Here is a 68,996-nt window from a genome sequence, read left to right on the forward strand (position 1 = left end):
ATGGTGTTAATCCTTATGACCTTCTGAGGCAGCTCTTTGGCGGTGTCTCGATCTTCAATTCGTTGGATGGCCTGCTTCGCAATGAATTCTGTGCAGTGACCTTCTCTCACGAGTTCTTCAAGATGCGCTTTCCAAGCGAAGCAGTTGTTCGTAGTGTGTCCGTGCGTTCCATGGAAGGCACAGTATTTGCTAGTGTCCCTCTTGTCCGGATCTCCTTTCAATGGTGGTGGTCTTCTTACCCAAGGTTTGTTCTTCACTTGGGCTAAGATTTGATGTATGGGGATGGTGAACTTGGTATAGTTCTCTCCTGCCGTAGCCTCCTCTTGTGGGTGCGACCTGCGCTTGTCCTTGTTCCTGTTGTTAAATCCGCCTCTTTGGCTTGCCCGTTTAGTCGGCTGATCTTCCTGCTTTGTAGACTTCTTTGCGGCGATTCGATCGTCATCCCAGAGCGCGTAGCGTTCCGCAGTCGCGTAGACCTCTGCCAGAGTCTGGCTGGGAGTGATAGTCAGCTCGCGGTACAAGTCGTGCTCAGCTGGAAGACCTTTCTTGAAAGCGGAGGACGCGATTCGGTCGTCACATCCTACAATGTTCGCCTTTTCCGCCTTGAATCTCTTGATGTAATCTCGAAGGGATTCGTCAGACTTCTTGCGCAGGTTGTACAAGTGGTCAGGGTTCTTCTTGATTGTCCGGTAAGAGGTGTATTCTTTGGTGAAGACGTAAGCTAGCTCCTTGAAGCTGCTGATCGACCTGGATGGTAGGGTGTGGAACCAGTCTTGGGCTGCTCCTCGCAAGGTTATTGTAAATACTTTGCACATTAGCGCGTCGTTAGCCTGGTGGAGGATCATAACACTTTTGAAGTGTTTTAAGTGGCTCTCGGGATCGGAATCCCCTTTGAAGTGTATGAACGAGGGTGTCGAGAATCGCTTCGGGTGAACGGCCTGCTCGATATCGAGGGTGAAAGGCGTAGAGTTCACCTGGTCCATCTCCTTACGTAGTGAATCCTCGAAGTTTCCTCCGGTCTTCAAGTCTCGAAGTCGGTCATTCACGAGCTTCTCAACGTCCTCTGCACACATTGCTAGTTTGTTACGCTGGCGACCTCCACGGGATTGACTGACTTCCTCATTGTCCTCCGAGGGTCGACCTTCTCGCCTGCGCTGCCTAGTTGGAGTGTTGGTGGACTGCGCCTGCGAAAGATTCTCTGTAGCTTGTCGACGAGAATTGGTTCTTCGAGAGTGAGTAACGGAGCGTCTTTCCTCATGGTCCTCATTGTGAGGGTTATCCAACTGGCCTCCCTGGGGGCCTAGCCTTTCGAGAACGCTTCTCTGCGAGTAGACAGCTGAACGCCTTTCTTCGCGATCCTCGTTGCGATGGTTGTTTGGCTGACCTCCTTGGGGGCCTAGCCTTTGATGTACATTTCCCTGCGGGCCCAAGCGGGCACGGACGTCGAGTCGTCCACCAGCGCATTCGTCCAGCCTTCTCTCCTCGCCCGGTTGTCCAAGGCCAAGGTTTTGAGCAAAGCCTATTTGGTTGATGAGCTGCCTCATTAGATTGCTTTGGTCGTCCATTCTCTGAGCTAGCTGGTCAACTCTTAGATTAAGGTCTGCTTGACTTCGTGGATCGGGAGGAGAGAAGTGTGTGGAGCCCAACTGCACACGGGCTAGGTTTTCATTGGAGGTGTATGCAGGAGCGTGCGTCGCGCGTGGAGGCAATGGAGGGAATGCTTGGAGTTGCTCCAAGACCGGCCCTAGGTCGGCGGTGGTAACGAGTCCACCTTGATGGGAAGTTCCACCATGTTCGGCGGCGGTGGCCGGTGCGGTGGTGAGAGGTGGCGGTGCCACCATGTCGATCGCGGGATCGTGGGTGGAGTGGCTTTGGGCCGTCGCGGATCTAGCCATCGCGGCGGCTTTGCCTCTCGTGTTCATGCTTCCAACCATGGTTGTTTGGAAGGCTTCGGTGGATTGGAAAATAGGAGGAACGGATTCCTTGAGCACGCGTTGAGTATAACTCGTGCTCTCAATGAAAGCACCAATTTGTGGGAGCAAATTTCCCCACGAGAATATTCGGTTCGAAAGATTCCCCTTTCTTCTTCGCCGCCTCTTTCTCCCTGCAAAATAGAACAAATAAGAGGACCACACCCGGGGGGTGTTGGCCAAAGGCCCTCCGATGCCTAAGTCAGTTCAATCGATCCGTAGAGAAACGATAGCTAAAATAGGGTACGGGATGTGTTTATAATATAAATTGGGTGGCCGGAGCCTTATGTAAAAGAGAGAGAGAAAAGAGGTGGCTAGGGTTTGAGAGGAATTTTCTGTAGAGATTTTAGTAGTAATTCTGACGTACCTCAACCCTTGTGTGTGGCTATGCTTTTATAGTGGTCTCGGAGGCTAGGGTTTCAGAGGAATAATTCCGTAGATGGAAGGGAATTATTCCTCCCCTTTTTGGGATTGATTTGATTAATTAGGGATTTGATTTATTAGGGTAAATCAAATCCCTAATTGTGGTAGGTATCAAATCAAATCCCGATTCAATTAGGTAACTCCTCATTTAATTGGGGATCGTGGTAATTAACCAAATCAAATCTCAACCTAATTAGGTAACATTCAATTTAATTGGATAATTCCCAATTAAATTGAGTAACTCCCAATTATGTTGATTAATTCCCAATTTGGTCAAATAATCCCCAAATGGTAAGAATTATTTGACATAGGATTTGATTTAATTAGGTTCCCACACTGCTTAAGTCACATTTTCTTGTTATATTTGGTTTTTGACATTCCTCTTGTTATACATGAATAATCCCTACCATATAATTAAACCAATGAATTAAATAACAGTCCATCAAAACAAAGATACATTCGGATTATTTTTTGTTTTTCTTATGAAACTTAAAAGAGTTTCTATAGGCTTCCTTTGGATTTAGAAGTCATTATGAGCCCCGCACACATCTACAGTTGAAAGTCGCCCACCTGCGCTGTGGAAGCGCCACCCTTACCAATAGCTACTGTGTCGGGATCATTAGGACATTGCCTAAAAATATACCCCTTGAAGTCCTTCGTATATAATCTTTAATTGACTACAATTCCTAGTTTCAGCTGCAGATAGCCCTTCATGTACACAAAAAATATCCAACGAAAAAAATTTCAGAAAAATCATGTACATAAGACGTCAAGCAGAACCCCCCCTCCCCACTCTTCATTTTGCATAACAAAATTCAAACAAAGGCCAGGAATGAATAAATGCCTAAAACTACAAGCCTAGCATTGTTTTTCTCTTCACTTGTTCTCTCAAATCTTCTTCAGATGGAAGCTTGCCATTGCCCTTTGAGGTCGCAGACCACCATGCCTTCAGCTCATCCTGCAACATATGATGGGGGTGTAACCAGCAAGAAAACAGAACAAAGGTGATAAGAAAATTTAAAACATCTTCACACGCATTTGCTAGGGCGAATACAGATCCTGTTATGACAGAACCCTTGTTAAAGTGACACAATCACATAGAGCATGAACTTATGTAATTTGGCATACAACTTGAAAGAATTAAAGCTAGCATACAACCAAACCCAATTGGCAGCAAGGCTTAACATTCCTAATATGGGAATACCCTCAACACACCCTCTCATATGTGGGGCCACAAAAGCCAAACACATGACAGACTAGGTGACGTGGAATACATATGACTATTGACCTGACATGTAGATTGCCTCCTCTAATAACCTAAGAATTACAGCGTCAAACTCAAAACCAATCGGCAATGACAATGCTAGACTTAATATGGGCTAAACCGCCAACCCAGAATACCACATGCCAAGAAGACAATGGGCTTTACATAGTCAACATCAATGAAATGTAAGCATGTTTACAAGTTACAACCATGAAGCCCAAAAAATTGGAGGAATCTAATTGATCAAACTAATAGTTGGAATGCATAGAGGGCCATACACTGCGAGTTGAATCAAGTGGTTAGAAACTGAGATTATAATTACCTCAAGGAAATCATGGTTTGACACATATTGGCTCTTGACCAAACATTTGATTCCCCCAACAACAACAGCTATAGAGTCCACATTCTGTGGACAAGTCTCTCTCTGAGAACCTGTGAGTTAAGAGAAAGAAAAACGAACGACGAAAACAGAGAAGAAACCTTAGCTTAGTTATCAAATCTTCTTCCTGATTTAATAAATATATTCAAATCTTCTTCCTTGTCTATGGATTATCTATAAAGTTAGTAGGGAAGCAAAAATTAAATTCTAGTTATACCAGTTATGCAAGACACATAGTATCCAGTTCCCCCAAGTCCTTCTTCCCACTTCCCAAGCCGCAGGCGCAGGAAAAACCCCTCAAGTTGTGAGAGTGACGTATGGGAATTCATCCATCTGATTCCAGAAAATACAAATTACACATTAGAAGAAGATTAAATACTCAAGAAAAAGAAGCTATTCAAGCTCTAACTTAGATAAAAGACTCAAGGAAAAAGCTGCATAAGTGTTCCTTTTAGTTGTACTGAGTTCTATTTATTTACTCTTGGTCAGATTTTTCTAAGGTTCACAACAATATCTACTGGAGTCGGTAGATCAAGTCTTATTAATTAGGTAATTCAGCCACTTGTAAGTGAATACAGGGACCCACCCAATTTCTTCACATACTAAGTTTCAAAGAACATGCCATCAGAATCCAATGGTTTATTGACTAATTCACCTCATCTTATAAGTTCTTAAAAGTGTTGCTTGGTAGAATTGTAATTCACTATCAATATTCTTACAACTACAATCCAAAATTTCTACTTTGTATTCACCCAAAAAATAAAACTTCTATCCTCTTGTCGGTTTCCTTCAAAGATTTTACATCATCTACACAAGATAGAAGAAGCCTTGTCCAGTCAACCGATCAAAAACTCTATTGAGGATCTGCTTGTCTAAAACGTGCCTGTTGTTAAATTTCTATGACCAAAAATTTTGAGAGCACAATTATCTTAGGGTGAATAAATTCATAACCCGAAGGCCCCAAAATAATCCATATATTTTTTCAAAACCTTAAGAGGCATAAGCCAATTACCAGAGCTCATACGAAGTGTGATTTAACAAACTACATTATATATGCAAGAAAAATTCCTCTAAAAATATTCGACAAGAAAATATAATTTACTATTGAGGGGCCAGTTTGTATGCTCTACTTACTTCACGACATCTGTGCGAGACAAGCGAAGCCTTCTTACAGAGTCAAAGATTCCTTTCGGTACATCTGAAATCTGTGCATTGACAAACTTTGACAAGGGCATTAGCTTATTTTCCCCCAGGCTTGAAGAACTATATTCCTTAACTGAATTTGGATGAGATCTCATTTTCTTCGAGACTATCATCTTATTCGTCTTCCAACTCAAATTAAGATCTGCCTCTATTCTTGAATCATCCTCATCAAATAATGTATGAGCAACAGAAGATTGAAATTCACTCTCCTTACCAGTTAGGAGCTTCGCATCATTTCTTGAATTGTGCTTCGTTTCACTCTGACTGCAGTAATAATCTAAACAAGAAACATTACAATCCAATTGAGATTCTCCCATTGAGGGCGCATTAGGACATGCTGTGGCCCAATGACTGCATTGAGAACATCTAATGCAGAAAGAAGGCAAATGTTCAGCTCCATTATAAGACTTGCATTTACTGAGTAATTCCTGAAGTTCAGTGTCTCTTATCTCTGAACACTCTCGTAAATGGTGACCTTTTCTGCCACAAAAGAAACAGGTCATGTTTCCATAGGCGGCATTACCTGTTGCACCAGATGGGGTGATGTGTTTAAGAGCATCCAATCTCCTAGCAAAAGATGAAGCCATTGCTTCTGAACCTCTGAATTTAGGGGAAGGAAAGATAGGGTTGAATTTGGACAAGGACTTTTGATCATTCTGGCCTTTATTATTGAAAGCAGATGAGCCCTCATTGTCAGCCGCACAATTCTGCGGATCATTACCAATGAAAATAACTAAATCTTCAGCAGACTGCTCCTTGTCCCCCACATTTTTGCGGTCATCGGAGCACTCAAGAACTCCGTCAGTACTCTGGATGTATCGATTTAAGATTAATGATGGAGCAGGTGTTTTTTGAGTAAATCGAGTTATCCACAAGCTTTCCAGAAGGGCACTTCTACGACCAAATTTATCAGTTGTCTTCCCTTCAGATTGTAGGCTAGATTCAACATCCTCTACACTCTTTTTCTTGCGTTTACCCAGAGAAGAGTTAGAGCTAGCTCTGTCTTTCTTTTTATGAAACCGAAAGTTGCATGGATTCTTTTCCTCTGCATAGATAGTGTTGCCTTTCTCCTGAATACCTGCTGCTTTTTCAGATGAACTCTTAGATCGGGCTGCTGAACGTACTTCATTTCCAGATGAAGATTTTTTGAACTTCCCAACTGAAAGCAAAACTCTGCTTAAATTGATTTTCTCCCCATGAAAGGCTTTTGGAGTGGTATTTGACTCAAGTTCTGCTGATATTTCTCCTATTTGATGATTGTCATTCAACATCCTTGCTTCTTGCTGCTCTGCCTTTGGGCAATACAAGGACTGAAAAATTGACTGGAAACCGATATTTTTTAATCCAGCATCTTGGTTCTTGTTGCATGTGATAAGCTTCTTATCAGAATGCGCATGTCCATGATCAGGATGTGCAAGTGTAAGAGCAAGAGAAGGTGCCTCATCTTGCATTGATTTTGAAAACCCCTTCACCATGCTGGACATCCAATTCATGAAGGAGCTATCTTGTCTGATATAGGATATGCAAGTCGGCGTTTCTTGAATTTGCTTTCTGAATCTTTTACTCCCAACAATGAACTCATCTTCAAAGTTCCATCTCTTCTTTCCTAATGAAAACAACCCTGCACTATTACAGCTCTCAACACTCTCATGGCTATCATCCTCATCTTCTGACATTCTTCCATTAAGATCTCCATAAGATAACGCTTTTTCTTTGCCTTTCCATTGATGTTTATGGATTTTACTGTTAGTTAGAGAGTCTTTAACCAGAACAGATTTGTTTCCAGGAAGCATTTCCACATCCTGCTCAAACCTGTCTTTAACCCCTGGGGAAGATTCTAATCCTAAAATCTGACTCTCTGCACCATAAGCATGTTCACTTTTGAGATTTTGTAAATCATTCTCAGCAGTTATCTCCATTTTTTCCAAAGGCCTTCTGCCTTGGGGCCTTTGATTCTCCACTGGAGCACCCGAAGCTTTACTTTCATTCACTGGGTGAACTTCAGAGGTCGAAACAAGATCCATTTCCATTTTCTGATTGCCAACATCAGCATGTCTGTCTCCACCATCAGGATCCCCCAATAATGGTTCATTTTGTTCCACAAAAGGTAGTATTTGATCTGATTCAATTAACAAGATATCAGCCCCTTCTCTGTCAACATTACCTGGAGGTGTATAATCAAATCAATAACATGATATATGTAAAACACATAAAAAGTCTGTGTTTCAGGCAAGGCAACATAGACTGAAAGAACGGCTCAGGATCTGATTTTTCCCCGGAGCCCCTAGTGAAAGTAACCAATTTTAAAGCAATTTGAACATTAGCTGCTAGAGCTTTCTAAATTCATCTACCGAATTTACTTTGCCATACTGAAAATGAGAATAGCAGGACGCACCTGACAATGTTGGAAAATCTTTTTCTCTGGTCTCCGGTATTTCATCTACTTGGAAATTGACTGGAGTGCAAATTCCCTCCTGATTATATGGAACAGCTACTTCCACTGCTGCTTTAACTTCCTCCACATTACCACCAGTTCCTGCAAATAGGAGTTCCTCAATAATTCTGGCAACAATTTCCCCCATGAAATAAATGAACAAACAAGAAACATAAGAAAATCCTACTACAAATTTATCGTTCTACAACTCAACAAACCTTCTTATGCTTAAGAAAGTTAGGCCTACTGAACTCCCGAATACATAGGACTTAATATACCTAACAGAACTATCCTCACCCGTCTCATGTTCACAACTTGACCCACATGCAGGCATGATGCCAGCGTCGCTTGTGGGAGACATCGTCATATCTCTACAGGCAACTTCACTCCTTAAATGCGATGATGTTTGTGGTGTTATAAAATTCTCTTCATCAATAGGCTTGTCAGTAGAAGACCTCCAGCCTGTATTGCTTTGTGGTGGTGAAAGAGTGACATTGCTTGGACCTGCATCCTAGAAAAGTAAGATTTTTTTATTGGAAAAGCTGGAATCAGCTCATTTCAGACTCATACCTTTGTCTTTAGACCAAACTAATTCTGACAGGGGCTCAGCGGCCACAAATGTCATGTGTATCCTCGAACCTGCATTTGCACCTGCACCTGAAACACCACGCAATATTCTCTGAATGCACTGATTCGAATATCCCAGAGCAAGTCCTAAATCAGTCCCAGGTTCTATGTTCTCATTGTCCACATCCATTTTTAGCTTGATTAACTCTATTGTAAGCTATCCTGAAACTCCAAAAGGAACCAAGTTAGTCTTTTTTCATCATGCTAAGCATGCAAACTATGACTACAAGACTATAATTATCAGTTTTCATTAAAGTTCCAGGCTTATAATAAAAGATATGTGATGAACCAACCTTTAAAATTCTAGTTTGAAAATCATGGGCACAACAAGTAAAGGCTATCCTATAAATATGTAAGAAAATGTAATCCCCTACAGAAATGAGGCACATTATAGCTAGAAAGTAACTATCCTTTCTCACAGAACAAAAATGGGATAAAACATTAGTACATCACAAGTCCCGCCATTAGCCACATTATGAAGTATAAGTCCTTGCCTTTGTTAAGAGAAGGTTGTTTTGACAATTAAATATGTATTGCTTGAAGCACATGCAACCTTTCTGACACCTGTATGAGATAGATGTAACCTACACATCAATCTGTCTCAGCAATGAGGATTCTTAACCGCAAATCAGAGGGATTGGCAGTTGAAAGCCATAGAATTCTATTACCTGTGATATTAATAAAATCTTTAATTAGGTTTCAAAATTTATTCATATATAGTGTTTTTTTAGGAATTTGATTAAATGCTTCTATATTTGAATTAAAAGATATAATTGACGAAGAAATGATGAAAAAAAATATTGTTCGACAACAATTGAATCTGAAAAGCTTAAGCTGTTATGGAATTGGCCAACAATGTATATCAAGCTAACACCCTCCCCCACGTGTAGCCTCATCCTGCACGTGGAGAGGCAGAGAGACCTATAGGTGCAGCCCCACCCTGCACCTTGCAAACCAACAAAGAAGTGGGGAATAAGGATTGGAGATTTTGAACCCAATAACTCCTGCAAACCATAGCTTTTATACAAGGTTAGACAACCATTGAACCCCAAGCTTAAACTGTTAGGGAATGGACCAACATGTATGTAAGGCTAACAAATTTATTACTGAGAAGGTAAGAACAATGGAAAGCACACGAGGCAAATTTGAAAACACACCATGATAAATTTGTGTTTAAGAGTTGAGAATTACACCGAGAAGTTGTTTAGCACAAAGGGATTAGCATATCTAAGTAGCCAGTTCCCTCTGACCCAAACACGTGCAGAAACTAAAATTGCACACTGCTGAAGATCTTTCTGTAAGAACAAAACAAAGAGCATGAAAACACTGCTCACAAAGTTGACCTCTTCTTATATATAATTCTGTATGACACTAGCCCTGATAACAGAATCTGCTATATATATTAAGTTTCGGGTTCTTCGTCACAACTATTTTCCGTTCTTTTTGCTAGGTGAAACAAAAGTAATGGTCTTCATATCTTGACCATAGCTAATAATAATAAGGGTGGGTTTCCAATGGTCATAAATGGACTAAAGGTTAGTCCTTTTCTATGCCAGAAAAAACCCAGTTCTTTTTAATCAACCACAATGAAATATCAATGGCATAACGGTTGCACTCACAAGATTAGAATTTTATGCCAAAAAAGAAAATACACTCTATTTCTCAGTTGCAATTATTCTGAGGTCATATTATCTGAAAATATAACAGAAGCTTGAGATAAACTTTGAAAACAACATGAAATTTTAATATGAGTTGAACTGACTTCTTGATTCTTCATGACAAAACTCCACAAGACGATTCTTTCCCCTTTGCATGTGCTTACAACAGTGTGTTCAAATGGTAATCTCAACCTTTCTTTTGTTAACTTATACAAAATCAACACGAATTTATGAACCAAAACAAAAACAAAAACAAAACCAAGTTCGAATTACATATGTGATCAGAAATTTGCAAAACAATAACATGGGGTTGAAGAATTGAAGTAGCACCGAAACAACAATTGAGAAAAACCCAAAATAGAAAAAGCATTTATAGTGAAGACCCATGTACCTGTTGTCCATTGAATCCATAAATTCTTCTCAAATATGCCACAGAGAGAGAGAGAGAGAGAGAGAGAGAGTTGAGTCTTAAAACAGATGGAGAAAGTGGCAGAGAAGGGGTTGCAGCTGAAGCAAAAGAATGCCTGCCATGCGTCCTTGAAGCACAGAGTTACATGAAGCTCTAACCTTTTACTTAGATTCTGAGGGATGAGGTTCAGGGACTGCCACGTGGACCCACTGCATGCCAACGACACTTCTGGAAGAGTCACTATATCTGTCCAGCTCCAGTAAAAGCAGCATAACTTGTAAAGGCATATACAGTCCACATTTACAAAGGGAAGTCCACAACAAAAATATTAAAAATGGTAAGAATTTACCAATGAAATAAAAAAGTGGAGTTGGGTTCTGAAAATTTTTGGTACAAGAGAAGAGAGATGTTCATGTTTGTTGGCAGTGCATGCAATGTAGATGCAGCTTTACTGACTTTGACTCAAAGGACAAACAGGAGTCGATTTCATTTTGCCCTTTTCTGTTTTCACTTCTAAATCAGAAACTTTATTTGTGTCGCTTAGCCACTAATAGAAAATATATACCCAGTAGGCCTTTTTAATTTTTTATTTATTTAGGACTTTTCTTATCAAGAAATACGATAATTATTAAACTCACACATATTACACAGATATTAAAACTTGAACTCAAAATCTTATCTGAGAGAGTAATTGCTCTAAATCACTAACACTAGTGGGTCCTCTACCCCATCAACTCTAATTGCCATAGATTTGGTTTACAATAATTAAGAACCTAAAAATATGTTAAAATCACATTCTCAAGTCAAGACCGAAATATCTTTTTATAAGATAAAAAATAATTGGTAATTCGTGGGGTTCAAAACCTCCAAAAACCAAATAACTAAGAAAGATAGGAGACACGGAATGACTACGAGATCAAATAATCAATCCAATTCTTAATTCTTAAGGTATTTAATTATGAACTATGACCAGAAAATTACATGCATTTGAAATTTTTACAGCACTTGATTATACTTGCGGTGGCATCTATAATTGGTAATTTGTGAGTATCGTTTATACTAAAAAAACTGACAGATGGAGGTACACCAATCTTCCATTGTACAGCAGGTGAGGACAACAGTTCTTTAACCCTACAAGAATGAGGCTGCCAACTGTTATTCAAGGCCAACTTTTAGGATAAAAATGAAAAGGATACTGCATAAGGCCATCTCCAGACAGATATAGCCCTAAAATAATATAAAACTTATCTTTAGTTATGGGTTAAACAAAATTTTGGCCAAATTTGGCCCTTTAACCCTCCAACCGGGCCACATGTAGCCCAACTTTGGCCTATGCCAAATTTTTTGTGGGTCTCATGCATGTGCTTTTGAAAAAGATAAATTATCAAGTGCGAGCAAGAGCATGAATCATCTCGTGCAAATGCATATCCAACAGCCAACATTAAAAGCGCTGACATCATCAATGATGACTGGAGATTACCTAACATTAAGGTCACCATAAACTCCACAATTATGGAAGGCAGCGGCTTTTGACAAGGACTTCCCAATATAATTAGATCCTAACATGCAATTAGTAGGTTAAACCTGAACCAATTCTTGTTATAAAATAAAAAATTAAGGGTTCATTTGATAATCATTTCAATTTTAGGTTTTAGATATAATTTTTTGTGCTAGAGTAACAAAAGTGAAAACAAAAACTAAAAACTGAAATCTATTTGAAATTGTTTTCACTTTAATTACTACTCCCTCTCATCCTCACTTTCATTCTTACTTTCATTTTTCTCTATACTCTAATATAAAAAAATACAAAATACAAAATACAAAAAATTTAAATGATTATCAAACGGACCATAAATTAATTCATTTTTACAGGGTTTATGAACAAGTTATATTCAGCAAATCCTACATCAGCATCATGTGATGACAAGAACCAGCTGTCCAAATTTGCTACCTACTGGTGGGTGGTAAAAGCTTTATCAGGAATAAAAGAGGACATGAAAGGATTTAATTTATTGTGCCATTTGGCAATTTGGATGAGATATTGATCCAAAGATTTTGACCATTCTATTGAGGGTATTTGTATTTGAGGGATATTTTTTGGGGCATTCTATGAAAATAAATAAATAAATAATGATCTGAACTATTTATTTTCTAAGGCATTTAATTGTAATTAATAAAATAGATAAACATGATGTTTTAAGAAAGCATTAAAATGACATCATGAATTGAATGGTCAAAAGATTTTGAATTTAAGTTATTTTTTCACAGAGATGATATTTGAATGAATACCTAAAATATAGACCGTTCAAATTTTTGAAATACAATACGAGTGGACCCTACAATGGTGTGTGTATATATATATATTATATATATATAATTATTGTCAATGACATGTTTACTAATCCGTAATTGGATTAGGAGGAATTGAATTAAGGAGGAGTTAGATTGAAGAGAATTAGATTTCGGATTCCTATCGAAGTTGGTTACTAAACTATATGGATTGAGGGGAGTTAGATTCCGGATTCTTATTGAAGTTATTTACTAAATCATATGGAATTGGAGTAGGAGTAGTACTAATAACTAAAATGACCTTTGTTGTTGGGTTAAAGTAAATGACGGGAATCCTCCATATGTGGAATTCAATTCCTAATAAGAATTCTAATTCCTTATTAGTAAACACACCATAAATTCATTTCAATTTAATATTAGGATTAACATCAATGGCCCTATCTCAACCACCAGCAGAGGGTATGGACCCTTCGACATCGCTAGTGCTTTTATGACGTTTTAGAAAGGTGGGATTGGTCTCTTTCAAGCCCGTCCATCCATTGGGACAGTACATGAGGGCGTGTTGTAGAATAATCCACAAATACTAGTTTCTTTCGTCATAAAAGGCATTGATAAGATTAGGGTTTATCACGACTGGCAGTGACAATGAGACTAAATGGGAGGAGCAATCATAGGAGAAAGATGAAGTCAATGGTCGTGATTCTTTTCCAGCTGCCATTGCAATGGGAAATTTTTGGATCTATTAGTTATAACTTAAAAAAGTGTTTGACAGGCTGAGAGTTGAGGCTACCAAACTCACTATTGATTAGGTAGAAAATCTATTTGCTAAGTGACATATTAACGTAATTTGAACATGCATATTAAATGCTTAGAAGAAGAACAGATCGAAAGTTATCTTGTGTGATCACAAAATGTGGATTTGTGTGCATGTTTTATGATGATCACTGAATTGATGAAGAGTGTGACCGTAATACCGTCATATAATATTATTAGTTAAACATATTATAATATAAATAGATTACAACACCATGTAACGGCTTTACGGTCATGGCGCAAATCTCTAGTTATTTCGGAGGTGCGTAGATTATTCTGGTCTATTGGAGGTAGGAAGAAATTTTTGTCGACTTGGGATGGTGAGGTTGAGGCTAGAAATGAACCCCAAATACAACTTTCTCAACCTTGACCAGAATCTCCTGATCCATAATAGTTTTTGGTGATTCTAGCCATTAACATGTTTTTTTATAAAGATGATAAACCATTAACATGCTGAAGTGTTTTAATATGTCATGTATTTGTAATTTATAATACCCGAACATACAGAGCTTCACCCATATAATTCCTCTTAGCTTGTAAAATTTGGCGATATACGCAAAATAGAATTCCTGAATAGATAAATGCATAGAGACATTATGTTGAAGGTTTGAAGCCAATACAAACCTTTACCCATATAACTCATCTTAATTTGTAACAATTGATGTGTCGATGTGGAAATAGAATCCAAGAATATGAAAGCAGATAGAAAGACAAGACAGCTTATGTCTGAAATTGACTAGAATGACACTCTTCGCACGGCACTCTCATCTCCTTCGGGCAAATCTCTGCCCCGCTCCAAGTAACAATCCTTTCCCAATCGCACCTGTGTGAAGTCCGCATACCAGAGCCACAGTTCCACCTATAACTATCCATTTCCAATCAATGCCATTGTCATTTTGTCTTGTATTTTTTATGGTTTGACCTTTTTCTTCTTCACCAGATGCTGGCTCCAAATAATTCATGCTTCCATCAGAGGATACCTTAGTGGTGATTCTAGCCATCAGGGCACATTTAGATTGAGTTGCCTCTGATTTCCTCGCATTCTGGTATGCTCTCATACCAGAGTGTAATTTCTTGACAGTGCACCACATCCCATGACGGACACCCAACTTTGCCACATCTTTTGGGATCCCCATGTCTTCATAGTGTACGAGGGTAACCTCGCATGCAGATAACTGTCCATCCCCCTTCCGAGACTCAACTGCATTTATTTTTCAAACACAGCAAATGAGTATAAACCATTACATTGTCGCCAAGATTGAGCAACTTCTTGCTGCAAAATCAGATTGTTAACCGACAATTCTTACCAGCCTTGATAATCCAACTAGAGAAATAATGTTCCACACGTCTGGGCTTGTCACGCTTAGGCAAACCTGGATATGGAACACCCTGCAATTTTGCAGCTCACACAATAAGACTCACAGACATATGAATTAAACCTAGTTATATGTTTTATCTGCAAAATATAGTACACATGATGCTCTCTTAATATGGATAGAATAAATCAAATGCACAGCATGTTGAGATAAGCAAAATTACACTACAGAAGAAAGAAAGAAAAAATCATGTCTTGACTTCCAGGTTTCATGGTTTTGTTTTGTTCTCCAACTTTCAAATCTAACTCAAGTAAACCTGCCTGACCCATTCTTGTACTCCTTTGACAATGTGTGCCGATCAAATCAAACTACTTTCTTTTCAGTTACACTGGTTTAGCTTTTCTGATGATCAATTAGATTCAATCCAACACGACTCAGATCTATCCTATGTTTGACTCATATCTGAAACACAATGACCCTGGTTTTTTTTTTTTTTTTTTCTTTCTCTAAGGTGAAAAATATGGAATTGCTTGCTATTACAGATCTCCATCCCTGTTTTTACAGACTAACACAATGTCCTCTCTCACTAAGTAAAAGAAGCAATTGATGAAAGAAAGCTATAATGCAAGCAACAATGAGGATATGCTTTAACAAGTACCTTTGTCACACAATAATAAGTTTTTCCAGCCTCCCATATTCTTCGACCAATTAAATATTCCCGATCACTGCAGAAAAAAGGGAACTGCATTGCAGAGAAACAATGTGGAAAACAATCATTCATATTTTCAACTAGAAAGAGATACAAGGAAAGCATGGAACCAGCATACAATTGCCTAAATCCTTTGTTCCACAAACCTTTTTAATCCAGTGAACAATCATAGTTCCAGTCTGAGGGCATTCCTCCAATATCTTACAATGTGTAAGCATGGGATCCCATTTAGGTCGAAACTCATCATCCCAGAAGAAATCTCTGACCAACTCGTGAGTTGCATCCTCAAAGACAGTTCTACTACAGTATACAGTGGGGCCTGTCTGATAAGCAAAACCACTATCAGATACTAAATGAGAATCAAGGTGACTGAAATAGCTACATGAATCGTTTTATTAAGCAATAAGAGAAAGGAAATTATAGCCAAAAAATTTGTTAGGCATTTTCAAGCGGACAACTAGATTTGAGAATATATGGAAAAAGGAATAACATATGTGCTTCTACTACTTCTGCAAACAAGATTAGCTAGAAGAACATCATACATGAAGATGTAGATGTAAATTGAGGATTATAAAAATATATGTGAAAAAAAAAAAAACAGGTATACAAAACAGACATCCCTGCCATTAACAATTTCTTGATAAAACAGCTATTTACATGTCGATAGTTCTCAGACAGATGTTTTCAGCAGATGAAACACAGAACTTAAATGCTAAAGGGGAGAAAAGGTCAAAGTCAGAATCTACCTCAGGATCATGACGCCATGCTTTGTATGCCATGCTCGGGGTAGACCTCTCCATCAAACTTTGCCATTCCATCTCTCCATCTCTCCCTCCAATTAAATTCACTAGGTGCTCCAAATCAGTTTCTGTGACAACATCCTGGACTCTCTCGGCACCTCTAGTGATGGATCTGTGAGAAGTGAAAGTATCATGAGGCAATGAATCAATGAAAGAGACATCAATATTCCAAGCACAACAGTTTTCAAGGCAACAATAAGAGACAACAAAAACAGTAAAATTATAAGGATCGCAACATCCATACAACTAATAAAAGGGGTTACTCTTTGATTTCCAGTGTCTACTCAACAAAAGAAAATATTTCTTGCTTCTCAAGTGAAATAAAGAGTACACAGTAATCTGACATCCCCAGAATACTAGACCAACATAGCAGTAATAATACAAATAGCCCCAGTAACATGAATAACCATCCAACCCGAATAAAAAGATTGTAAAAATCCCATCATAAAGAAGAAACAACCGAAAAGCCATTCAAAATTCTAACATCATAACATCACCACATTCAAAATTCCAACTTTGGAATAGGCAATTACTCTGTAAAACCGAAAGGCCATTAAAAATCACAGAGTTAAGTCAGTTCCACAAAATTCCAAGTGCGTTCTAGCCCTAACCGGTCAGCCATCATATGTGTGGCTTCTTCCGTATCTGCCCAACAAATACGGAATTCATTTAACTAAATCTTTTGGAAGTCCTTAAATTTGTGTTTTCAGTATGTTAGAAAAGTATGACTAAATTACATCTTCGAACTAATATGTCCTCCACTACACGAATTACATATTTAAAATGTTGAACAACAATATCGAATATCAAAATACATTGACAAAAGAATCCGAAAACATCAAATTCAAATTTTTTTTTAAAACTATAAACTCAGAGCGAAACCGTAACATAATTCCAATATGTTTACAAAGGTTTACTATTGAAAGCTGAAACAGCAAGAAACTCACCCAACAATGTCGGTGCCGGAGGCCGAAAGCTTCGGCGCGGCTAGGGAAGCCGAAGCCGCCGAGTCCGGAGCAGAAGATGGGGCAAGTTTGCCTTTACTCTTGAAATTGGACCAAATCGTACGGCAAAGGGAGAAAGCGGAGAGCGCCGTGAAAGCGAGCCAGAGCCGGCGAGCGCCGAAGCCCGGCGGCGCGGTCCAGAGGAACCGGACCTTGCTCCGAAGCCCAAGGAAGAGGAGGCCCGTCCACCTGGGCCTCCATGACCACCCGATCACCAAGCCTATCATGACGGCCAACCATATCGGGACTGCGCAGAGCAAAATGTCGACAAATGTTTCGGTTATCGAGGGTTTTGTGAAGAACTCAACCACATACTCCACCAGATCGTAGATCATCGCCTCCATTTTCTTTGAACCGAGCTTTTCCGAGAAAGTGTTTTCCCGAGAAAATGAGAGCTCAAGAAAATGGACCTACATCGGCGTTCGACGACCGATCTCTCTCTCTCTCTCTGTGTAAAGCGATCCAATAGAATTAGGAAGAAGAGGAGAAAGGTAGAAAAATTCTAGAGAGAGAAACAGCGAGAGTTTCAGGCGGTTGTACGGTGATATGACGTGGCAACGTCAGGACCGTTGATGAAGGTTGGGTTGGGTGTGAGTTGTGTTTCGTACGTCAACTTTTTGGCGCGTGGAATGTCTGGTATGCGGATTTTTTTGGCAGGTGAGGCACACGAGTAAAACAGAGAGTGGGCGGTCTGAGATTGAGATTAAAGGCCATGTGAGTTCTTGGGGATAAGATTTTTTATTCTTGTGAAGTTAAGACGACGCTTGAACTGTTAAGAGACCTACAGATATTCTTTTGTCGCTTATGAAGATCGTGTGCTTTCCAGGTAGATGACACATCGGTGGACTTGCAAGTCATCTTCTGACATCTGGCACAGGTCTTACCTTATTCGTCCCCTCAGCGCCACGTGTACTCCATTCTATTTTATTTTATTATTGATTTGGTCGGAAAAATGATAGTGAGATAAATTTACTATTAATAGCAGTCATCTATCTATATATATAAAGCAAAAAGCAGAGAATGGTGAAACATTCAAAATACCAGAAAATGCCCTTAGTTAATGCAAACATTAAGAATTCAAATTATTAATTAAATGAGGATAATAAGGTAAATTCACACTTTTTCATATTTAAAAAAATAAAAATAAAAATAAAAAGCAGATAATGGATCCTATTTTTAGGGAACACAACTACTCATTATCTTTTTTAATTCTAAAATAAATTTAAATTTTTTTAAAAAAAAGCCTCTCGCAGGCGCGGAAGCGCGTGCAGGAAGGCTAGTGTTTTATAAAATAAATTAGTTATCTTCTCTTTTCTTTTTCATGTCACCTGATATAATCTTTTAATTTTTAAGTTACGTTGTCAATGATCATCATCGTAATTACTCGGACCACTATATTCGTATTTTATATGATAACAGTTAGATGGGGTAAATGATATTTCGATGTGATTTGAGTCTTTGCAAAGATAATCTTTAAGTAAGTGACTTTCAAAATAAACGCAAGTGAACATGAAAGCAATTCAACCCAAATTACAGTAATTACAATTGACTAATTGAGGCTTTGACGTGCCAAACCGAGCATGAGCTGTCTTCATTGCAATATTAGGAGGAAAGTGCGATGTTGTTGTGAGTTGTGACATTGTTTTGGTATCATCAACAAAATTCACAAGACACAACATTAATTAATTAGGATTATGATGATGCATAGACATTAGATAAAGCATAATATTAAGCCCATTTTCTTGAGTCTGTCCATGGGCTAGGACTTTGATTTCGAAAGGTGAAAAGTAGGGATGTGCATTTCAAACGAAAAACTGGTCAAATTGGTCGAATTGGACCGATTAGTCTGGTTTTTTTTATTATTTTTGTTGAATTTTCAGTGTTGAACCGAATTCTCGTTTAAATTTTTAAAAGCCCTTTCTTTTTAAATTTAACATATTTCATTTCACATTTCACTTGAAGGTTATGATAAATGGCACATTATTAACATATATACAAAATACATTTACACATACAAAGCTATTGAAAGGAAGTTTCCGAGGCTAACACAACTTTGTGTTTGCAAAAATGTTGTGATTGTGATGCCCAACAAAATTCTGTCTTTCGCTCTTTCAAAATGGACTTTCCAAAGCATTTTAATTTGCTATTGAATACTTTATAGAATTTTTAAATGGTCAATCACAAAAAAGCACACAAAAGTATATGGAGAGGAAAAGAATTCCAAATGGCTTTATCGAGCATAGGAATTACTTTATATCCTACATACTCAAGATGTCTCTCCTCTTTTGACTCCCCTGGGGATTACAAAGTATACACATGACACAGTAATGTATATGATTATCTGCTGTCGTATCTAAGGATCCAAATGTGATGTTAATTCTCTTATGATTGTACGGTTTAATAATGGTTACCAAAATCAATGAAAAGGATAGAACATGATTTGGGTTTAACTATATCAATTATATATCTTATGAAAATATCTAAGCATGCGTTTTCGTTCGACACGCTACCTCACATACCAATGTGAAATACATCATAAACGGTGAATTTCACGTTTACTTTTATGAACGAATCCGGCGCAATGTGCTTGAAGTAAATAAATTTTCCACTAAGATTAGTAGAGCAGTAAGATGCTAATTCAGGAGAACAACTATTCTGTTTGACAATTGTTCTTTTTTAATGGATTATTTTTTGACAATTAGCCCACACATTGAGTGCTTCACTGGCACCCTCCTCCTCAGGACTGTATGAAGCATGGATATGGCCCCTCATATACTATAGCAAACAGTTTCCACATTAATTCATGAGGCTCATAAGCCATCTCTGATCAGGCCCCTACCGAAACCTAAGATTTTACTGCATAACTTTATGTAGCATTCCCATTTTCAGAAACATATGAGTACAGATTCAAGTAGATACATTAGTACTTGTAAGGGCATTAAATAAAACCACATGGAATATGGGACAAATAGTTATTATGTGGTGGGGGCTTAGGCTAATTTAGTGTTGATTTTTCTTTTTCTTTGTTGATACAAGCGGTATTAAAAAAAAGGAATTGAATTTAAGATTTCGATTACAAGAATTAATGGTCTTAAGTAACCACAGTTACAGTGTTAGTTTTTTCATGCAGAAGTGGGATCTGACCCACATGGGATTTTATCAAAAGGGAGGAATATATTATATGGGGTAAGACTATAAGGAGCTGGGTTATGATGATGGCAGTCATAAGGTGAAAAAAGGAGTGAATTCAAAGCTCATCTTCATGCAACACATAAAGTGAAAGCTCTCCCTTGGCTTATATTCTTTGCAACTCCCCACAAGCAAAGCCAAATTGGCAGAAAAGTTCAACCCCAAAAAAGATGATACATTCACATACACAAACACAAACACAACTTTGTTTTTATTTCTTCCTTTTCATTCAGTCATATTTTCACACAAGCCCCTATCACTGTTTTTCAACGGACTTAGTAGAAACATATAGAATATGCACAAGGGTTGCATTTGAAAACAAACCCAGATGAAAATAGTTTTTTTATTTTTTATTTTGGTTTGTCTCATCATCCAATTGGTCAAACATTTAGACCTACAAATAATGGATGTAATAGATGTTAGACTAATTCTCATATGCTTTAATGGACTAGATGTAAACCAGAAGAAATTAGTCCTACTTTAATTTCTTCTCCTCATTAAAAGAAGTGAGCGATTCTTGGTTGAGTTTGCTTTAAAGTAAAAACTATAAGGCCTGTGAATCTGTGATTACCTGTCCGGACTGAAAATCTTCTCATTTTGTTTCATTGTTCTCATTTTTCTTCAAATCCCATTTTTGGCTGTAAATGAATGGATGGAGGAAAGTAAACATTGAATGATAATCCAAATGTTAAAAAGAAAAGGACAGATATACAATATATACTTACATGTTGAAATGGAACAAGATTGTCGAAAGCTCTCGGCATCAGGACATTGATCTATGATGCATAAAAGGGTGTACATATGATCAATGGTCGGTAAGAAGGAATGTATTGCAGGCTTGTTTTGTGTTGGGGGAATGAAGCCTGGTCCGAGATCATTCGGATGATCATGTTCCTTGCTTCAAAGGAATGGTCTCGAACCAGACAGCATTCCCCTCAACTATTTGGGACTCATTTGATCCACACAGAGAGAGAGAGAGAGAGAGAGAGAGAGAGAGAGAGAGAGAGAGAGAGAGACAACTGTTTGTGTATAGATTTTGATTTGGCCATGCATTGGTTTTCATGGGGCCTTTATATACGTGAAGATGAGAGGAGTGTCTTATGTGGGTCAGGTGACATGGTAGTGCCACTTTCCACGGCTTCCCTGTCATGCTTATTTGCTTTTCACAAAGCATTGGAAATCAATTTTAGGCTCCATTTGGTGTTAGTACCTCTCAGCCTTTAGGAGGAGGTTTAAAAAAAAAGGCCAAGTTGAGTAAGAAAAATAAAGAAATTTCATTTATTTCCTTACCTAATTTTGTTTGCTTCAAAGACAAGAAATTTTCTACTGAAAAAAAAAAAAAAAAAATTCAAAATTTGTTTGTTCTTAGAACCAGAACCACAGCAGTACTAGGAGAAGGGCAAAAGTAAACTTGTCAAACGGATTGACCATTTGATGTAGTTTGGTGAAAAAGATGAAGACCAGTTGTTATTGACAATAAATGGCCTCAAATGACGGAGGGACTGGGTGCAGAATTCAAGTCAAAGCAAGAGCTTCTTTTAGCATGTAATTAAAGACGAGAAGAAACCTCTGTTACCTGCCCTGCTCTTTCATGTAGCCTATATGTTATGATTAGCTCTTTAAAGAATTACGTTTTTATCTCTAGATATATCATCAATATTGCTGTGGGATACTCAACAATGATTCTTAAGCTGAAGTTTAATTATCGGATTAGCGGATGGTAATCTTGATTTGGGTGTGTAAAGGGTAAAGGGTGTCTGTCTCTTTTGATTATTTTTCAAATGGGAAGATGGTGTGGATGATAGGTGGGAAAGCTTTCACCGATTAAGGGCGTGTATGTGCCAATGGAGTCTAATCTAATGAAAAAGGACATTGACTAGCAAACTAGTGGTCTCATGTTCGAACCTGCACGACACCTTAGTAGTGTGTGTGTAAGAAAACCTCCTCACTTGTCTAACTTTTGGCCAACGAAAAAAAAGAAAAAAGATTAAGGGCATGTACATCTCTTAACAGTGTGATTCCAAGCTTAAATGGAAAGAAATTACAGGTTGGCCTGTTAAAGATTAAGCAGATCAACCAAGAAAGGAAAAAAGAGCAATAGATGGTGAGAGCAGTTATTTGAAGATTTAAAGTTGAATTCTGACATGGGTAGTCAAATTGTTAGACAGAATTTATATCAGACATCTACCAACACATGTTACACATGAAGAAGTGGGTTGAGAAGCAAACATGGCGGTCCTATGCCTTCAATAGATCCCCTCATATTTCCATTCGAAATGAATGCCAAGCCTACTTATTCCATGGGAAAAAAGAGAGGGAAAAACCTTACTTCCCAATGTGCTACGAAAGGACATAAACAATATGATCCTAGAAAACATGCACATGTGATCCATTGATAAATTGATAAGGCAGTAGGTATGAGGTGAGCTGCAAATTCAAACGTCTCTTACGTTCAATTCGACCCCTTAGGAAGACCAAAACATCCAAATTTACTTGACGCGTATGATTTGAAGTTATTCCTATCTTGACCTTACCAAGGTTTTGATCCAATGCGAAAATGGATTGTGGGAGCTTTCCTCCTTACCCTAAAACCAGAAAGTGTCTCTGCTGATTTTACGACAGAAAGTGTCTTTGCTGAAATTACGAATTTTATTTTTTGGTAATTTCGAAGTCAACATTAGTTACATTGAGAAAAAAATTTAATTTTCTGCAAAATCACCATTTAGGCATTCGGATATGTTCTAAGTTAGGATTGAAAGGCATGTAGTACTTATGTACTTGCCTAACACTCTTCTAATCTTGCCAACAGAGTCTAGCCCAACGAAAAAAGGTCTTAACCTATATGTTCAAATGGTGATTTGCAATAAGAATGAAGAATGACTTTCCATGCAAGCGGCACCAAAGTTACCATTTCATTGTAGTGTCATGAGGCATGTCCTCCTTTGTTAAGAAGAGGGTTTGTGATTCTAACCAATTCCAAGATTGCGTATTATGTTTATAGGAATTTAAGATGATCATGCATTGCTATTAGACTTGGGGGCAAATTGCAGTACACTTCATGTGAGGGGCTGCTGATGTCCATAATAATATGCCGTTCTAATGGAACACACAGTGGACGCAATGCCCTCCGTGATATCGTTCCCTAATTAGGCTTCCGATTAGTGAGATAGAGACTGAACTGTGAATTTTGAACCTTGAACATAGTAGAAATGCCAATTTGCTAGAGTCAGTCGCTCACAAGTAGGGCCACATGTAAAGAAAAGCAAGTAGTGTGAACTCAAGAACTTAAAAGTGGAGCAAAATATAAAGCCTCTGTCCTTTTGACTGGGAATTTTGCTTCCACAAATGAGGCAAACTGTGCTCACAAAGTCGTTTTTTTTTCCTGTTCAACAACGAAAAAACTACAACATTGGGCACTTTACTCTCCATGGATATCTTTTTCTTTTGTCTTTAGAGAACTTTTCATAATGAAGCTTACTACAATTTAATCAAATCAAGGATTTCCATAGCACAATTTCCACCTTAAAGAAAGCACAGATCAATGGGGCCTTGCCTTATCTTTTTATTTCTCTCTATAATAGTTACAGTAAGTAAACATCACTTCCTATACACCATGATGTAACCTGGACATACAGGTACACAAACTTCACTGAAAACATGGATGTTTTCATCATCTAAATGTTACAAACTTACAAAGTAAGAATATTGACTCTGCCAATAGAAATTCTATTTGTTTTCTGTCTAGGGGAAAATAAAAATAAAAAAAGGGATAAAATTCATTTATTATAAACTGAAGTACAGACCAAAATTAAAAGAAGCAGGCAGATGGTGCTTCATTATTATTGTTTTTAAAACAAGCTGCATAGAGAAATAGGTTGACCTCCAACATTTAATTAGATTATTCAAACAAGTGCAAACAGTCTTCCTGGGAAATAAATAGCTCTTCATATACATGAGTGGATATAAATTACAGAAGATGTACACTTACAAATTACACACAAACGATGCAGCAAGTCACTGCCAGTTACAGAAGCATGAAATGCAAATAATTTAGAGCAAGTCACAAGATTGAGACAGACACTGAAAACTCTTTTTTTCTTATAAATTACGAAACTCACCAGAAAACTCAAGATTGAACAAAAATGTCCATATGCTGTCCATTTAGGCTGGCAGGAACGAACTTTTTCATCTCATCCACGTTCTTAGTCTCATCAATGAATTCAGAAACAGCATTACCCTTTTGGATGTTGATCTGAGCTTCACTTTTTGGAGAACCAGCATAAGTGGTGTCTTCTTTGCAGTTACCCATACTGTGACGATTTCCTCGACCAAAAGTTCCTTTGCTTCTATCTCCGTGGGATAGTTTGACCGTATCACTGCAGCTCTTCCTCCGGCCAAGCTTTGGTGATTTTGCACGAGTTGGTGGCAGCTGGCATCCAGAGAAGCAAAATATTAAGAAACTTGGGCGTCTGTTTACACATATATTAAAACTATAAATTCATTACTTCGTACTTCCTCTAAAAATTTAGCAGAACCTGTGGTTTCAAATAGCATATCAGTATCTCATACAGGGTAAGAAGTAAGAACGAGATAATTCTCTGTATGACCTTTTTAAGTTCAGTCTTAGGTGGAGGTCCCTCATGGTAGAAGCTTGGCATCGGGTTTGCCTTAAACATTAAACTCCTTCTCAGTTGCTTGATAGCTGCCTCCTTCTCGTCCTTGAAATTCCAAGATTGTGAAGCGGCCAAAGGCAAAGAAAATATTAGAACGATCAGCCTGAACTAAAAAGCATTAACAGATCAAAAGAAGTGCCAGAAAGCAATGGACCTGCAGACACCCTCTGTTCAACGTTATGTGAGAGAGAGAGAGAGAGAGAGAGAGAGAGAGAGAGAGAGAGAGAGAGAGAGAGAGAGAGAGAAACTTGAGAAAAAAATCAAACCTTGGTCCTTGCTTCACTTTGAGTTTTTTCAGCCTCCAGAGCTTGGTGTTTCTCCTCTAACTTCGTATAAAACTAAAATTTGACAGCATAATAATGACTTAAAGTTAAGTTCTTAACTAGGGCCATTTTTCATCATGGAACTTATGAAATTAACTCCACACAATAAAAATCAGTGAAGGCACTACCTCCTTCCTTTTCTCCGCACGCTCAGTGCATCTAAATGTTGGAGCTGATGCAGCAGTTGCTCTGGACCTAATAGTCCGTGATACTGTGCTATGCATGTTCAAGGAATAGAATTCAAATTCAAATAAGAAATGAGTAGTAGGAGGAAGATAAAAAGACAAATGAATCCAGCTAAGACTTCAAATTGTAGTAGGATACGAGGAAGCAACAGAACAGGAATCTTCCTCATCAAGATGTTTCTTCTTATCTGGTTGCAAAGGCTTCCTTGATATCAAAGGTGATATTGGCTGCATAGACAAAGATGTCATCAAGAACTTTTACTACATCAACAGAGATAATACATGCAATCAAGTCAAAGAAAAATCAATAGAAAATCTTTCAGTATATTACAAACTTCTAGGTGCAGGGCAGGGATATGTTACAAAGTGACATCCAAAAGAATAAACAAGAACCAACCAATACATAGGGAATATTAAAACAACCAATATTGCATATCTAGGCTTAGTTGGCAGGAGCTACCTGGTTATGCTTTGTGGTATGAAGATGTCGCAGATCACTTGTGTTAGATAATTTATTGCCACCATTTCCGCAATCAAGTACAGCACTGACTGGACGAGTTCCACATAAAGCACGCTTTTCAGTCGCCAAGGTAAATGGCTGTGGAACAGTATGTTTTGTTCTAGCATTTCCAGCAGCAGATTTTGATGTGTGAATTACAGATGCTCGTGACTTATTACTATCCTTTGTTTTCCGAGAATTCAGTTGAACCTTCTCCACAGGCCGGTCATTCTCAGAATTCAAGCCTAGTGCATTCTGATCTTCATTAGATTTTTCAACATGACTCATTTGAGAAACATCAACAGAGTTTTCTGTAGTACATTCCTTCACTTCATATTCCTTTACTTCAATGCTCTCCTCCAAATTTTGGGGTTCACGATCTCCATTAATATGCTCATATGACTCAGAAATCGCATGATCGCTGGGAATTCTCTCATGATTTGAATCATGAGAAAGACCTTCTGAATAAACTATCACACATTCTGATTCCTTGTCCATGCAAATATCTGTAACTTCTATTCCCATTGCACTTGCAATACAGAAAAAGCACATAATTGTATCAATACCATTGTACGTTTATCTGGTTTGTAAACTAATTGAGTTACGGTTTTTAAGTCATCCAAATACAGAACAAGTTCACCTCAAAATAATACACATAAATAACTGAAAGATATTAGATACTATCCTTCTGGATATGCTGCTGCTGGAAAAAAAAAAAAAAAAAAAAAAACTAATTTATTGTTGCTTACCAAAAAGAAGAAGATGAAGGGCAGAGGGGAACAAAAGAAGATGCAAGAGAAGATTCAAGAGTGAAAAAGATAGAATTGCAATAAGTTACAATATAATGTGTTAAACATTGCACGTTAGAAGGTACACCACATGAAGAGAAAAAAGAAAAAGAAAAACAAAGCAATTGCAGAACAGCTATAGTATCTAACAGAAATATGACATGATTTTAGTTTAGGATACTCAACATGAGTTAGAATCATTATGATTTAGTTTCTAAAAGACAGATGAGAACGCCCCTTCTTTCACAACCACCCCTCCAAAAGCCAAAAAAAAATTTCCTGAAAGGACAAAGCTCCCCTATGTTTCACTTTTCCAAGAGGAGGATTTGTATACTCAATTTTCAGCAGATAAATGGAGATTACCCTGAAGTAGCAAAAGAAGATGATGGTTGAGCCAAAAATATGTCAGAGCAAGTGAGGAGAGATGATAAAGAATACAAACAATTAAGAAAAATTATTCCATTCAGTGAGTATGATGCATTTGGTGAGTATGAAAAGAGATGTTAATTATTTAACACAAAGTAGCAAGAGACAGAATCATTTGCTTTCCCAACAACCAGAGATGCGAAGACAAATAAGGGGAACAACACTAAGAAATAAAATAGGTAGGTGTGCTCATTCCATAATTCCAATGATGAGTCAACATAACACCTGAGAAATCGCCAAATAAAGTCTCAGGAAGAGTAACACAGAAGAAAAAGGCTGCGAGGTGTTTACAAAGCAAAAGAGAAGTACTTTGTACTAAAGTTAAACTCAATTAGAGGCAATTATGCGACACAAGTATAAGTATATGATAGAAAAGCAAAAACAAAGGGATTTCAACAAATATAGAATCTCTTTAATAAACAAAGTCACTTATTTACTTCACTTTCAAATTTTATGCAAACTGACAAATATGTAACCATAATTAAAAGGTATAAGGATCTCACAACTCAAATCTTTTGGAGTAAATGCAAAACAAAACACACCCAATATTCCAAACAAACAATGAAAGAGCATATGCAAGAAATTAGAACAAATAAAAATGGATTATCATGGTTAATTTGGAAGAAAACACCCAACCCAACTGAACCCAAAATAGCGATTAGCTTCGGCTGAGTAAATAAGTTTTTTTTTTTTTTGGTGTAAATTAAAAAAAATATATCAGACATTTTTCTTTGACACATACACACGCAAACCAATATAAGGACAAACCCATTTCACCTCAAATGGGCTAACTTGTAATGAATAGTAACCACATTTGAGTAAAGGCTCTAGCTTTCTCATGCCCCAGATACTAAAAATACACCAAAATCCAAACAATTTCGTATCTTTTCTGTGCTGCATTTTCTCAGCATCCAAACAAAGATCTACAGTGACGGCCTTCACTTCACACACAAACCAAATAAGTACATACGCATACACATATATGCAAACAACAGATTCAAAAATCTGGGTATTCATATAAAACAGCAAAATCAAGCCAAATGCACATAGAAGCATAACCACAAACAGATCAAACAAAAACGGCATGGCACAAATCGGTGCTACATTTCATGCATTCACAAGCATAAGCATTTGAAGCAGATCGAGAGGCAGAAACTGGAAGAGAAGGTGGCAAGCGTGGTAATTTACTCACGGTTTTAGTCCGAAGTATGAAGAAGATGTAGAGGATTTCACTGTGTGTGTCAGTGAGCCTCTTCGCCCCCGTGTGTGCACGGGCCTTGTCTCGCTCGCCTTATCGAGCTGTTACGTTTTCAAGCGTAGTGAGTTTTCTGTTGCTTTCTTATATATGCGCACTGCCTCGTCGGCACTAACGCCGTTTCTTAACGGCCTCACCTTCTTCGTTAATCATTATCTTGAAATAAATTAATGAACTCTAATTTTTCACTTTTTGCAAGGTATGGATAAGAATTGTTATTGAAAATGAGAAGGATGAAAAAAAAAAAAAATACAAGATTGAAGGATAAATAATATTTATAATATGTTAATTATTAAAGTAATTTTTCAATCGATAACTTTTTTCTAAAATATAGCTTCACTAGTCTAATGGAACACTTGTTTTCATACTAATAATTCTGAATTCAATTTTCGTCTCTCTCTTAAACTTTAAAATTTTTCTTTTAAAAAAAAAATTTCTAGAATTGCATTCATAATTCAGTCAAAAAAGCCACTAGCAACAAAGGCCCATTACAATAACGGAACGATCTAACATCAAAATTAAGACAATCTAGTGCGCCTCCATTAACGATTACGCAGAAATACATAAAAATATGACATTACTAAACCTTATAATACATTCGCCAATTAATAGTTCTATGTAATTTAGTGGTAATGAGGTGTTTTTTCATTAAAAAAATAATAAGAGTGGTAAAGTATTACAATTTAGAAAGAAAGGGAGCTCCTTTTATTTTCAAATTTATACCTTGTTAGGAGAAAATCATTAAAGCATTATTTCTTTCTTTGACAGCATTAAAGCCTTCTTTTTAGATGCGTTGGTATTCCCAAAAATTAGCAAAAAGAAAAAGCATATGGGTAAACAACAAATAAAATAAACTAGATAGAGCCTTCTTTTTTTAAATTTACTATTTGGGGTTTGAAGTGAAGGAGAATTGACCAACTACAAGCATTGCAAACTAACTAGCAACTTTGTTTAATTTATAAATGCATGATTTGGAAAATATTGTACATTATTATTATTTTTTTCTTTGAAGGCAATGCTTAGTTATATGATTAACTTTAATCCTTCTTTTTTTTTCCTTTTAAAAATATTTTTTAAGGATAATTTGGCAAATTTGTTGGTGCTAAACGTGAGGGTTAGAGGCCTTGACAGAGGGGTTGTCAAATTATGAAGAAGATGTTCATGTCTTAACCAAAAAGCAATGAAAGAGCAAACGTTCCATCTGTAATTATTGCATAGGCCCCCTCCTTTGATTATTCCCGCTTAACCCTTTTGATAAAGCCCCAACACCCTCTAATTAATCTATCAATCCCTTTATTTTCTTTAAATGCCCAAAATACCCATAATACCCATGCTCATTCTCTTAAACTTCATTATTAACAGCTATGTCATTTGGGACATCTGCTTGCTAGGTGTTTTCCAACTTGATTGTGTGATTTCTGATTTATTCATCTCATTTAGAGGAGGAAAAAAGGAAGGGCAGTGCAGCATCAACTAAACCTTGATATACAGTATTTGCTCATTCCTTAACAGCTTTAAATTTGTAGGGATATTAATTTTTGTGTGATACGGACCGTAGATGTTCTAAGTTTAATTCTCATTCTCTACTTCATTGTTGATTTACACGATATATAGTAGTACACATACTTTAATCTTTCTGTCTCTCTTTCTTCTTTAACACCTTGGGATTTTTATAAATTCAATTACACATCTTCAATAATTTATGCATGCAACAATGCAAGACCCACATGCGATAACTGATAGCTGATATCTCTATGTTGTACGTAAGTTTAGAAATCTTAATTGCAGGTAACACGGTATCCAAAACAATAAAAAATGAAGATAGAGGATTATGACTGTTCAACCTCCCTCAGCTAATTAATTTTTATCAAATTAGAGAATCCTAAACATGCAGTGGGTGGGAGGAAAAGGGTCTAAACAATTGTGGGGTGAACCGAAAGTGAGGTTATAATTGATATTAGTGGGTAGTTGAATGGCAGATTAATTGAAGATAATGAAGATTATGGAGCAGATAAATGTGTAGTTAGTAATGGACAGGGTGAGACGGTGGGTGGGTGTATGTAAGTGAGCTTGTGAGCTGTGAGGCTCTATGACTTTTGTGGTGTTGTTGAAGGAAGTAGGAGAAAGGGTGCCATTTAAGGCATGTAATATTAAATAAATCAAGTTCATGTAGGGACACACCCGTGATTGGGGCCCACATCCCCATATCACGGCTTCAAATTCAACATTGAGCCATTGATCACGGGTCCCACATTGGACATTTTACATGCCAACGGGCATGATTGACTGAAAGTTTTGTGTGTATTGTGTGAGAAAACTAAGAAGAAACGGAACTTCCCCACGTCACTAACACATAAGAAATAAAAAGGTGATATTCTAAATTATTTTAATATACGAGGAGGGGATTCGAACTCGGATGCAAGAGAGTATGCACAGTGCATTTGTCAACCACCTAACCCACATTTGCTAAATTATCTGACTCATTACTTTCTCTATTCTTATCACATAACTTCGTCACAGTCGTTATCCATATAAAATCATCGCAATTAAGTTTTCCTCGTGCTTAGAGTCTCCTGCAGAATGCACAATGCACTGTTAATATAACTAGCAAAGCTTTCTTCGGTTGAAGATTAAATAAATAATCAAAAGTTTCAAAGCTTGATTGGGAGGGTTCAAAGAGGCTGGTTCGTTTCTTTGATAATAAAAAATGCTAGTTAGTAACAACCGTTGAGAATCATCTAGACTGGCCAGTCTTGTTGGGGATGATTGGGGGACAAGGAGACTTAATTTAAAATGGCCTCAGCCTCGAAGCTTATGTTAGAGATTTTATTCGACGGAAAAAGAAATACAAATTGGGCTAAGTTGGTCAATTGGCTACTTGTGAAAAATCACGTTATATTTAATTGATGAATTGATGTTGTGATTGTTCGCACGAGTGTGGTTTGCCCTCAATATTCTATTAGTAGGTAGAATATTATTATTTATTTTAAACTTGAACCCAAAATCTTTTTTGGAGGGAGAATTTTCTCCAAATCACTATATCAATGGATCATTTGCTACTTATTTGTTCCTTTAAAATGAAGTCTCATGTTTTGCAATTTTAGATGTTTTGAAAATTTTATACATATAGTTGAGTAAAAGTCAAGTGAAGTGGGCTTGGCTTAGCAAACAAAAGGGAAAGGTTAGAGAGGAATGAGTATACTAATTTATCAAATAGGGTTATTCGTAGCAATGGCTCCTCAATTATACTCGAATTTACATTTTGGTCATTCATCTCAAATATTAGTTGCAAAGGTCACTTAAGTAGGTATTTTGTTGCACAATTAGTCCTTCCATCAAACTCTGTTAAATTTTCTATCAAAAGTGAGGATAAATTCGAAAATTCATCCACAATCCTCCCTTTTCTCCACAACCCTCCATTGCCGCAACTCAACCCTTGCGAACACCAAAAAATTCGAAGCTGCACAGATTCAAGATCTCCCATTTTAAGCCACTTACGTGAACCCAAGTCACGTCCTTGTCCCAATTCAGTACTCACCCGCTTCTCCCCAACAATCTAAAACAACCCAGAAAATAAGCTAAGGAAAAAGAACCAAACTTTAAATCCAATCTGGGTATCGATATCAACCTTCTCTCTCTCTCTCTCTCTCTCTCTCTCTCTCTCTCTCCCTCTTTGAGTCAAAAGGCTATAAAATCACACGCCAATTCCTCGCAAGGGCTGGCCTTTATGTTGCAGCAATACAAAAATCACACGCCAATTCCTCGCAAGGGCAGGCTGCGTTGGATCAATTTACCTGATCTCAAACGTGGCAATTTCATTGAAGATGAGCTCATCATCAAACTCCATAGCCTCCTCGGAAACAAGTAAGCCCAACAAATTATATGCTCTGTTTTTTGGAACAGAGTTTTTGAGTTGTTTAACGTGAATGGGTTTTGTTTGGATTATGTTACATATGGTCGTTGATAGTTGGAAGACTACCTGGAAGAACAGATAATGAGATAAAGAACTACTGGAACACCCACATGAGAAGGAAGCTTCCAAATTTATCCTCATTTTTGACAGAAAATTGAATAGAGTTTGACGGAAGGACTAATGGTGTAACAAAACACTTACTTGAGTGACCTCTGCAACTAATATTTGAGTTGGTGGTGACCAAAATGTAACTTCGGGTGTAGTTGATGGACCATTGCTACGAATAACCCTATCAAATATGAGGCTTTCTTGTAGGAAATTTTTTTTTTCTTTTTGAGTGCAAGAGATATTGGAGAAAGAGGATTTGAACTCACAACTAAATGCTCTTAATCACTTAACCTATACGCTCCTTGCAACAAATTATTTCTCAATAAATAGATGTTTGGTGGAGATTGACATAAACATAAGATGTGGTACAATCTGCCAATGAGAAAAAATTAAAAAGGAAAAAACTTAGGTGAACTACAAAACTTTACTATGGGCTACATAAATAAGCCCAAAAATAGGGCTTGGGCTTCATCGTTCAATTTCCTACAATTTCAAGTTCAATACAAATGGTAATGTTGCAATTCCAAGCAGCTCGCAAGGGCAAATCCGTCACTGAGAATTAAGCAACTACCACCACTGCGCTCTACAGCTTTGCCCAACCGTACCGTTAGAGCCTAACCGCAAGAACATACTAACCAATCATGCACGACCACGTGTCTACTTATCATTGGAACAGCATGCCCAGCCCTCCGATATAAACCCGTCCCGTCACACTCGACTCACACATTTCACAAAGCTTTTCCATCAAAACTTTCCCGCCCTTTACACAGAGAGAGAGAGAGAGAGAGAGAGAGAGAGAGAGAGATTTCAATGGAGGCGAGTGTAGCTGTTGTTGCAGAGGAGCTCAAGGCCATGGAGATAGCGAACGACAAGAAGCCTGTTGTTGTTGGCGATGATGGTGGCGAGGCCAAGAACGCTGCTACTGCTGATATCGCTGCTACTGCTGCTGAGTCTCAGAAGAAGACGAAGAAGATGAACAAGAACCGAATTCATGTTTCCAACTCCAAGCGACCTTTCCTCTTCTACTGCAATCTTGCCAAGGTATAATCTATATATTATAGAAATGTGTATACGTTTTCTCTCGCTTTCTTGTCTCATGCGTGTTTGGTTGATGAGAAACCAGAGGGAAAGAAAATTAATGGACGGCCGATACGGTTTTAGTACATTCTTGCAGTGTTTTGTCGAATCTTGATCTGGTTAACCTGAAAATGTATCCATTATTCACAATTCGGAAGATTTATGGAGCTTTAGGATGTTCATTATCCCCTGAACTGAATCAATCCACTAGTTTACAATTCCAGTACTTGAATTAATCTGCATTGCAATTTTGTCAATTTTCTGAGTGATTAGGGTTCCTCAATTTTCTGAGTGAATTAATTTGTGTTTGCCTCTTTGTAATGGAGCTTTATTGAATGATCTATTCTTTGTTGCAGAGGTACATCAAGCAGTACAATTCTGTTGAGCTCTTTGCCTTGGGCATGGGTACAACTTCTTGAAACTCCCCTTTTTCTCTTGCATATTTATTTATTTCCACATACTATTGAGTGATTGAGTAACAATATTGGGTGCAGATGGTCTTCTTTGGCCAGTATCTGCTATTGTTTGGTAATTTTGTTATCTTCTCAAGATGCATAATTTTCTTTTAATTAACTTGGGGAAGTAATTTGGTACAGCTATTCCTACTGTGATCACAATTGCTGAGACTCTCAAAAGGAATGGACTGGCTGTTGAAAAGAGTAAGTTTAATTTATGGCTTCAATTGATATTTGTTTCATTTACAATGCTATTTTGCTAATATCTTTATCATAATGGTTTGTTTGGGGTGATTGAACAGAGATAAGCACCTGTACTATTGTCTCAAAGCTGGTGGATGTTGAAAATGGACGGATTGTTCTCAAGGCTCAGGTTGTTTAATCTCTTCTTAATTAAGTGCTGGAATTTGTGCCTGCCGTTGATTATCAGAATTGTCATGTTATTTGCTGAATTGTAATTATTCTGCATTAATCCCCTAATTTTCCCTTCTTGTGTGATCTCATAGATTGCGATTTTGCTGGAAAAAGCTGAGAATATAGAGGAGACCGCTGTTGCTGCAGCATGAAGGCATTGACTCAGAAATTGATTCCATCTTTGGATTTCAGAAATTTCTTTTTTCAGTAAAGTTTGAGTTTGAGACATATGATGATGCATATGAGATAGATGAGAGAAACAAGATTAGTCCTTTGCTTCACAATGCATGTTTTCTTACATGCTCGTTGCTTTATAGTCCCGTGTCCTGAGATCAAATCTACTGTTGACAATAAATAATATGGTGTTTACAGAGTTTTTTTTTCAGCCCTCTCTCTCTCTCTCTCTCTCTCTCTCTCTCTCTCTCTCTCTCTCTCTCTCTCTCTTAACTAAGTTGTGAAAGGTTGATTTTTCTTTACAATTAACGTGGTAATAGAGTCTTCGATGGAAAGTATACATACAAATCATCATTACAGTAACACAAGGGCGTAAATGGAACAATATACCCCAAATATGTAAACTTAGTTTATCCAGCCAACAACACTAAAATGGAAGAAACATCACTGCAATGACAACTTGGCAAGGGTCAATGCTAAAACCTTGACCCCATTAGATATATCCTGACTGGAGGCATATTCTTCAGGCTTGTGGCTGTAACCTGCAAAACCAAATGGACATCAGTATATACGAGCCTTGTATCGATCACTTGATCCATCACAGGGTTACCAGCAAGTGGAAATGATTCCTCGTTTGTAGACAAAAATAGACAGGACATTCTACCTTTGTAACATGGAATGAATATCATACCCATCGGGGATACTCTGCAAGGATATGAAAATATATCATCAGAATCTATTTGTGGAAAAAGATAATTATGGCATTCTCTTCACCATCTGAATTTCTCCAAATAAAGGTATGTTAAATCCTAAGTAACCCTTTGCGGAGTATGAATAAGCATGTACTAAACAGCTGAAATTCTGATGAACATGGGATAAATAAACCATGGTTTTGTTTATTCGTTTTTCTGGTTTTCTCGGGGGTGAGACGTAGGGATAAATGTAGAACTTCCAGACTCTCTTACCTGGCCATGAACAGTGAATCATGGTAAGCTCGGCTAATCATAAACTTGTGTGTTAAGTTTAGCTCTTTCGATGAAGCTTCCATTGCATCAAGTATTGATTTATCAGAAAGTGCTGGTGGATCCTGATTTACAATTTTGAATTCTGATAGATTGACCCCACGTTTACTGGCTATAGTAATTGCAGATTGATGGATTTTCTCAATTACAACGTTTCTTCGTTCTTCATCAATGTCTCTTGTGTCTGCAAAATGAAAAAAATATACATATATATTATATATAATCCAAAGATTGGTATCCAAAAAGCTCAAATTATGGCAAAGCTATGAGAAAGGAATATACGATGATCTTCTAAAACTTCAGTAAATTTAACAACCACAAAGTACTATAAGGAAAAACCAACTTGGTACTATAAATTGTATGTTGTACTTGAAAAGGTAATCCCACAAACCATACCAATTTCCAGATGTGATTTGCTAGGGATGCTGTTGATGGCTCCAGGATGTAGCTCCAGAATACCTTGTCAAAAGGAATTATTAACAACAATAGCCAACACGAGCGCTAAAACAGTTCAACAAAATATTGAAGAAAGTCAAAGAATTAAGCCATTGTCCTACATTTAGGTGTGAAGGAAACACAACTTACCAACTGTACCAACAGTATCAATAGATCCAGATTCTAATACATGTCTCTCAACAGCTAGCGCTAATTCTGCAGCTGCCAGTCCAGCATCATTTCTGGTACAAATGATGTATGAAACAGTTATGCTTCATGTTCAATGGAACAAGTATAACAAGAAACTGGTAAGGATGACCGCATTCGAGATAGCTCATATTTGACATTAGGAAATATAATACTACTGATGCGCATCTGCAGTCACAGTAATTCCTGGAAGGGGCTTGAAATGAGAAAAGGGAAAAAAAACTAAGATGTCGAAATTGCACAGAACCAAAATAAATCGAAGGAAAAATTTAGAATGATTAGCAAAATTGAAAACCTCAGGCGAGGAAACTGCAGTAGAACTTTTATTCGTAATGCAATGTCAGTAATAAAAGGAAATATTATACAGATTCATAACTCACTCTGATTTTAACCAAAAAAATAATTAGTTTAGCAGGACGAGTCCTTTTTCAAAAACTATTGGGGAAATATCATGAACACTGGGCGGGTGGGGGCGGGGGCCAGTTGCATATAATCCTGGACCTCTTCAACATGGAAAGTACACCAGTTGATATAGTCCTCTTTTTACAGCCTGAAAAATAATTCACCTATTTGGCATTAGGACAGCACCCGCATGGCCTCCATTGCCTTCAAAATCCACTTTTATGCTTGCTGGGGCTGCAATGGCTGTTATGATGCCAACTGATATACCTGGACCAAAAAACACACGGTTGATCGGTATAAGATATTATGCCTAATGTCAGGAACGTATATGTCAAAAAAGGCCTACCTTCATCCTCCAAAATAGGGCCCTGCTCAATATGCAATTCCACAAAAGCAGAGTAGCTTCCTTTTTCCAGGAACACACTGGATAAGTCCCCTTCATCTTTGGTGTAACCAGCAGATTGTGCAGCATCAAAGAAAGATATATTTTGACCATCAACTGTTGTCTTCAGAGTGTTAGCAAGTGTCTTACTCCCCGCCATTAGGCGGCTGCACAATATTTTAATTAGATATAGGGAAAAGGTAGAATGGATTTACTAAATCAATACACCTCATTGTTGGAGTCAAGCCAAAATTTAAAAATTAGAACATAAAGTGGATAAAAGGTTTTGAGCAGAAAATTAACTGAAACATCAGTATGGCTTCTTGTGAGTTAAACTGTAAGCGGTCCTAACCTTCCCAGACAGCTGATTCCAAAGCGTGTCGGCTCTTCTGAGGTGAACAAGATAACTTCCAGTGATCGTTTAGGTTTGAACCCAGACCTGCCAAACAGCCAGTTGCATAACCAGAGAGTTGGAACTACATTTCACCTTAGGAAAACCACATACAAAATTTGAAATTGTACTTTCTGATAAGGATATTTTCCATTACCAATACTTCCACAATGTTACAATCTACTCCATATTCTGATTTAATTAGTATTTTATTAGTATTTTATGTAGGATAGACATGTTTGGTGCTTCATCCTTGTCCCCCTTTCCAGAGACTGCAAATGATTTAAATTGATTATGATTTTTTGCATCATTAAGTTCCTCAAACAATAATTCAACTTATAAGATGATAAATGAAAATCAAGATACCATGGAACATGTTGCTGTAAACCCAACGGTATTATACACTTTCGGGGTATATTTGGATGAAAGGGTATGATACTATTCAACTACAACAAATGTTTCCAATCTCTTGCTGAATCATCTATAGATGAGTGTGTTGAGATCAACTCCCCTTGGGTCCAGACTTATCCTACTTCTGGTTTGAAAGCAGATGGCCATCTGAGTAGTTCAACCCTGCATCTATGTGGTTAACTTATACTACCAGAAGAGAGTTAATTATAAGCCTCTTAGCTAAAAAATATACAAAATTAGATCACCCACGAATTTAAAACTTAATTGCTAATAGAAATGCTAAAGGGATACATTACAGGGAGAACATCTCGTGGAGCCAAATCAAGCATGCTAAGGCTCCAGGCTCGCCCAAATAAATTAAGATGGCAATTTTATGTTCAGACTTTCAAATTTTTTAATACCTAGGTGCATATTAGCGTCAACCAGGACTCATGAAAGGTGCAAACCTTTTTAGTACGTTGATGGCTTCTATAGCACCTAGAACACCCACAACCCCATCATACTTTCCGGAGTATGGAATGGCATCAATGTGAGAGCCAGTTCCAACTGCAGAAAGATCTGGGTTATAGCCTTCCCTGCATATAGGAAAGCAAGACAAAAACATGGTCAACAAAATGAAAGTGTTATATAAGGAACAATGTAACCAAACTAAACAAGGCCCATCTCTGGGCTACAAGGACGAAGGAGGACAAAAACGGATAAGTACCAAACTACCACACCCAAAGAAGTTGGGAATCAGGGTTTTCCAGAATTTAATTGAAACCCCAAGTTTATAACCGTACAATGTTAAAATGACAGAATTGAATACAAATAAAAGTTACAAGATTGGGGCATAGCACACTCACCACCGACCAAATATGTTACCAATAGCATCCTCTCTAACAGAGAGACCAGAGAGTCCCATCAAGTTTTTGATGAATCTGCAGTTAAACATTACCCAAAGAAAACAAAATTAGACACATAGCAAAGGTTAAATCTCAATATTTGTATGCATTACCAGAGTTCTCATCCTGTCATTATCCGCTATTATGCTCAACGTTTGGATTTGTTTTTATCACGGAAAAAAAAAACTATAAATAAAATTCTTACACTTACTCCAACTGCAACATATAAGATACATAACACACCATTGAGATGCAAAATGCAAGTAGCCTATTGCTCGTCAATCTATACAGACAACATAAATGGTAAAGAATGCTGATATTCTACAATCAAGCAAAATTTAGTAAGAAATCTGAATGGATTGGCTAAAATTTAAGCTTAGTTGATTGATAGATACTGATATAATGACATACATACCTACGAGCCAATACATCCTTGTCAGAGTACAAGATCCTGGTAACTGATGGGGCAGGTGTATCCGAGAAAGTTGAAAGTTCATCAATCTAAAAACCAAATATTCACAAAATTAGCTCAGATATGAACAAATGAACATACCCAAGTTTCTCAAACAGCTTTATTTATGAGACACTTTATAAAACCCAATAAGCCAAAGTGACCAAGTTGGTAAAAGCCAATCAAGAAATTGTAATATTCGTCACATTTGATTAAGTACCTGTTTCTGCAAACTTCGAGTGTCAACGGATAGTGAAGAGACAGTGTTCTGAAAGCTCAAGTGTGGCTCGTGAATAGGGTAGCCAGAGAAATCCTCCATTGTTTTGATTGTTGGGTCTTCATCTTCATGAGCTAAGATTGTAGTGAAGGAGCAGAGAAAGAGCACAATAATTGCTGAGTGAGAGAATTTCAGAGACATGATTTTCTGGATGGGCTTTGGTTGATTGATTGGTGAAACTAGTTATAATTTTAAGATGGGGTTGTACCGCACGGCTGCCTATGATGCCCTTGTGTGATTATTCATCCGTCGATGCCAATCTGTCACTGCTTTTGTCTTGTTTTGTGTATGGTTAGTGACACTGACCATGTCATTTTGTGGTCATATTGCTTTATGATTTTTTTTTTTATAGAGAAAGTTAAAAAAAAATTGACAAATCTTCAACTAGCTACTTATTTTGGTTCTCAATGCATCATAATTTTTACACTTAAAAGTACATCATGATATTTTACTGAAATATTGAACTTGAAGGATTTTTCTATAAAATGTAAAGTTATCATGAACCTATGCGAAAGACCCTTCTTTTTAATCTCATTTGCTTTATGGTTTTTTTTATGTACAAATTTATCACAAATACTCTCAAAAGGTTTTACGAGATTGGTGATAAGAAAGTTCAGTTCTTTGATCCAATTTATATTTCTCTTTTTCTTTCTGACAAAGATTATTTCATCTAAACCTATGAATACAATCATGTGTTATCTAATGTTTAATGACTTTTAAGAAAAAATTTCATATAAGGATGGTTTAAATACTCTAAATTATCCTAATTAACTGACTTAACTTATTTTTGCATTTGTAACTCTATAAAAAAAGACCCTCACTTGCAGTTCGAAAATAAAAAAGCTTGATACTTTTGGAAGAAAGAGAGAGAAAAAAAGGTGCCGACTTTAATCGGTTAATCCATATGATCAAAAGAAGGCGGGAAGAGTCGAAGAGTCGAAGACCCAAAACCCAAAATCAAGGTTTCTCCTTTACCGAGCGTGTAGAGAAAGCTTTCAGCCTGCAACAATGGAGACCCCGAGCCCCAAGCACACGTGCTTAAAGCTCCAACTCAAAGAAGCTCAACAACCCATCTACGTTAAGGGCACGTGGTTCGAGTCCCGCTTCGACCTCTCCATCACCGACGGCCTCAACGCTTGGATCTGCCACGCGTCGGAAGAACAAGTGAGAGACCGAGCGGCTCAGTGGGATCAGCCGGTCTCGGAGTACGTGGCGTTGGCCGAGCGCTACCTAGGGTTTCAGCACCCAGACTCCGCCTACGGCTTCGCCGATGCCGGCGACGGCCACAAAAGAGTAATTAAAATTAGGGATTTTATTTTGGGGAAAATTGTGTTTATAGTGTATTTGTGTGTGTGATTGTGTAATTGTTGTTTGTGCAGTTGTCATGGACTTTTGAGAAGGAAGGGACCAAGCTAGAATGGCGGTGGAAATGTCAGCCATCGCCTAATAGTAAGCAAACCACAGCAGCAGTATTGGATTTTCTCATGGATGCAAATGTTGGGCTAAGTGTAAATTTCCTCCTTTTTGTAATTTTTTTTTTTTTATGTACTGAAGCAGTGTGTTTTATGAACATGAATGATATGACTTTCAAGTGCTCTATACTCTATGTATATTTTGTTGGAATCTACCCAATATGAACTCCCTCTTTGAATTTTTGAAATTTGGTAATCAAAGATAAGTTGTGGTTTATGTTCTGGAAGAATTTTGTGTTTCTGAAGGAATGCAGTTGGGTCAACTTTTTCATATAAATGCCTATGATGTTGTGTCCATTTGATGTTACTTACACCTGGTCCTGATGCATTGGGTTTATGGAGAAGCCGATGTTGCATTAGACTGATTTTTTTAGGCTTCCAAATTGTTGCTTTGGATTGTCTAATTTGGTTGCTTGTCTAATTCATGTTAGTATATGAATGTGTGTATGTATAGGAAGAAGTTGTGAGAAAAACTCAATCATTTGAGAGATTGAAAGTGGAAGCTGAGAAGTGTCTAGCACAGAGTGAGAAGCTTACCAATGAGAAGATAGAATTTGAATCCGCTATTTATGCAAAGGTGCACCATAATATACCTCTATGATCTACTCATCGATATTGTTTTTTATCTTTGTGTTCTCAAAATGTTTTTTTTTATTTTGTAAATGGAGCTTCAAACTTCTTTTGCCATATAATACAATTGACAATCATTGCACTCTAGAGTGTGGTGTTCCGCAGATGATATACCCTTGTGAGAGTTGGTTTTTCATATGAAGAATGACCTGCAATGGTTTGGAGTCAAATTTTTGATGTCTTCGTTTTTCAGATATTCTTTAGTTTTGAACTAATCAGCATGATCATTCGAAATGAGTATTAGGCATTTGATTGACTTGATTGTTTTCATCCAACTCGATCATTTAATTGAGAATTATCTTTGTGCAAGTAATTCTTTTTCTTGAATGTCTTGGCTGAATTTTCCTTAACTTCTTCTAGTTTCTTGGGGTCTTGAATTCAAAAAAAGCTAAACTAAGAGAGCTTCGAGATAAGATTTCAAAACAAGAAATTGCTGGAAAACTGCCAGAAGAAGAGGAAGCGAGTTCAGACCAAACTGAACCTTTTGTCAGCATTGATGAGAAAAGTGAGGATGAATCTTTGAAAGATCTTCCAGTTACCTCCAAGGATGTTCCGAGGACTAGGTCTCGAGGTCGGGGTCGAAAGAGGGCAGCGGACAATTAGTGTCCCACTTTTCTATTCTAAATCTCAGCATGTTTATGCAAATACCCGCTCCTAGGATCTTTGCTTACTTTTGTTTCTACATGTCTATTTTGTATCTTGTTGTAGATTTTTTTTTTTTTTTTTGAAGTGTTGAGGTTTTTAGAGGCATACAAACTTTTGTAACTTCTGTCATGAAATGAAGATGGGCATCTAGAAGATGTTTTTTTTCTTCTCCCTAGCTGTGAGCTGTTCCAAGTTTTATATAAGTTCAGTTTAACTCCCGGTTGCTAATTTGCATCAATATTAGCAACTGGAAAAGGCAAACATAGCCACTACATTGTACACTGTTGAATCTTATATCATTGAATTGAAGAATACTACAATATACTACAATACTTTCTTGTGTTGCACGGTATGGGTATGAGCATGAATACGTAGCGATTCATCTCAAAGAAAATCGGGAAGTGATTCAAGAGCTCCATCGCATTGTGCATCCTACAAAGAACTTCGAGTAACATTGAAATGATTGCATAATTAGGTGCTAAATCCCTCTTACGCATTACTTAAACAAGCTCTATCGCTTTGCGAACCTTATTTTCTCGAAGAAAACTCTGAATTACAATATTAAATGTAATGGGTAAGCAACCCTTTGAAAACTTGAGAGGAAAGAGAGCACGGGGTGTTGGTTCTTCGAAATGCATTCTTTGCAGCAGAAAAAAAGTTGAAATCTTTGGCAGCATATGAAAGAGCTCTTGTTTCTCTTTAACGTATTTCATCATGCAACTGTCTAGCTTTTTTTTTTCTTTCTTCGAAAGGTATGTAACTGTCTAGCTTTAATGTATTACCATCATATATACTTTTCCATTATCTAAGTCAGCCGTTACTTTTAGTTTCCTATAAATACATGTTCATTATTTGTATTGATTTCATTGCAGGTTTACTTCAGTTCTTTGATTCAATCTCCAAAATTGCTGGTTATGTGAAATCAGAAGAAAACAATGTCTACAACGAGGGAAGGAACGAAGAAACCAAAGACAACAATAGAGCCTAGAGTTATTTCATGGGAGGAGAGAAAAACCCTTGCAGACAAGGAGGCTGAGGTCCTGGAAAAACAAATAGAGGATCTGAAAACATGGGTACTATATTTCATTCATTTTCTATTGTCTAGTTTTTCTTCTGTATACATATTATAGATCACTTGAGCATGTCATAAATCATTTGGACTATTGACCACGTTGATTCTTACACTGTGAAACCAATGCACGGTCAAAGGCGTTGAGAGATGTTACATTGGTAAAACACAATCTGTGACATTAAAAGACTTAACATATGCATTTTTTTTCATCTCATTTTGACAGACCAACATGATAGATGCCATGACTGAGGAGCAGTTGAAGGAATACTTAAAGAACAGACCAGATGAGTTGAAGACAGTGAAGATCCACAAGAGCAACTCTAAGCAAAGAGTAAAATCACATATGTTTTTTTCTACATTTTTTAGTGTATGTTTGCTTTTAAGTTTTAACAAGTGCTGTGTACTGATATTGCAGATCCAAAGGGAAAAGCCTAAATGCTCAACCTCTAATGGCATTATGGCTTCGGTTTGGAAGTTCCACAAGGAAGAGGAACATGAGAAGCAAAAACAATTGTTAGAATTTTAGGACATAAATGAATTGTGTAATTGTTTGTTTGAATCATAATTGTCGTTGGCTTGTTTATATACTACATAGAATTGAGAATTTCATCAAAATAATTTAATTGAAAAATACAAAACAAAGTCGCTATAGCTAAGCATGCGTATTGTGAAAGTAATCAGGCAACAAAAATTTCAATTTTAGTGTTTGAATTAAGGATAGACCCCAGTGACTAGCTAAATGTACTTGCTTCTAAATCTCTTATATTTAATGGGGTGTTAGTTGGATTAGTCCATATATTTGTTGTACTCCAAGTGTGGTCGTGGGTTCGAGTCTCTATGGTATATGTGAGTTTCCCCATAGCCTTTCTTTGGGGGAAGAAAAAAAAAAAAACTCTTATATTCATCCTCAATGAATAAAATTTGGAAAAAGTCAAAGGAGAAAGAAATTTTTTAAAAGAAGCCAAAATTGACAAAATTGTCCTTATTTATTTTTTGATTTCCTAAGGAATTCTTTACATTTACATGTCTTTGGTTTGAAAGTTGAGAAGTTTTTCTGTCTTTTTTGAAAAAGTTTTGAATTTTTCTAAAAGTGAAAAATTTTTTTAGGCTAAAACCTAAATTTACTTTGAATAAAGTATCAACTTCTATACATAAAAAAAAAAAAAAAAAATTAATTAAAAAAAAGGAGGAAAAGTTGTGTTCTTATATAGGCAAAAGGCCTGTGCATGCAAGCCTAGCACGTGAGGCCCAAACACCTTCTCAGTCAAAACTTTCCTCTCTCTCTCTCTCTCTCTCTCGGGTTTTTTATTATTTTTTTGGGGTTTCCTCTCAGTTTTGATTTCTCAAGCGTAGCGCTAGCGCAGGGCCGACGCGTCCATCATCCTTCTTACCAAATCCAAATCATCACTAGTGAGAACTGGCTTTTGCTTTCTCTTGATTTTTGATTTGGGTTCTTCAGAAACAGCTCACTCTTTTGCTGAATTTGGGTTGATAATTTCTGCTGAGAAAGATATAGAAGCTCATCATTCTCTCCGTGCCCAACTGTTGACTCTGTGCCAACCTCTCATCACCGCCATAAAGCAAACGTTCGAACGCCGTCAAATGAGGCTGCCACCATAGCCACAAAGCACGCCGCTGCTGGTAATTTCATTCTCTAATTTTTCAAGAATTTGTATGCTTGCTTAACTTGAAATGCTAGGTTTCAATAACAGAAATTTGGGTGTTTCTCATTTTTCATTGATCGGTTTTTAGTACCCTTCCTCTGTTTTTGCCTTTTTTCTTCAGCTTGCATCAACCCCTCTTCGTTTTTCTCAACGCATGCCTCAATTGAATTCTGCTGATATTTGAATCCGTTGCTTTCTCGGCCACCAACGAGAACAAGAACTTCAATTTCCAACTTGGTCTGGATTCTTCTATTTAAATATACGCCCTTTGTTTTTAGTTTGCTCTTCTGTTTCACTCGCGGTAAGTTGATTCTAGTTGCCTGTTGAAGTTTTTTGCAATGCAATGGTGCAAGTAAGGAAGAGTAATAAGCATTAATGATGTGAGTCAATATGACTTGAAAGTAAAGGAAGTAACTGTTTTGTGTGTAATATATACACAGCTTTGAGTCTGTGGAAACAATCCATGGCTGATAGGAAGATTAGAAAGGCATTTTATTCACAGCTCTAGTTGCTACTATTTATCTACAGTGATCAGTTCTTCCAACAATCCAAATTACATCTTTTATCAAAGTTTAATGCTGTTCAGCAGCAATATTTCAGCTCTTATCGAAACTTTTTCCTTCTTAAAAAGGGTTCAGTATCATTAGACCTTTCTTACTGAGTACAATGGATTGTATAATTTTCCATTTAACATCAGAACCCCACCATGTAAACCATTAATTTATAGTATGACATTATCGTGCTTCATCTTTGGAAAGTAACAGATCTTGCTATTCTTTTTGTGTTTGTCTGCAGGACATTGTTGTTTGACTGTACGTAGCTTGTCCAAATTCTTGGCAATTAGAAACAACAATGCTTGCTGGAGTGAAGTTCATACCTCGAGACCAGATTGATAAAGTAGAGTCTATCCTTCTTTTGTTTTGTTTTCTTATTTGTTCTTTCTAAAGAGTAGATTAATAGTTTTTGCTATTGGTAACAGGATGAGAATTCCAGTACTCCTGCAAAACAGAAACAGAAACAGAAGAAGAGGTCAGGTAGTCATGATGATAAGCCTAGGAAGGGAAAGAGGAGTTCTCGATATAGTAGTTCAGATGGTGAAGATCTTAAGAGAATAAAGAAGGGGTCTAGAAAAAAGTGGTATTCGTCTGATGATTATTCATCATCGTCATATTCTTCAGGCAATGAAAGTGAGGGAAATTCTGATTGTGATAGAAGAAAGAGTCAGAGTAAGAGAAAAGGAAAGAGAAGTGGTGAGGATCTGTCCAAGGATGAGGTCAGCTGTAGGTCAAAGAAGAGATCGAGTAGTGGTAAAAAAGCATATATATCAGAAGATCATTCTTCTTCTCCTTCTGATGGGGAAGACAGTGATAGTTATTCTGATAGGAAAGAAAGGCGCAAGAAAGGTAGTAGAAAATACGGAAAGAAAAAGAGTAAAAATAGGAGTCACGGAAGCCTTGAGGATGAAGAATTCTCTGGTAGGTCATCTATGCGATTTTTCTAAAAGGTTTTTTTAAATCTAATGATATGATGTTGATCACATTCATGCTCCATTCCTTCATATAGATGGTGGTAGAGGAACTAGTCCTTCGAAAGAAGGAGAAATTGCAAGGAAGGAAATTGGCTTAGAGTGGATGCTTAGACCTGAAGGAAAAACAGATAGAACACCTACAGTGATTGTTGAGGAGCAACCAAAGGAAACTCTGGTTGAGGAGGTACGCTTTCACCTTGTAAATCATGCATCTAACCTTTATAGTTGTAGTAGTGTTACAAATGGGCTGCTAAGTTTCTATTATTTAGCCAACATAGTCCTGTTTGTTTGGTTGGTAGTGGTCAGCAATGAGATGGCAGAGGAAAAGGTTGAGTAACCCCATTAATTGGGTGCAGATCAGCCATGACTGTTGTCCTTAACAAAGTGGTCATGTGCCACTGACATGATCACTTTTGTTAAGAAATTTAAACAGAACTTATTATTTGGACTAACTAAACAGAAGATTGTTAGTTTAGGAGGTTAAGTGTCACATGTTATACAGTTCAAGGACTAAGGTGAGACATGGGTTAAAACTCAGAGATTAGTGAAATTTACCACCCACCCCACCCAACCCACCCCCCCCCGGGCGCCCCCCAAAAAGAACAAGTGACCTTATTCTTGTTTTAGAAGAGAGAAACTAAATCTTTAGCTGCTCATTTTGGTTGCTGTGAAAGGTTTTGTTTATGAAATTGTTTTTGTGGAGTTGTGTTATTCTGGATTCTAGTGATGCCAGCATATAATATGTTTCCCTTCTAGCTTGTGCTCCAATGGTGGCTTAAATTGCATCACTTGGGATTTTTTTTTGGGTCCAATATTATGCTTCCCTGCCTTTCATTTTCTTACAATTATATGGTTGTTTACTAACTGCACTTTATCTTCCCTGTCTGTTAGATAAAGAAGGTCAATCCCAGGGAATTAAATCCGTATTTCAAGGATGATGGAAGTGGTTATCCAGAAGATACAGATGAACCGAAAGCTGGTGCGGACCAACTTTTGTCTTCCTCTGTTGTTGGGGATGGAGGTGCAAGTTGGAGACTTAAAGCACTGAAGCGTGCGAAAGAGCAAGCAACTCGAGAAGGACGAAGGCTCCAGGAGGTATGCTACCTTAGCTTTCTAGGTCTTAGCAAGCATCGCAAGTTCACTGCCTACCTTGTTTCGTTTTTTTTTTTTTTGGGGGTCTGAATCTTGTCTTTTTTAATGCATTGGAATTATACAGGTTGTTGGGGAGCGTTGGGGCTCTCTTGGTCAACTAACAGTCTCTGCGGCATCTAATAAAGCTGCCCAATCTCGTGCTCATCTGCATGCCATAAAAAGTAGAAAGAAAGGGCTGAGTGAGGATAACCAAGTAAGTTCCAACAATCAAAGTGACATGGATAGTAAAAAGGTATATGGGGGCTCTCTATTTAAAAAAAAAAAAAAAAAAGCTTAACTGTGAAATTGAACTGAAATTTATCGGCATTGTTTTTTAGTTAAAAAATAATTTTTTTCATTTTTCTGACATGTTAGTTGGATGTGGTTACTAGGACACTAGTCGGCACTACCTGAAGGATGTATCTCTCGGACATCCTAAAATGAGGGAGCCTAAAGTTCGAGATTCGTTATCCTGGAAAAAGCAAAAGAGTCGAGATGTTTCTACTAAGGACTCTGGTCTTATAGCGGAGGCAGTGTCTAGCTTAAATACGTTTTCCAACGATGGAAGCTTCATGTCTGAGGTTCTTGGTAAGTGGACTGATGATTTTAGTAGTTCTGTTTACGAAAATGTAGCAGACACTAGCAAACCTAGTGAAGTTAGTGCTGCATTTAAGGGTGAACTGAGTGCGAACCAGTTGGCAGCTAAGGCTTTTCAACTTCGTTTGAAAGGAAAGCATGAAGAAGCTGAGGAACTTCTGGTAAGAAACATGGCAATTACTCTCTCTCCCTCTCTTGATGGAGGGATATATCATGTGATTTGGCTTTATATCTTATAGCTAATATTTTAGTAGGTTGTATTAACCATACTCTGTCATGAGCAACAATTAAAATTTGATTGAAGTCTATTTACACCCCAGTTTCTTGAGCAACTTAGGATAGAAGCCTTCCAACTTCTGATGCAGTGCAGTTATATAAAGCTAATATTTTAGGAGGTTGTATTAACCATACTCTGTCATGAGCAACAATTAAAATTTGATTAAAGTCTGTTTGCACCCAGTTTCTGGAGCAACTTAGGATAGAAGCCTTCCAACTTCTGATGCAGTGGATTTGACCCTTCTGCAGTTGAGGCTATTTAGGTTCTTAGTTTTGCTTCCCTTTGTTCACTGGTTCCTTCTTCAACTTTTCAAAATCCTTACATCATTGATGTGCTTGGATTGCACCCCTGCTGCTTTTGTATGCATCAAATTAATTTGTAAAGAAAGAGATAGTTATATTTACCTGTTTTGGGATAATTCATACTTTTCTTACGATTATTTATGTTAACGCACTTCTCTAACAAACTCATAGGATGTGGACAATAATCATTTATGGGGTCATGATCTTTTATTTTCTTCCTTTGTTTTTTCAGTTATTAACTGACTTTTTTTTTTTTCGTTAATAGAAAGAAGTAGAAAACATAAAGGCAAAGCAGGCTGATGGAGATAATTCAATTAGACCACAAAATGAAAGGAGCACAAGCAGGTAATGTTCAATAATTTTATTCTTGATTCTTTTTGCCTTTTATTTGTTTATTCTAATGCTCTTGTGCCGTAAATAAGGTGCAGTTGTGTAAGAATTCATTAAGTTATAAAAAGGAACAGTGGAGCAAAGTAAGTATTTCTAACAGTGAACATGGAACAACTCTTTCGGTTCTTTTTGCAGTCCCTGAAAAGGAGTCTTCATTTCTTGTTCTATTCCAGTGTGCTTTATCATTTCTGTAAACAAACTACAATTTTAAGGATCATTAAAAGGAACTGGTGCAATGTAGCATTTGTGACATAAAACATCATAAAACATGGGCCAACTCTTAGAGGTTTGCTTTGCAGTTCCTGGAAAGGATTGTTCTTGTTTGTTTTTTCCTGTGCACTTTACCATTTCAGTGATTTGTTTATTTTTCACATATACTAGTAATTGTAATTATTGGTTGGAATTTTTGTTCTGATCACTAATCAGATAGCCTTTTATCTAGATATGTTAAGCAGGATGTGTCCCTTCGGCAGAAGAAAAAGGAGGATGATGCTGATATGCATCTAGCTCAAAGGATAATGCAGAACAAAAAATACAGTATATCTGGCCAGGCAGATGATGAATATGACTATGATGATGATGGTCCAAGCAGAAAGTCTAGGAAGAAACGGGGCAGTGATGATCATAAGGTCACCCAGAAGAACAGTTTTGCAAATCGTTTCTCCACTCAGCAAGAGCGTTGCCTCTTTTGCTTTGAGAATCCAAGCAGGCCGGCACATCTTGTTGTGGCAATTGCAAATTTCTCATATTTGATGTTGCCAAAGCAGCAGCCTGTTGCACCTGGTCATTGTTGCATTTTACCGATGCAGGTGAGCTTAATTAGTACTGGATTATAACTTTGAACTGGCTGTTTATAAAATTGTGAGCGGGTGTCATTTCTCAAAAGTAGAGACCCTAGGGATGTTTATATTTTAACTTTGTACTGGATTTGTCTATATTCTTTGGAAAGGATGGTGAACCTTTTTCAGATTTATGTGAAACATCTAAGTTGATTTGATTACTAGGGGATGCAATCTTAGTTCACTCTTTCTCTAATATTTTAAATGCTTTGTTATTATGTATTTGATTCCGATCTATATAATTCTCCACAGCATGTGCCATCCACAAGAGCTGTTGATGACGAAGTGTGGCAAGAAATTCGAAATTTCAAGAAATGCCTGATTATGATGTTTGCAAAGCAAGAGAAGGAAGTAGTGTTTCTTGAAACTGTGATAGGGTTGGCTCAACAACGCCGTCACTGTATAGTTGAGTGCATTCCTTTGCCCCATGAAATTGCGAAGGAAGCTCCTCTGTATTTTAAAAAGGTAAGGATATGTTCTTATTTTTCTTTAAAATGCATTGATTTCTGCTGCTCGTTTTGAAATGCTTTTACTTATTTTTCTGGAAAACTTGTATGATTTATTCGCTTATTTTCTTGAATATTAAGAATCAAGTGACATTATTCTCTATCAAAAAATCTGTCATGGTAAATTTAGATACATAGACGTGTGCATGTCCAGCTTATAGATTTTGTCATACATGATACACACAGACTAAAATGTTATATACATTTTAGTCTATGTTGTTGAATTCACATTCTGACTTGAATTTTTCTGCACCTTTGAAAAAAAATAATCTCAGGCAATTGATGAAGCTGAAGATGAGTGGAGCCAACACAATGCAAAAAAACTTATCGACACAAGCGTGAAGGGATTACGGGGCTCAATTCCGGAGCACTTTCCTTATTTCCATGTCGAGTTTGGTTTAAATAAGGGGTTTGTCCATGTGATTGATGATGAAACACAGTTCAATAGCAATCTTGGGCTGAATGTTATCAGAGGCATGCTACAATTGCCTGAGGAAGACATGTACCGGCGCCGAAGATACGAGACAGTGGAGGCACAAAAGCAAGCAGTTAAGAGCTTTGATCAAGATTGGGCGTCTTTTGACTGGACAAAACAACTTCACGAATCCTAAAACCATTTTTTTTTTTTTTTTGCGTTATTGTAGATATAGAGAGTATGGGATGACAAGGTTACTTGGAGTTTTTCACCTGAACACTTGTAAAGTACTTGTAGCCATTTGGGCCATAGGTATACTTCTGCCTTATTGTAATTCATCCTCATAAAATATTTTAGAGAAATTTTATTGGATCCAAATTGGCTCGGAATTGTTTTGTTTTTGCATTTTTTCCAATTAATTTGCTATATTTGGTAAATGGGTAAAATTATAAAGGTAAAACTAGAAAGTCATTTTTGGTTCATGTAGTTTACCAATTTGGTTCTTGTAGTTTCACTTACGTAAATTTTGTCTCTATTTTAAATCCCTCGTAATTCAAGGACACGTTACAAATTCTATTAAATTCCCTTCTAATTTTGTCCACAATACCTCTTCATGTCAGCGATGCATGCTTTTCGCAGAAGTGAATGGAAATTTGGACGGAAATTTGGACTTGCTAGATATCTATAAGAGTTTGATTGTTAGAATTAAAATCACATGAACAAAAGTGAAAATTCGACAAACTATAAGGACCAAAACTGATGTTTGCCAATTGTAAAAATAACCATTGAGCACCCGAAGGTCCAAAAGGTTTTTTTTTTTTGGTCGAAAAGGCCCAATAGCTTTTTAAACCATATAAAGGTATTTGACTTTGACTAGGGTTTTTCTTTTCACTGTTGATTTCCGTGGAGAGTACGCAGGCACACAGAGAGAGAAAGAGAGAGAGAGACACGTGGTGCATCATTGTGCCTATAAATATCAACATAACATCATCATTCATCACCCGTGCCTTAGCCCTAGCCAAAGATAGACAGAGCCGTACACTCATCTTCAGCTCACAGCGGCGGTACCTTCATCTTTTGCCTTCAAATGGAATAGGGTATTTGAAGGCTCAAAATCAATCAATCAATCAAAGGGTTCATTCCATTTTTTTATACAATGAAATCACGGCCGAGAAAAGAACAGAAGATTCTTTCTGACTCTATCTCTCTCTCTCTCTCCTCTCTGCCGTGTTTCTTTGTATAAAGAGATGTACTGGACCCGTTCAATCTCTTTCGTTTAACATGTACATGGAAGACAGTGCGTTTCTTCTATGAGCAACGAAGTAGATCTAATTCCTTTTGATTTGACAGATTGTATCTGATCTCACTGACGTTATTAATTAACTATGTTTTTGTTCCTTACCCAATATAGTTGTGTTCTTGTTGTTTTTGTTGATGTTAGATATTTTGCAGTTACCAAGATGGATGCACATATTAGGTATGCTGTTTTTGTTGCTGCAATGGCAGTGCAGAAGCAAGCAAGGAAAAAAAAAAAGGGGTTTTATGCTTTTTGATCTGTTGGTCATGAACCTAATGTTTGATTGTTAATATTTGTTGCCTCAAGTTTAACTGGATTTCTGGAATTGGTGGTAGAGCTTCGGTTTTATGAAACATCCTTTCAATCAGTAAGAATGAAAAGTTCTCAGATTTTCTAAGTTCTTTTTTGTTTTTTTGGACGAAGATTTTCCAAGCTCTTTGATTGTTATAAAGTAACATTCTTTCTATAAGTTTTGAACTTCAATTATATCAGGAAATGTTATGGGATTTGAAAACAAATCCAACACTCATTTATAGAGAGACAATAACCGTGTTCGAATTATTGGGGTGCTAAGTTGGGCAAAAATAAGAAAAAACCGAGTATAGCCGGGCGGCTCTACTTTATTAAAAAAATTAAAAACCGGGTATAGCCGCGTGGCTATACTATTTATATAAAGAAGGACTCGCCTTGAGATTAGGCATCGGTATCCACGTGTCAGAATAAGTATAGCCGAACAGGTATAGCCGCGCGGCTATATCCTTGCAGTAGTATAGAAATACGTATAGCCGACCGGTTATTTTCTTTTCTTTTTCTAATATAAGCGATAGTCTAAACTACATGAGATGGTGGATTTCTCACACACACTACTATAATGTCATAAAGGTTCGAACTTGCTACCATTAATCTGCAAGACTACCCTAAACCCTAATTATAGGATGCCTCTCCATGACCATGCCCATAATACTTCTCGACCTCTCTCTCATGTTGAGTGCCAATTATTTAGAGACGTAAAAATAGAACTTTAAAAATAAAAACTTATATAATAGGATTAAAAATTGTTAAAAGACTTCCTTCCCAAGAAAATGCTGACATGGCAAATAACTGTATTATCTTAACCAACCTAACTAATTCCAATTACAAAGAAACCCTCACAAACGATCAAAGATTCTTCCAAGTATCAAAGATAACTGTATTATCTTAACCAACCTAACTAATTACATGCAATAACTTCGCTTTCAGCCCCCAACTCTTGAATGTTAAAAGGCTAAAAGCCACACTCACCGCTTCATCAACCTTCCACAAGATTTCTGCTTAAACCCCTATTTTTCTTTTTCTCTTCAAAACCCATCAATCTCCTCCAACAAAACCCACTTCCCAGAATTCAGAAAAACCCAATTCAGTTCATCAAGATCTCTGCTTTTTTTGCTTCTCCAATGTCGACTTCTTCTTCTCACCAAGAAAACCCTGAACCCAAGAAAGTCCAATTCCCATTGGACTCAACTGCGTACCAAATCCTCGATGAAATTGGCTTCGGCGTCAGCGCTGTTGTTTACAAAGCCATCTGTTTGCCGATGAACAACACAATCGTGGCAATCAAGTCCATCGATCTCGATCAATCCCGGGCCGATTTCGACAACATTCTAAGTGAAACCAAGACGCTCTCTCTTCTTTCACACCCCAATATCCTCAGTGCCTATTGTTCTTTCACTGTGGACCGTCATCTTTGGGTCGTCATGCCGTTCATGTCCGCCGGGTCTCTCCAATCCATAATCTCCTCTGCTTTCCCCGACGGCCTACCTGAGCCCTGCATTGCCGTCCTCCTCAAGGAGACACTGAACGCCATGTGGTATCTTCATGACCAAGGGCACCTTCACAGAGACATCAAGGCGGGTAATATCTTGATTGCCTTCAATGGGTCGGTTAAAGTTGCAGACTTTGGGGTTTCTGCATCTGTTTCTGAGGCCAATTTGAGTGGAGAGTCTTCGATTCGGTTAAACGATGTTGCTGGGACGCCGTATTGGATAGCGCCGGAGGTGTTACACTCGCACAACGGCTACGGATGCAAGGCGGATGTATGGTCTTTTGGTATCACAGCTCTGGAATTGGCTCATGGGGGGCCTCCTCTGTCTAACTTGCCTCCTTCAAAGTCTCTGCTTTTGAAGATCATGAAGAGGTTCCACTTTTCGGATTATGAAAATCATCAGGACAAGAATTACAAGAGCAAGAAGTTCTCTAAGGCCTTTAAGGACTTGGTGGGTTGTTGTCTTGATCAAGACCCGAACAAGAGGCCCACTGCGGAGAGGTTGCTGAGGCACTCGTTTTTCAAGAATTACAAGGGCTTGGATTTTCTGGTGAAGAATGTGCTTCTGGGTTTGCCCAGCGTTGAGGAAAGGTTCAAGAAAACCCAGGGTTTGGGTGGGCTGATGAAGGAGAAGGGTATTAATGCTGAGCATGGTGAGGATGAAGAGGAAGATGATGAAGGTAGCTCAGCGAGGCAGAGGGCTAAGCACAGAAGGATTAGTGGGTGGAATTTCAATGAGGATGAGTTTGTTCTCGACCCTGTGTTCCCAGTTGAGCCTGAAGGCGATTCTGGGGTGAAAATGGTTCGGTTTGGTGGAGAAACCATCATCCAGGACAGGGCAGGTGAGTGGAGTGAGTCGAATCCGAGTTCACCGGGTCGGGTTGGGGAGGAGGCCAAGAGTGAGAATGTGGGTGTGATAGGAGCTGAGAGGGAAGCAATGTCGGTGGGTGAGCATAGTGAGAATGTGGGCGAGACAGGGGGATTGTTGGGTGGTGGTGGTGTTGATGTGGAAGCCCTGGTGGGTGCCCTGAGTGGAAATGTGGGCGGTGGTTTGTATGGGGAAATAATGTTGGGTAAGCTGGCGGATTTCATAGGGAGCTTGGATCAGCAGAGGCAGCAAATTCTGACATTGTTTGGCATGGTGAGAGGGGTGGATGCTAGGCAGGTGATCAGAGAGGAGGAGATGGGGCAAGTGATTGAGAGGCTGAGGGTGGAGTTGGAGAACGAGAGGGAGAGGAATTTCCAGTTGGAGATGGAATTGGAGTCTCTAAGGATTCAGGTTTCTGGTGCACATAGCAGCACTGGGGCTGGTATTGATTGAGAAATGTTAGTTGAATTTTGAGGCAGGACATGCATGCATATTTGCAAATTGCAATAGAGTTTTGCTTTTTGATTAATGGTGAATTCTTGGCATGCTTTTGCTTTTTCATACAGAAGAGTACAGATTCCTTTGTTGTACTTTTGATGGACGACACCATTTCATCTATTGAGGTCATTCATGCAAATTGCCGACATCTTGTATCGGTCTCATTGTTTTCACTATTTGTCAGAGTCCGTTTGTTTTCTTATAAAGGGATATTAGGGAGTGCGAATGCTAAGAAGTTACATTAGAAGTCTGTTTAGGGAGGAGGAAGAATCATTAGTAAGCAAATTGTAAAAGAGACAGAACCTGCAGTCTTGAAGATCCTGTTTTATTTCGACAGAACAATATGGCTTTGTAGCAGCCATTGGCACAAAGACCCTGTTTTATCTTCGGAGGGCCAAAATATTCATGACATCCAATGAAAGTCAAAGCCATTGGCTTTGTACTATTTCTTTTAAGAAATTAGGAAAAACAGAGTATAGCCGCACTTTTATTCTATTTAATAATAAATAAAAAATGACTCTTTTAGGTGCATTATTTATACTTTATAGATATTAATTTGGTATCGCCGCATGACTATACGAATAAAATCCGTACGGCAAAATTTTTGCAAATTACAAGTTAAAAGGTCAACCACTATATAATATTTGTATTCAATAATATATGTATAATATGTTAATTTTGTGTGTATTATTGAAAATTTTGTTAGAAAATACATGTATTAAATACAAAAAATGCATACGTACATGTTCATTATGAATATTATATGTCTACTTTTTAAAAAAATTGGGGGAAAAAAGAGTATAGCCGTACGGCTGTACTATTTCTTTTTAAAATAGGGTATAGCCGGTCGGCTATACTATTTCTTTGAAAAAAAAGAGAAGAAAAACCCAGTATAGCCGATCGGCTATACTATTTCTTTAAAAATAATTACGTATATATTCAATACCAGTATTGTACGTTTACTTTTTGAAAATTAAGGAAAAACACAATATATCCGCACGGCTATACTATTTCATTTAAAAAATTAAAAAATAAATGACCCTCCTAGTTGCATTATTTATATTTTTATAGATATTAATTCGCGCGGCTATATGAGGAAATGTATTTTATTCAACAAAATTTTGCAAATTACAACTTAAAAGTTCGGCAAAATTTTGTGTGTATTATTGAAAATTTTGTCAATAATACATATCTTAAATATGAAAAATACATACGTACATGTTCAATACGAGTATTTTACGTTTACTTTTGTAGAAAAACATAGTATAGCGGGGCGGCGATACTATTTCTTAAATAAATATTTAAAAAAAAAGGAAAAAAACCTAGTATAACCGGCTATACTATTTCTTTTAAAGGCTATAATATTTCTTTTAAAAAAATTTGAAAAAACCTAGAAAAAGAAACTCACTCAAATGTCTACATATTTATACATTAACAAACCAATATCCCATTGTAATCATTTTAAGTGGTTATATGTATTTGTACTTGGTCTTGTGACCTTTGTGTTGGCCAGTCTTTATTTAGTTAGGAGTTTTGTTCCTTACTATGTTAGGATTTTGGTTACTTACCTATTTACTTAGCCTTATTGTATTTGGGATTTATTTTCTATTGTATATAGTATTAACACATGTTTATACTTCTTTATAAATACCTGAATATATTTGAGAATTCCCTTACACTTTGTTTGATATGGTATCAAAGCAGTGACACCAAATATTGAGAGACAGAGAGAGCCATGGCAGCTCGAAAGCGAGCTTCAACAGACTCGTCCGCACAAACCAAACCAAACGAGAACACCAAACGACCCAAACCCAAAGAACCTCCATTAACAGACCCGCCAATTGCACCCCCAAAGTCAGGTGTAATTTTCAAGCTCATGCTCTTCTTCTCAATCCCATACTTTTACCTCATCTTCTATCACTGCAAGATAGAACGTGAACTTCGAAAATCGATTCTCATCAATGCGGCTCTCGGCCTTGCCGGGTTCTTCGTCACCGTTAAGATGATCCCCGTGGCTTCCAGATACGTTCTCAGGCGCAACCTCTTTGGTTATGACATTAACAAAAAGGGTACACCGCAGGGCACTGTCAAAGTGCCTGAGTCATTGGGTATTGTTGTTGGAATTGTTTTCTTGGTCTTGGGAATCCTATTCCAGTATTTCAACTTCACTGCAGATTCAAATTGGCTAGTCGAGTACAATGCAGCATTAGCATCCATATGCTTTACGGTATTGCTTGGATTTGTAGATGATGTTCTTGATGTACCTTGGAGGGTGAAATTACTACTGCCATCCATTGCAGCTCTACCTCTGCTGCTGGCCTATGCTGGACATACAACTATCATCATACCGAAGCCACTTATTCCACATGTTGGGCTAGAGGTTTTGGATCTAGGATGGATGTACAAACTTTACATGGGCCTTTTGGCGGTTTTCTGTACAAACTCCATCAACATTCATGCTGGCTTGAATGGTCTTGAAGTTGGGCAGACAGTCATCATTGCATCTGCTATTTTAATACACAATATCATGCAAATTGGAGCATCTGCAGATTCTGAGTACAAGATGGCACATGCATTCTCTCTTTATCTTGTCCAACCCTTATTAGCCACCTCGTTGGCGTTGTTCTCTTACAACTGGTATCCTTCTTCAGCTTTTGTTGGAGATACATACACATACTTTGCTGGGATGACGATGGCAGTAGCTGGGATTTTAGGCCATTTTAGTGAAACACTCCTCATTTTCTTTGTCCCTCAAGTATTGAACTTTCTCTTGTCACTGCCCCAGCTTGCCGGCATTGTTCCATGTCCACGGCATCGTCTTCCTAGGTTTGATCCGGGAACTGGACTGCTGACTGGGACAAATGATGGGACGCTTGTAAACTTTTTTCTAAGACGATTTGGCAGGATGATGGAGAAGTCGATTTGCATCTGTCTTCTAGTTTTCCAGGCCATCGCTTGCTGCTTCTGTTTCGTGCTGAGATTTTTCCTTGCTGGCTGGTACAAGTGATGCGGAAGAGACGCAATAACTTCGGCTAATTTATTAACTTTCATGGACTATCCACGCACATTTCCTTTCCGGTGGAGGAAGCATGTTGTATTATTTCCTGCAAGCGGGTCCAAGCCAGGGATGCTAGAATACATCTTTTAGTTAAAATACAAATGAGTGATTTGAATTTGAAGTTTTTACAATTTGTATTTTGGCCCTTCAAAGTCAAAGCCATTGGCTTTGTACTATTTGTTTTAAGAAATTAGGAAAAACATAGTATAGCCGGTCGGTCGGCTATACTATTTGTTTTACAAAATTAAAAAAACCACGTATAGCCAAGCGGCGATACTATTTCATTGAAGAAAAAAAAAACCCCTAGTATATAACCGGCTATACTATTTCTTTTAAAGGCTATAATATTTCTTTTAAAAAATTAGAAAAAAACCGGGAAAAAGAAATTCACTCAAATGTCTACATATTTATACATTAACAAACCAATATCCTATATTTGTAATAACTTTAAGTGGTTATCTGTATTTGTACTAGGTCTTGTGACCTTTCTGTTGGCCAGTCTTTATTTAGCTAGGAGTTTTGTTCCTTACTATGTTAGGATTTTGATTACTTACCTATTTATTTAGCCTTATTGTAATTGAGATTTATTTCTTATTGCGTATAGACATCTTTGTACTTCTTTATAAATACTTGAATATATTTGAGAATTTCCTTACACTTTGTTTGACATGATATCAAAGCAGTGACACCAATATTGAGAGACGAGAGCCACGCGGCAATACAATTTATGCTTATATGTAAAAGAGGGCCTCCTGTGATTTAGGTCCACGTGTCAAAATAAGTATATCCGGACGGCTGTACTATTTTTGGAAAAAAATCAAGTTAGTTGTATTTGGATATGCATTATATGGTGGTCAAGTGGAGCTTTTCACAATATGAGGATCCGAGGTTATCACAAAATAACATAAATCAATATCACCTGACGTTATCCCTAAATTTTTTCCAGTATATGTTTATTTTATGTCCTTCAGATTTTGTCAACAATACTTATCATCCAAGTACGTGTATCGTACAAACCAGATTTCTTGACCTTCAATACAACAGACTTTTTCCATTAGAGCTAATCAATCACAACGTATATATATATATATATATATATATATATATATATATATATATATATATTGTGCATTCAACAAAGTTGAATGTTTCTTAAGCCGGCAACAATGTTGACTTTGAATCTGCTGTTAAATTGCATTTTTCTGTATGCATATTGACTGAAAATTATATCATCCTTGGGTTTGCTTCTACATGTGGTCAAGAGATCCACACAAATGTTGGCGGTAAGGTTTGTACGTACATAAGATTTTGAAAACAAAGCAAATTAACTTTCAGCTTACATAACACACCAAAAAAGTCAATAACAACCAACCACAATCCATTAAATGGTACCACTATAAATACACATCTCTTCTTCGTCCCAATACACCACAAACAATATTACAGTACAAGAGAGAAAGAGAGAGCTCAGAGAGTAGAAGTACCATTCTAAGTAAAAGAAAAGGCAATCGGTTGATCATGTCGTCTGAATGTGAAGGTAAGGATTCATGGCCCGAGCTCGTTGGAGACGAGGGGAAGGACGCCGCCGCAACGATTGAGAGCGAGAATCATTTGGTGAATGCTGTGATTGTGAAAGAAGGAACATTTGTCACTGCTGATTTTCGATGCAACAGGGTTCGAGTTTGGGTCAATAAACGTGGCATTGTTACCAAGGTTCCTATAATTGGCTAATCCATACCTTCGAGGTCATGTGAAATAATGAAATAAGGAGTTGTACTAATCTCCATGCATTGTGTTTAGTAATAAATAATGTGATTGTCTTTCTGTGTATGTTATGTGTGAATATCTAAGAATGGTTTGATAAAAGTTGACAGTAATTCACTTAATTCTTCTCTATAGTTCTTGTTTTTGTTTTTGCGAGTATAAAAAAAGCTATAGAAGTATTTAATTTGGTCTGCCATAAGCTAAACTGGGATAGAAGGACCGAAATCACTACTCTGTTTTGGTATAAATCTGCTACATTTATATTTGGTAGAGCCTCTTCTTTACAAATGATGAATTTAATTTGCTAATAAATCTCAAATTTTAGCTTCCTTTTTCAATAAAGGTTTCAAGTCAATTATATTAAGAAATGCCAAGTTTTTGAGTCAGATTTTCAAAACAAGAGAGGAGGTTGATCATTAGATCACATAAGGAGGTTACCTCTTATTATTATTATTATTTCAATATTTTTACAATATTCGTATTGAACATGTACATACATATTTTTCATATTCAATACACGTATTTTAAACAAAATTTTCAATAATAAACACAAAATTCACGTATTATACACATATTATTGAATACAAATAATATACATCAAAATATTATATAGTGGCCGAACTTTTAAGTTGTAATTTTGTCAAAATTTTGTCGAATAAAACAAGTACGTATTTTATTTGTATAGCCTCACGGCTATGCCAAATTGATATCTATAAAGTATAAAGTAATGCAACCAGGAGGGTCCTTTTTTCTTAATTTTTTGTAAATATCAAATAGTATAGCCGTGCGGCTATACTACATTTTTATTATAAACAAATAGTAGCGCTGCTTAGCTATACTCGGTTTTTTTTAATCCAGAAATAGTACAGCTGTACCTAGTTTTTCCCTTTTTTTAAAAAAAAAGCAAATGTACAATACTCATATTGAACATATACATACGTATTTTTCATATTCAATACACTTTTTTTTAATACAAAATTTTCAATAATACACACAAAATTCACGTATTATACACATATTGAATACAAATAATATACAGTTGCCGAACTTTTAAGTTGTAATTTGCCAAAAGTTTGCCGAATAAAATACGTACGTATTTCATTCGTATAACCAAATTGATATCTATAAAGTATAAACTAATGCAACTAGGAGGGTCCTTTTTTCTTTATTTTTTTATATTACATAGTATAGACGCGCGCCTATACTCAATTTTTTTTATTTCAAAGAAATAGTATAGCCACCCAGCTATGCTCGATTTTTTCCTAATTTTTTAAAAAGCAAACATACAGTACTCGTATTGAACATTTACATACATATTTTTCATATTCAATACACATAATTTTTACAAAGTTTTCAATAATACACAAAAAAATTCGTGTATTATATACATATTATTAAATACAAATAATATATATTAAAATATTATATAGTGACCGAAGTTTTGAGTTCTAATTTGCCAAAATTTTGCCGAGTAAAACACATACTTATTTAATACGGATAGCCTCGAGGCTATACACCAAATTAATATCTATAAAGTATAAAGTAATGCAACTGATGGTCCTTTTTTCTTAAGTTTTTTAATTAAATAGTATAGCCGAGCGGCTATAATTGGTTTTTTAATATTTTTTTAAAGACATAGTATAGCCGAGCGTCTATACGGTGTTTTTGCTAATTTTTTAAAAGAAATAGTATAGCCGGTCGGCTCTACCCTGTTTTTTTTCTAATTTTTTAAAATAGAAATAGTTTAGCCACGCGGCGATACTCGGTATTTTACTAATTTTTTAAAGAAACAAGTAGTACAGCCGCCCAGCTATACTTGGTTTTGCAAATCGTTTCTCCACTCAGCAAGAGCGCTGCCTCTTTTGCTTTGAGAATCCAAGCAGGCCGGCTCATCTTGTTGTGGCAATTGCAAATTTCTCATATTCGATGTTGCCGAAGCAGCAGCCTGTTGCACCTGGTCATTGTTGCCTTTTACCGATGCAGGTGAGATTAATTAGAAGTTGATAACTTTGTACTGGCTGTTTCTAAAAATGTGAGTGGGTGTCATTTCTCAGAAGTTGGTTTGATTACTAGGGGATGCAATCTAAAAATGTTGATGACGACGTGTGGCAAGAAATTCGAAATTTCAAGAAATGCCTGATTATGATGTTTGCAAAGCAAGAGAAGTAGTGATGGAGTTGGCTCAACAACGCCGTCACTGTATAGTTGAGTGCATTCCTTTGCCCCATGAAATTGCCAAGGAGGCTCCTCTCTATTTTAAAAAGGTGAAGGGATTACGGGGCTCAATTCGGGAGCACTTGTATTATACTTGTAGCCGTTTGCGCCACAAGTGTACTTCTTGTAGTTTCACTAACGTAAATTTTGTCTCTTTTTTAAATTCCTCGCAATTTAAGGACGTGTTATAAATTTTATTAAATTCCCTCTAATTTTGTCCACAATACCTCTTCATGTCAGCGATGCATACTCCGTTGCAGAATTGCTAGATATCTATAGGGGTTTGATTGTCAAAATTGAAATCCCATGGACAAAAGTGAAATTCCGACAAACTATGAGGACCAAAAGTGGTGTTTGCCAATTGTAAAATAACAATTGAGCACCCCAAATTTTACCCCCACATACCACGTATCAAATTAGATAATTCTTTGTTTTGCTTCTGAAAAAGGATAGTAAAAATCAAAGGCTTTTGATGTCAAAAAGATCAAGAGCTTACTTACAATAGTGTGATGTAAATCCAAAGATAAACAAGTGCAGGCTTTTTTTCTTGGTCGAAAAGGCCCAAAGGCTTTTTAGACCATATAAAGCTGTTTGACTTTAACTATAAAGGCTTTTCTTTTCACTGTTGATTTCTATGGAGAGTACGCAGGCACAGACAGAGAGAGAGAGAGAGGGAGAGAGAGAGAGAGAGAGAGAGAGACGTGGTGCATCTTTGTGCCTATAAATATCAACATAACATCATCATTCATCACCCGTGCCTTAGCCCTAGCCATAGATAGACAGAGCCGTACACTCATCTTCAGCTTACAGCGGCGGTACCTTCATCTTTTGCAAAATCAATCAATCAAAGGGTTCATTCCATTTTTTTATACAATGAAATCACGGCCGAGAAAAGAACAGAAGATTCTTTCTGACTCTATTTCTCTCTCTCTCTCTCTCTCTCTCTCCTCTCTGCCGTGTTTCTTTGTATAAAGAGATGTACTGGACCCGTTCAATCTCTTTCGTTTAACATGTACATGGAAGACAGTGCGTTTCTTCTATGAGCAACGAAGTAGATCTAATTCCTTTTGATATGACAGATTGGATCTGATCTCACTGACGTTATTAACTATGTTTTTGTTCCTTACCCAATATAGTTGTGTTCTTGTTTGTTTTTGTTTATGTTAGATATTTTGCAGCTACCCAAATAGATGCACATATTAGGTATGTTGTTTTTGTTGCTGTAATGGCAGTGCAGAAGCAAGCAAGAGAGAAAAAAGAAGAAGGGGGTTTTATGCTTTTTGATCGAACCTAATGTTTGATTGTTAATATTTGATGCCTCAGGTTTCACTGGATTTCTGGAATGAAAAGTTCTCAGATTTTCCAAGCACTTTGATTGTTAGAAATTAACATTCTTTCTATAAGTTTTGAACTTCAATTATATCAGGAAATGTTATGGGATTTGAAAACAAATCCAACACTCATTTATAGAGAGAGAATAATCTGTGTTCGAATTATTGGGGTGCTGAGTAGGGCTAAAGTCAGGAAAAAAAAAAAATAAGTATAGCCGAGCGGCTATACTATTTATAATAATAATAATAATAAGGGTCTCGTCTTGAGATTGGGGACTTACGTGTCAAAACTGTATTCTTTAAAAAAAATTTAAAACTGAGTATAGCCGCGCGGCTATACTTCTTGCGATTATATCAAAATAAGTACAGCCGGGCGGCTATATTATTTTCAAAAAAAATATCAGAAAACTGTGTACAGCTGACCGGCTATACTGTTTATATATTTAAAAAAAAGCACCGCCTTGCGATTATGATATTTTCAAAAAGTTGACAGTAATTCCCTTAATTCTTCTCTATATTTCTTGTTTTTGTTTTTGCGAGTGTATAAGCTAAACTGGGATTTGGAAGGACTGAAATCACTACTCTGTTTTGGTAATTCTACTATATTTATATTTGGTAGAGCCTTGGAAGAACGCTTCTTTCCAAATGATGAATTTAGCTAAATTTCAAATTTTAACATCACTTTAAAAAAAAAAAGGTTTCAAGTCAATTATATTAAGAAATGCCAAGTTTTCGAGTTAGGTTTCGAAACAAGAGAGGTGGTTGTCTCTTAGGGTTTATTGTTATTATTTTTTCAATATTTTTATCTCACGTAAAGGATCATCTAATTAAGGACGTGAATCGTGCAAACCAGCTGACTTTGTTCTATTTTATTCACAATTGTATAAAACATCCTTATATATACTGTTGACCAAGTATGTATTCTATATTTCAAATAAAAATATTATGCTTGTATTTGGTGATCACTGCATCAATCATTAATTATACATGAGGTGTGCTTGTAATACGGGTGCTAGTTCCCTTGTATCCGAGTTCGGATCTCCTTTCCCATATATTACAGATTTAAATATCGGTTTGTAAAAAATACAAAAATAAAAACAAAAAGAGAAGAAGAAGCAAAGTTTCAGCTAATTATAGAAGTTTCAAAAAGTCAATCCCTAATGACTAACCGCAAGCTATTCAGTGATAATGATACACTATAAAATATGCATCCCTCCCTCCCTCCCTCCCTCACAAACATATCACAAGAGATATCAGTGGGAACACTAACGCAAAAGGCGATGATGGCATCTGGATGTAAAGGTAATTATAAAGTTCTTGTTTAATTAGACTTATAAATCCCACTAATTATACATAAATTTATATGGGTGCCATTTAATTAATGCATGTAAAACAAGTTTTTTTGGGTATATGCAGGTAAGGATTCATGGCCTGAGCTGGTGGGAGCCGAGGGGAAAGTTGCCAAGGCAACAATTGAGAGGGAGAATCCTTTAGTCACTGCTCTGATTCTGCATATAGGAGCACCTATTACCCAAGATCTCCGATTTGATAGGGTTCGTGTTTGGGTTAATACAAATGGCATCGTTACTTGGATCCCAGTAATTGCATAATTTAGACTGTTGTTACTTGGATCCCAGTAATTGCATAATTTTAGACTGTTGGTAAAGGCTTCACGATGTTTTTTTTAAAGTAAAATATAAATCCCAAGTGTTATATTGAATTTGATTTTGATCAATGAAATCAAAATCCAATCTAACACCTTAGTTTAGTAAAACCTAAAGTTGCCTAGCCCCAAGGCCATGCCATCAGTTTCTTTTTATTTGTTCTTCTTTCTGTACATCATCAGCCGCATCAAAATAAAGCAAGCAGGCGTAGCTTGGAAACCAATTGGCTTTAGATCACTATATATTGTGTATTCAACAAAATTGACTTCTTTTCTTGACCTTCAACAAATTTGACTTTGAATATGTTGTTAAATTTGCATTTCTATCTACTACCATGTTGAGCAGAAAATTTCGAATCCTCGAAACAAGTATTCTTGTAATTGATGTTGAGAAGCAGGACACCATATATGATTGCCATCGATGAGGGAGGAGGGGTACTTGCAAAAAACAAAACAAAACAAAACTATGATGCGCAAGTCAGTATTTGTTCAGGAAGATTGCAGGAATAATTTAGAAATAATACTGTATCCCTTTTTTTTTCCCCTTAGGTTGGTGGGTTAATTAGCCTTTTGTTAAGTCTTGGGCTCCAACTTTCAACTTCCAAGTCCCACATTCCTTATTTATCTCCATGTTTCAAGATAGTGGATATCATGTTGATTGATTGCCTCCACTCCCCAAGTTTAGAATGTATGGAAAGTATTTTGTTACTTGGGACTTAATTTTAGGGAGATTCACTATTATACCTAATATAGGGGCTAAAATTATAAAAATACCCTATATAAAATGGACTTTAGAAATACACTCAAAGTCCATTTATAACATAACAAAATTTTTTTTAACTTTTTATAAATTACAAAACTGCCATATATTTCTTAAAACAAGCTCAATCCCAAAATCTCATAAAAATACCCAAAACACTCAATAGGGCATCAAAGTAATTTAATAATCAATATTAAATTCAATAAAGCTAGCTGTCATTTTTTGGGTTTGTTTATACAAATTCAATTGTGTAGGATTTATTTATAATATTAGTGCTAAGAATGGATATATCACTAAATATCTCTTAATTTTACTCCCACATACCACAGACCAAATTAGATAATTCTTTGTTTTGCTTCTGAGAAAGGATAGTAAAAATCAAAGGCTTTTGACGTGAACCTCGATGTCAAAAAGATCAACAGCTTACTTGCAATAGTGTGATGTAAATCCAAAGATAAACAAGTGCAAGAGAGGAGATATTCAAGGTGCTTAAAAGAAAGTAGTGTGCATGTACTAACATAAGACAAGAGGTTTGATGGATATATCATTTAATGAGTTTTATCGAGCATCAAGACAATGAAAACCTGTTCGTGAAACTGAGAGTGTTTGTTCTCAAGATGATACAGCACCAAGGCCCAAACTAAGATAATCAAATACGTTCAGACAATTTTAGGATTCATACTAACATTTTTTTAGAAAAAACCGAGTGAAAATCTCAACACCAAGCGATGGTATGTTAATAAATTAGCAAAGGTATTGCGGCTATCTCAGTTTTTTCCTTTTTTTTAAAAAAACAAACGTACAATACTCGTATTGAACATGTACATACATATTTTTCATATTCAAAACACGTATTTTTTTTTTAAAGTTTTCAATAATACACACAAAATTCACGTATTATACACATATTATTGAATACAAATAATATACATCAAAATATTATATAGCAGCGGAACTTTAAGTTGTAATTTGCCAAATTTTTGCTGAATAAAATAAGTACGTATTTTATTCGTATAGCCTCGCGGCTATACCAAATTAATATCTATAAAATATAAAGTAATGCAACTAGGAGGGTCCTTTTTTCTTTAGTTTTATTATTGAATAATATCGCTGCTCGGCTATACTGGGTTTTTTATTTAAAAAAAGAAAAAGAAATAGTATAGCCTGCTGGCTATTCTTGGCTTTTCCTAATTTTTCAAAAGAGAAATAGTATAGCCACGCGGCTATACTCGTTGTTTGCTAATTTTTTTTAAACAAATCGTACAGCCGCGCGGCTATACTATATTTTGAATTAAAAAAAGGTATAGCCGCGGCTGTACTCATGTTTCCTTATTTTTTTTAAAAATAGGCTTTACTCTTTTGGCAGGTGGCACCTAGGGGATGGGGGCCTCCTTTTTTATTTATTTAAAGATATACATAGTATAGCGTACGGCTATACTCTTTTTTCTTTTTTAATATTTTAAATTTATGAAATTTGTTTCTTTACTTTTGTTGTTTGGCCTACTTCTTTACTTTTACTCACTTTGCTTAGTGATTACCTTTCAATTATTATTTAATATATAAAGATTGAAGAAAAAGAACACAAGGTAATTCATTTCTATTTATTAAGTCTTTTGTGAAATCGTTTGGGTGTCTTTTTTCAATTTCTCCACACCCCAAGAGCCCTATCCATCACTATTATGCCATTGCTCGAGTATCTATTGTCCCTTTTTGATTTTTTACTTTTTCAAAGTTATTATCCGCATAAAGATTTTAACACTTTCACGTTTAATAATGTATGATACGCGTACGCACGAATTTTTTATGTTTAATACACGTATTTTTTACAAAAATTTAAGTAAGACACACAAAATTCACGTATTATACACGTATTAATGAATAAAAACAATATATAACCAAAAAAAAAAAAAAGGGTGCATCTGGTCGGCTGTACTGACTTTTCCCTAATTAAGAGTATAGCCGCAGGGCTATACTCCTTGACATGTGGGCTTAAGCCTCCCAGGGCCTGAGCCCACGTGTCAAAGGGGCCCATGGCCTAATTTATGTATACATATAATAAAAAAAAACCCTCCCAGGGCCTAAGCCCACGTGTCAGAGGGGCCCATGGCCTAAGCCCACGTGTCAAAGAAGCCCAACGCCTATACTTTTACAAAAAAAAATACAAAAAATAGTATCGCCGCGCGGCTATACTATTTTATACATATATGTACATATAAAAAGACTCGCCCAAGGACTCAGCCCACGCGTCAGAGAGGCCCATGGCCTAAGCCCACATGTCAAAGAGGCCCAACGGTTATACTTTTTTAACCTAAAATTCAAAAAATAGTATAGCCGCGCGGCTATACTATTTTATGTGTATATAAATATATATATATATATATAGATATAAAGACCCGCCCAAGGCCTAAGCCCACGTGTCCGATAGGCCCGTGGCCTAAGCCCACGTGTCAAAGAGGCCCAAAGGCTATACTTGTACAAAAAAAAATTCAAAAAATAGTATAGCCGCGCGGCTATATGATTTTCTACATATATATATATATATATAAAAAGAGCCGCCCAAGGCTAAGCCCACGCACCAAAGAGGCCCATGGCCTAAGCCCACATGTCAAGGAGTATAGCCGCAAAGGCTATACTC

General features: G+C 37.0%; 9 protein-coding genes across 15 annotated transcripts; 5 read left to right on the plus strand and 4 right to left on the minus strand.

Moving 5' to 3' along the window:
• Nucleotides 1-2,835: 2,835 nt before the first annotated feature.
• On the minus strand, nt 2,836-10,417 carry LOC117634162. 4 transcript variants are annotated; one of them, XM_034368124.1, is made up of 9 exons: nt 10,350-10,407; nt 8,889-8,968; nt 8,244-8,462; nt 7,971-8,177; nt 7,635-7,775; nt 5,171-7,403; nt 4,254-4,369; nt 3,980-4,089; nt 2,836-3,351 (listed from the first exon to the last, which is right to left on the minus strand). In XM_034368124.1, the coding sequence occupies exons 3-9, from the start codon at nt 8,428-8,430 to the stop codon at nt 3,244-3,246; spliced, it is 3,102 nt and encodes a 1,033-aa protein (XP_034224015.1). In that variant the 5' UTR covers nt 8,431-8,462; nt 8,889-8,968; nt 10,350-10,407; the 3' UTR covers nt 2,836-3,243. The 4 variants fall into 4 exon arrangements, with proteins under 4 accessions (XP_034224015.1, XP_034224030.1, XP_034224007.1 ...); XM_034368139.1 differs by having other exon boundaries at nt 5,171-7,358; nt 8,795-8,968; XM_034368116.1 differs by having other exon boundaries at nt 8,795-8,968.
• A 3,604-nt stretch (nt 10,418-14,021) lies between these two features.
• LOC117614719 lies at nt 14,022-18,038 on the minus strand. The gene is made up of 6 exons (XM_034343616.1): nt 17,242-18,038; nt 16,241-16,406; nt 15,641-15,817; nt 15,444-15,527; nt 14,777-14,858; nt 14,022-14,670 (listed from the first exon to the last, which is right to left on the minus strand). Exons 1-6 carry the CDS (start codon nt 17,640-17,642, stop codon nt 14,234-14,236), a joined length of 1,347 nt encoding a protein of 448 aa, XP_034199507.1. The 5' UTR covers nt 17,643-18,038; the 3' UTR covers nt 14,022-14,233.
• Nucleotides 18,039-24,350: 6,312 nt separating this feature from the next.
• Nucleotides 24,351-28,699, minus strand: LOC117615884 (protein WVD2-like 3). The gene is made up of 7 exons (XM_034345056.1): nt 28,574-28,699; nt 26,129-26,696; nt 25,808-25,896; nt 25,612-25,699; nt 25,427-25,498; nt 25,095-25,205; nt 24,351-24,916 (listed from the first exon to the last, which is right to left on the minus strand). Exons 2-7 carry the CDS (start codon nt 26,690-26,692, stop codon nt 24,614-24,616), a joined length of 1,227 nt encoding a protein of 408 aa, XP_034200947.1. The 5' UTR covers nt 26,693-26,696; nt 28,574-28,699; the 3' UTR covers nt 24,351-24,613.
• A 3,582-nt stretch (nt 28,700-32,281) lies between these two features.
• On the plus strand, nt 32,282-34,961 carry LOC117637078 (uncharacterized protein At2g34160-like). The gene is made up of 5 exons (XM_034371852.1): nt 32,282-33,698; nt 34,091-34,139; nt 34,331-34,393; nt 34,492-34,562; nt 34,696-34,961. The coding sequence occupies exons 1-5, from the start codon at nt 33,468-33,470 to the stop codon at nt 34,753-34,755; spliced, it is 474 nt and encodes a 157-aa protein (XP_034227743.1). The 5' UTR covers nt 32,282-33,467; the 3' UTR covers nt 34,756-34,961.
• On the minus strand, nt 34,931-39,921 carry LOC117637071 (ureidoglycolate hydrolase). Its single transcript, XM_034371839.1, has 12 exons — nt 39,583-39,921; nt 39,327-39,412; nt 38,873-38,947; nt 38,474-38,602; nt 37,578-37,664; nt 37,190-37,392; nt 37,008-37,110; nt 36,385-36,476; nt 36,196-36,258; nt 35,743-35,983; nt 35,442-35,482; nt 34,931-35,319 (listed from the first exon to the last, which is right to left on the minus strand). The coding sequence occupies exons 1-12, from the start codon at nt 39,778-39,780 to the stop codon at nt 35,222-35,224; spliced, it is 1,416 nt and encodes a 471-aa protein (XP_034227730.1). The 5' UTR covers nt 39,781-39,921; the 3' UTR covers nt 34,931-35,221.
• A 514-nt stretch (nt 39,922-40,435) lies between these two features.
• LOC117616765 (DNA repair protein XRCC4-like) lies at nt 40,436-42,731 on the plus strand. 2 transcript variants are annotated; one of them, XM_034346174.1, is made up of 4 exons: nt 40,436-40,932; nt 41,019-41,147; nt 41,566-41,688; nt 42,102-42,731. In XM_034346174.1, exons 1-4 carry the CDS (start codon nt 40,648-40,650, stop codon nt 42,342-42,344), a joined length of 780 nt encoding a protein of 259 aa, XP_034202065.1. In that variant the 5' UTR covers nt 40,436-40,647; the 3' UTR covers nt 42,345-42,731. The 2 variants fall into 2 exon arrangements, with proteins under 2 accessions (XP_034202065.1, XP_034202066.1); XM_034346175.1 differs by lacking the exon at nt 41,566-41,688 and having other exon boundaries at nt 40,484-40,932.
• A 1,987-nt stretch (nt 42,732-44,718) lies between these two features.
• Nucleotides 44,719-51,496, plus strand: LOC117613938 (CWF19-like protein 2). Of its 3 annotated transcripts, XM_034342560.1 has the most exons (12): nt 44,719-45,099; nt 45,244-45,359; nt 45,918-46,019; nt 46,102-46,597; nt 46,686-46,834; nt 47,542-47,745; nt 47,867-48,034; nt 48,174-48,539; nt 49,223-49,302; nt 49,790-50,156; nt 50,439-50,651; nt 50,968-51,462. In XM_034342560.1, the coding sequence occupies exons 3-12, from the start codon at nt 45,975-45,977 to the stop codon at nt 51,301-51,303; spliced, it is 2,424 nt and encodes an 807-aa protein (XP_034198451.1). In that variant the 5' UTR covers nt 44,719-45,099; nt 45,244-45,359; nt 45,918-45,974; the 3' UTR covers nt 51,304-51,462. The 3 variants fall into 3 exon arrangements, with proteins under 3 accessions (XP_034198451.1, XP_034198450.1, XP_034198452.1); XM_034342559.1 differs by lacking the exon at nt 45,244-45,359 and having other exon boundaries at nt 50,968-51,496; XM_034342561.1 differs by lacking the exon at nt 45,244-45,359 and having other exon boundaries at nt 44,721-45,099; nt 47,867-47,995.
• Nucleotides 51,497-53,473: 1,977 nt separating this feature from the next.
• On the plus strand, nt 53,474-55,526 carry LOC117615172 (serine/threonine-protein kinase BLUS1-like). The gene has a single exon (XM_034344199.1). The coding sequence runs from the start codon at nt 53,838-53,840 to the stop codon at nt 55,524-55,526; it is 1,689 nt and encodes a 562-aa protein (XP_034200090.1). The 5' UTR covers nt 53,474-53,837.
• A 1,780-nt stretch (nt 55,527-57,306) lies between these two features.
• On the plus strand, nt 57,307-58,640 carry LOC117616567 (UDP-N-acetylglucosamine--dolichyl-phosphate N-acetylglucosaminephosphotransferase-like). The gene has a single exon (XM_034345920.1). It carries the CDS (start codon nt 57,307-57,309, stop codon nt 58,576-58,578), a length of 1,272 nt encoding a protein of 423 aa, XP_034201811.1. The 3' UTR covers nt 58,579-58,640.
• The last annotated feature ends 10,356 nt before the right edge of the window (nt 58,641-68,996 follow it).

Source organism: Prunus dulcis, chromosome 1, assembly GCF_902201215.1.
Source record: "Prunus dulcis chromosome 1, ALMONDv2, whole genome shotgun sequence".
NCBI lineage: Eukaryota > Viridiplantae > Streptophyta > Magnoliopsida > Rosales > Rosaceae > Prunus > Prunus dulcis.

Bases quoted from the DNA above. Each gene is read 5' to 3' on its own strand.
- LOC117616765 (XM_034346174.1), top strand. From the start codon at position 40,648: ATGGAGACCCCGAGCCCCAAGCACACGTGCTTAAAGCTCCAACTCAAA. The intron at 41,148-41,565 runs GTAAATTTCCTC...GTGTATGTATAG, and splicing joins ATGCAAATGTTGGGCTAAGT to GAAGAAGTTGTGAGAAAAAC. The intron at 41,689-42,101 runs GTGCACCATAAT...AACTTCTTCTAG, and splicing joins AATCCGCTATTTATGCAAAG to TTTCTTGGGGTCTTGAATTC.
- LOC117634162 (XM_034368131.1), bottom strand. From the start codon at position 8,430: ATGGATGTGGACAATGAGAACATAGAACCTGGGACTGATTTAGGACTT. The intron at 7,404-7,634 runs GTGCGTCCTGCT...ATACACCTCCAG, and splicing joins AGATTTTCCAACATTGTCAG to GTAATGTTGACAGAGAAGGG. The intron at 4,370-5,170 runs GTAAGTAGAGCA...TTCTGGAATCAG, and splicing joins TCTCGCACAGATGTCGTGAA to ATGGATGAATTCCCATACGT.
- LOC117615884 (XM_034345056.1), bottom strand. From the start codon at position 26,692: ATGGGAATAGAAGTTACAGATATTTGCATGGACAAGGAATCAGAATGT. The intron at 25,897-26,128 runs GTAGCTCCTGCC...TTGTCTATGCAG, and splicing joins ATACCACAAAGCATAACCAG to CCAATATCACCTTTGATATC. The intron at 25,499-25,611 runs GTAGTGCCTTCA...GTCAAATTTTAG, and splicing joins GTGCGGAGAAAAGGAAGGAG to TTTTATACGAAGTTAGAGGA.
- LOC117637078 (XM_034371852.1), top strand. From the start codon at position 33,468: ATGGAGGCGAGTGTAGCTGTTGTTGCAGAGGAGCTCAAGGCCATGGAG. The intron at 33,699-34,090 runs GTATAATCTATA...TCTTTGTTGCAG, and splicing joins TCTACTGCAATCTTGCCAAG to AGGTACATCAAGCAGTACAA. The intron at 34,563-34,695 runs GTTGTTTAATCT...GTGATCTCATAG, and splicing joins GGATTGTTCTCAAGGCTCAG to ATTGCGATTTTGCTGGAAAA.
- LOC117637071 (XM_034371839.1), bottom strand. From the start codon at position 39,780: ATGTCTCTGAAATTCTCTCACTCAGCAATTATTGTGCTCTTTCTCTGC. The intron at 37,111-37,189 runs GTAGGCCTTTTT...TTTTTGGTCCAG, and splicing joins CCCTATTTTGGAGGATGAAG to GTATATCAGTTGGCATCATA. The intron at 35,320-35,441 runs GTAGAATGTCCT...TTGGTTTTGCAG, and splicing joins ATTCATTCCATGTTACAAAG to GTTACAGCCACAAGCCTGAA.
- LOC117614719 (XM_034343616.1), bottom strand. From the start codon at position 17,642: ATGGAGGCGATGATCTACGATCTGGTGGAGTATGTGGTTGAGTTCTTC. The intron at 16,407-17,241 runs GTGAGTTTCTTG...CACTTCTCACAG, and splicing joins TCCGGCACCGACATTGTTGG to ATCCATCACTAGAGGTGCCG. The intron at 14,859-15,443 runs GTACTTGTTAAA...GCAAAATTGCAG, and splicing joins CTTATTATTGTGTGACAAAG to GGTGTTCCATATCCAGGTTT.
- LOC117613938 (XM_034342559.1), top strand. From the start codon at position 45,975: ATGCTTGCTGGAGTGAAGTTCATACCTCGAGACCAGATTGATAAA. The intron at 46,835-47,541 runs GTACGCTTTCAC...CCTGTCTGTTAG, and splicing joins AGGAAACTCTGGTTGAGGAG to ATAAAGAAGGTCAATCCCAG. The intron at 50,652-50,967 runs GTAAGGATATGT...AAATAATCTCAG, and splicing joins CTCCTCTGTATTTTAAAAAG to GCAATTGATGAAGCTGAAGA.
- LOC117615172 (XM_034344199.1), top strand. From the start codon at position 53,838: ATGTCGACTTCTTCTTCTCACCAAGAAAACCCTGAACCCAAGAAAGTC.
- LOC117616567 (XM_034345920.1), top strand. From the start codon at position 57,307: ATGGCAGCTCGAAAGCGAGCTTCAACAGACTCGTCCGCACAAACCAAA.